This window comes from Labeo rohita, chromosome 9, assembly GCF_022985175.1.
Source record: "Labeo rohita strain BAU-BD-2019 chromosome 9, IGBB_LRoh.1.0, whole genome shotgun sequence".
Classification (NCBI taxonomy): domain Eukaryota; kingdom Metazoa; phylum Chordata; class Actinopteri; order Cypriniformes; family Cyprinidae; genus Labeo; species Labeo rohita.
In genome coordinates, this window is record NC_066877.1 from 2,395,582 (window position 1) to 2,467,670 (window position 72,089).

At 36.1% G+C, this 72,089-nt stretch overlaps 2 protein-coding genes across 2 annotated transcripts; both read right to left on the reverse strand.

The window, feature by feature from the left end:
* Positions 1-20,140: 20,140 nt before the first annotated feature.
* Positions 20,141-59,363, reverse strand: dync1i2a (dynein, cytoplasmic 1, intermediate chain 2a). The gene is made up of 17 exons (XM_051119080.1): positions 59,264-59,363; positions 56,951-57,061; positions 55,152-55,297; positions 53,755-53,845; positions 49,956-50,009; positions 47,005-47,120; positions 34,598-34,684; positions 32,587-32,749; positions 32,388-32,487; positions 31,070-31,195; positions 26,843-26,989; positions 26,564-26,677; positions 24,858-24,991; positions 23,185-23,329; positions 22,958-23,098; positions 20,989-21,114; positions 20,141-20,611 (listed from the first exon to the last, which is right to left on the reverse strand). Exons 2-17 carry the CDS (start codon positions 57,055-57,057, stop codon positions 20,498-20,500), a joined length of 1,911 nt encoding a protein of 636 aa, XP_050975037.1. The 5' UTR covers positions 57,058-57,061; positions 59,264-59,363; the 3' UTR covers positions 20,141-20,497.
* A 3,611-nt stretch (positions 59,364-62,974) lies between these two features.
* LOC127170735 (tripartite motif-containing protein 16) lies at positions 62,975-66,887 on the reverse strand. Its single transcript, XM_051118943.1, has 6 exons — positions 66,255-66,887; positions 66,073-66,168; positions 65,758-65,991; positions 65,361-65,520; positions 65,157-65,216; positions 62,975-64,332 (listed from the first exon to the last, which is right to left on the reverse strand). Exons 1-6 carry the CDS (start codon positions 66,825-66,827, stop codon positions 63,797-63,799), a joined length of 1,659 nt encoding a protein of 552 aa, XP_050974900.1. The 5' UTR covers positions 66,828-66,887; the 3' UTR covers positions 62,975-63,796.
* Between the last annotated feature and the right edge of the window lie 5,202 nt (positions 66,888-72,089).

Below are 72,089 nucleotides of genomic sequence, written 5' to 3' on the forward strand. Positions count from 1 at the left end.
TTTTCTGGATGAAGAATCATTTTCAGTATCAACTTAAACTGACATAGCAGAGCTATAAAATTAAATGTAATGGCTTTGATATTGAGGAAAATCTGAGAACACCTTGAGACATTATTGATTTATTAAGACATTGCTTTAAAATGAGAATAACATGATCACTGAGAAGCAAGCAACTTGAAAAAAAGTTACTTTTTGTTTTTCATTACATCTCATTGCTGCCTAGAAGAAACATGTCAGATATTGAAGAGATCTCATTTGTGATTTTTCTGTCCTGTGAGTCTCAGTAGAGTTTCAGTAGCTCCCTTTTGTTATGATGTAGGTTTTAAAGGAAGCTTTAATCTCCTGGGTCTCTCATCCTCTGTAATGCCATAATCGCCTGCTTATTATGGGGAAAATGACACAGGCTTTCTCCAAAACAGAATTAGCGCAGGGACATGCGCTCTTTTGTAATCCAGCATTACATACAACTAATTGAAGAAGAAAATATCCCCAATTTCCTGCAGCAGTGGCTTGTCGTCCTCCCCTCTGCATGAATGCATACTTCACACAAACACACACACTCACATCTGAGAGTCTTTAATAGGTGCTTTTATCAGGGCAGTGCTTTCTGCTGCGTTATTGTGTGAAGATCCTCAGGCGAGGTCTGTTCTGTGTGAGTGTTCATGACAGAGAAGGAGAAAAGAGACAGACTGCTTTACACGGGATCCAAACTGAAATATTGGGTTGACTATCGAGTCAGTTTTTAATTAAATAATAAAACTTTAAAAATTTAAAATAGTGAAACTTTTTTATAAATTCTGGGATTGTCTTCTTTGCAGAGGATACATGAGATGCTGCCTTAAAGGAATAGTTCACCCAAAAAAAAAAAAACACTCACCCCTAGGCTACTAAGATGTAAATGAGTTTGTTTCTTCATCAGAACAGATTTGGAGAAATTTAGCATTAAATTTGCTCACCAATAGGTTCACTGCAGTGAATGGGTGCCGTCAGAGTTAGAACTGTTTTCACTTGTAAGCCGTGTTTGATATTTGCATATTTCTCTCCTGATTCAGTTGACTTTTTTTAAGTGGAGAAAGCAATATTGTGCTTTAGACTCATATTTTAGCCAAAAAATGGTTTTAAGTCATTTTTTTAATGATTATTATTACAAATGCACAGTTTTTTACTTCACAAGACTTTAATTGATGGATGGGAGTAGTTGTGGATTATTGTGATGTTTTTATCTGCTGTTTGGACTCTCATTCTGACGGCACCCATTCACTGCAGAGGATCATTTGGTGAGCAAGTGATGTAATGCTACATTTCTCCAAATCTGTTCCCATGAAGAAACAAACTCATCTACATCTTGGATGGCCTGAGGATGAGTAAACTTTCAGTTTTGGGGGAACTATTTCTTAAAGGTGTGGTTACGTTCATAGTTTTATGGGTGAGATCCAGTCATTTTAATAGTAATCCACATGTTGGATAATTTCATGTAGGGAGAAAACATTTCCCATGCAGAATTTGCAACAGGTTCAAATTACTGACATGTATTCGCCATGACTTGCTTGGCTTGACTTCTTGTACTTCATACATCACTACACTATTGTCAAAGGACAGATTAATTGTTTCTCCCTATGGAATTTTGCCAAAATCTTGCAAATGTGACTATAATTTTAATGTTTGGCCGAAAGAAGGTATCCTAAAATTCAACTTCTTGGGATTTGGAGCCAAGCTTTTATCTGTCGTTAGAGTGTGAAAGTCTGGAGGTAGAGTTGGATGTGCCAATTGGCCATCCTCTCTGCTCTTCATCACACACACACACGCACACACACACAGGCCTCTCTGGGTGGGTAATTACAGTGACTTCTCTGATCAAAGCACAGCCTCGTTAGCATTCTGCCCTACAGTAAAAACAGCTGTGTGTGTGAGAGAGAGACCTGTGAGCCTCAGCTGTAGAGTACACTGCTGTGCCGTATGTAGATTCAGTGCACAGGGTAAATCCCACAGGTATAATCACCCAAATCTGCTCTCTCACCCAGCTTCTGGAGGACGGAGAGAATTGTGATGAAAGGAAATAGAAGGTTAAACCTTTCACCCTGTTCACCTTCCTCACCAGAGCTCAATGATTTTCAGAAAGCATTAAACATGTCAATACCCCATCTGACCCCCTAAAGTCTAACCACAAAATCCGTAACTGTTAAGTTAAAAAGGAAAATGTTTTAAATAATTTACTTAGAGGGATTTTCTTGCCTTTTCTCTCACTCTCCTTCAGCATGGGACTGACTAATATAAAATATATAAATATTGTTTAAAAATAATATTAAAAAAAATGCTAGATTATCTGTAAAATAAGTGTATAATAGTTTTTCAATAACATTAATAAACATTATACACTACCAGTCAAAAGTTTTTGAACAGTAAGATTTTTTAAATGTTTTTAGAGAGGTCTGTTCTGCTCACCAAGCCTGCATTTATTTGATCCAGTGTACAGCAAAAACAGCAACATTTTGAAATATGTTTACTATTTACAATAACTGTTCTCTATTTGAATGTATTTTAAGATATAATTTATTCCTGTGATTTTAAAGCTGAGTTTGTAGCATCATTACCCCAGTCTTTTGTAACATTATAAACAGCTTGTTGTCTTTTGATCAATTTAAAGCATCCCTGCTAAATAAAAGTATTAATTTCTTTCCAATAAATAAATAAATAAAACTGACTCCAAACTTTTGAATGGTGTAGTGTATAATGTTACAAAAGCTTTTTATTTCAGATAAATGCTGATCTTTGGATCTGAAATCCTGAAAAAAAAAATGTACTCAGCTGTTTTAAATATTGATAACAACAACAACAACAACAACAACAACAATAATAAATGTTTCTTGAAGAGCAAATCAATGATTTGGGGGAAAAACAGTTATTCTGCCTTAATTCTGATAAGAATGAGTGGACATTTCAGGGCAGTGGGGCTATATGTCATTCACCGTTGGGTGGAAATAAAATTATAATGGCTGTTATTACAGTACGAACAAAACTTAGCCGAGACCAAACTGAGGTACCTTCCCTGTTTCATTAGACAAACTGCATTTTCATATTCCTTCTTTTCCAAATTAACACCTGCTACTGAATTATTTTTAAAGATGTAAAAGTGGAGAGCTTGTTTTATTTAATTTTATATTTCAAGACTGGAGCAATGATGCTGAAAATTTAGCTTTGATCACAGGAATAAATTACATTTTAAAATGTATTCAAATAGAAAACAGTTCATTTTAAATAGTAAAAATATTTCAAAATTGTACTGTTTTTGCTGTACTTTGGATAAAATAAATGCAGGCTTGGTGAGCAGAAGAGACTTCTCTAAAAACATTAAAAAAATCTTACTGTTCAAAAACTTTTGACTAGTAGTGTTAATCCATTATATCAATATATTGTCCAGCTGAAAGAGTTTTTCAAAAGATAATACTTTATTTAGTTAGGATGCATTCAACTGATCGAAAGTGACAGTAATGACTTTTACATTATTACATAAATGTTCTGTTTCAAATAAATGTTGTTCTTTTAAATTTTCATCAAATAATCAAATAATCCTAAAATAAAGTGTAAAGTGCTTAATTTTTTGTGGTCAGGATACCCTTTTTTCAATGAAAGTAAATGGTGAATACAGCAATCAAGCTTCAACAAAGAAATGGAAGTATGGAAAGAGCTGGACAGTCTGCTAGAATGTGAATTACACGTGATTTGAACAACATGAGGGCCATTAAATAAAGACAGAATTTTCATTTTGCAGTCGACCATGCCTTATCTGATCCACTAACGTCTGTGTGCCCTTAGTTCATAACTTTGGAAACAGCAGTGGCTAAACTGTGGCAGCTCACATGAGTCATACTCCACAAGTCATTTGTGGCTGCCCTGCTGACGTTGATCAAGCTGTGGCTCTGGCTCCATGTCTCACTATCCCAATGACTCGGGCGCCTGTAACACATTCCACATCCTCCGAAATGTCCAACGCTCTAACAGTCTTCTGTCCACACCGGATCTACAGTTTTACAAAGTTCACTTCGTTCTCTCTTTCTCTCCAGCACAATTATGGTGTCTCTCGGCCGGTCTGGCAGCAGGCTGTGATGTCTGTATATCGCTTCGTTCTGGTTTCCATTGCGGGAGGTGAGTGAGGTCTGTCCTCTGCGGGGTGGGTAACCATAGCTGTCCGTACCGTCAGAGAACAAGACAGACAGCGAGAGAGACAGCGTGTGTCTGATCTAAAGCTTTGGGGGCCTCAGATCCGGATGGCTCAAATCTTCCGGAACCACAGTGGAATCTCTTACTAATTATGGCTGAGGAAACTGATACAAGGAGACCACTGTATAATAATGCATACACACACATGCTCGAGGGCTCACCACACACACACTCACACAATCACACGTCTTCCTCTATTACTGCAGTTTATTGTATTGTTTTTATAGTGTCCCTCCATTACAGCAGTTTATTTTATATATATATATATATATAAATACAAATATAGAATTTACAAAATTAAAAATACTACTAATTAAACAAGAAAGATTTAGTACAGATTAAAAAAATGTAAATTATAAAAGACAAACATTTAAACCAATTTTAGTTTATTGAACTCAATCACTGAATTAACCTAATAACATTTATTTATACCAACAAAACTAGTTTTATTGGTTTAAGCAAATAGAAATACCACTTTCTGCTGCACTCATGGCTTCATTTACATTCCCATTGAATCCCATGACAGATGCTTTCTTACCAAACCCACATACAAGAATGTGGCATAGTGTGTCATGACAGTGTCTTCTGAGAAGGTAACAAAAGATACAACAGTTTTACTGCACACAGAGCTAGAGTACATGAAGTACGAACTCACTCATCCACACAATCTTACTTTCTCTCCCAGACACAACCTCATCTATTGTTGTTAAATTAAGATTGTTGTACACATTTTCACAGTGAATAAAAACTTTGTTTTGTCACTTCAGAAATATTTCCCTTTTGAGGAGTCTAATATAATTTAATTAGTTGTTGTTCAAAGGCCATGTGACTTTTTTGGATGAAAAAGAATGGCATGAATATTCTGAGAAGCATCTCCATTTTGGCAGGAACTATACGTTTAATACATTAATTTTATTAAATGCTCCACAAATAGTCAATGACAGAGACAGAAAGAAGTAGAGAGAGAATGAGAGAGAGAACCAGGCTGAGAACTTCCATTAATAGCCATTAAACTTGGCCTGTAGATTTGCCCTGCAAACAGATTCATTCTCATTTGCATGTTTGGGGCAGCAGGAAGTTCACGTTTTGATTGACATCTGCTCTGAGTGTGTGTGGTTCTGTCCCTGTGTGAGTGTGTAGTTCAGAGTTCATATTTTGACTATGTGTGCATGTGTCTGAATACTGATGGAGAGAATTCAATGTTTGATTGACGGATTTTCTCGGTTGTCCTTAACAGCAACAGGAGCTACAGCTGTGTGCACCACAGACCTGGTGAAGACCCACATACAGAACCGAAGGTCCAATGGGTCCTTTGAAGGTCACAGCGTTTACAAAAATAGCTTTGACTGCAACAAAAGATTGCTCTGTTATGAAGACTTTTATGGCTTGTACAGAGATGACATACAAACTATCAACTCTGTTACTAAGAGCTTTGTTATTTTCAGGTTTGTTACTGTCAGTTCTCTTGCTGTAATTTGAACTGAACTGTTACAATCAGCTCTCTTAAAATCAACTGTTAATATCATGTGTGTTACATTCAGGTTTGTTACTGTTACCAGTTTATTGACTGTCAGCTCTGTTACTATCATGTCTTTTAAAATTACATTGGTTACTATCCTGTCTGTTATATTTAGGTTTGTTAGTGTCAACTCTATTACTATCAACTTCGTTACTGCCAGCTCTGTCACTATTAGCTGTGTTACTGTCCGTTATACTATGAACTGTTACTGTCAGTTCTGTTACTACTGGCTATACTATCGGCTGTTCATTTTAGCTCTGCTACGAACAGCTCTGTTAAAATTAGATTTGTTATCACGTCTGTTATATTTAGGTTTGTTAGTGTCAACTCTATTACTATCAACTACCACTGTCAGCTCTGTTACTATTGGTTATACTATCATCTGGTATTTTCAGCTCTGTTACCATCAGCTCTGCTAAAACTAGATTTGTTACTAGATTTGTTAGATTTGTTATCATGTCTGTTATATAGTTACAACACTGTTAGTTCTGTCACTATCAAATGTTACTGTCAGCGCTGTGTCTATTACAGTATCTCTGTTAGTCAGCTTTGTTAATATCCTGCCTGTTACATTTAAGTTTGTTTCTGTCAACTCTGTTACGTGTAAAATCAGCCTTGTGACTATCATGTCTGGTATATTTGGTTTTGTTACTGTCGTCTGTTATGATCAGCTGTTACTGTAAGCTCTGTAAAATCAGCTTTGTTACTATGTCTGCTATATTTAAAATTTGTTACTTTCACCTCTGTTATATGAGCTGTTACTGTCAGTGTTGTTATCAGTTACTAATAGCTTTGTTATTGTCTTGTCTGCTACTATCAACTGCTATAAGATCTTAACATTAGTTCTGTTACTTTGCACCTGTAATATCTGTTACTATCAGTTATGTTACTGTCAGCCCTTTCACTATCAGCTCTGTTGCTATTAGCTTTTACAGTCAACTCTGTTACTGGCATATCTGTTAAAATCAGCATTGTTATTATCATGTCTGTTATATTCAGGTTAATGTTACCTCTAATAGTATCGTCTTTGTTTCTGTCAGCTCTGTTGCTATTAGTTACTGAAACTAGTTATACTGAAACCTTTGTTACTGTCAGATCTTTTAACACCAGTTCAGTTACTTTCACCTCTGTTACCTTTTTTTTTGACTATAATGTACTGTCTATTACTGCCTGTAATGTAATGTCTGTTACTATCAGATATGTTTCTGTCATACCTGTTGCATAAAGCATTAACTCTGCATTCTTTGTATTGAGTCTTAAAGACAAGCACAGTATTTCTGAAGCAGTCATCAGTCAAAGAGTTTATTGATACAAAAAGACTGATGCAACAACCTATTTATGGAGTCAGTTCTGTTTTCACACTCAAAGAATTTGATTTTGAGATTGATTTAGTCGGTTCTGTGGTTCATATGGTACTTATTGATTTATAGACAATAAGAGGGACCACAAAGAATTTGTGTTATTTTACGAATTATAAGTTATTTTACAAATCTGAAGATTATGCACCAGATACAGAGTGTGATGTTCTCCCAGCATTGCCCACACGCCACTGAAAGACAGACCTGTGTTTTTAGAAAGCAGTCTGCCTCCCAGGGGATTATGGGCCAGTGGTTAGTGTTACTCTTTTCTCTTAAGATGTCAACAGCATAGAGATAAACCAGAGAGAGTGCCTCCTTACACTCTGCTAATCCACACACACACATTCAGAGAAAGAGAGACAGAGAACTGTTTTTTAAAAACATGATGAAGGAGATCAATACTGCCATCTACTGCCGCCTCTGCAGCTGGCATTTTGTACTCTCTTGTTGTCTTAGTGCTGTTCTCCTTACATCCAGTTCTCCCTCTCACTCTCTCTCCACCACACTACGCTCTGATTAAACGGCTCGCTCTCTCTCTCTGTTTGAATTATGGTTTTGCTTTTCATTATTAGATAGGGGTCAGCACTTCAGTTCCAGCTCAGTTAAGCAAATATTTCAATCTTTCCTTTAAAATATTCTTCTGAGACACAAAAATTAAATTTTGAAGATTTTCAAGCTTTGAAAACCAAATACACCATAAAAGTTTCATAATAATGGTCCATTTGACTCTATACTCGTAAAAATCAATATTCTTTATTGGCACTGATGGTTCCATGAAGAACCTTTAACATTCATGGAACTTTTTCATTGCACAAAAGTGTCTTAATAGCGAAAAAAAAAACGTTTCGTCAGATTATTAAAATATTTTTTACCTAAAAAATATGGTTCTTTTAAGAAATTATTGCAAAAGTGTTCTTTGGGAAACCAAAATGGTTCTTCTAGGCCACTAGAGAGGAAAATTATCAGTTATACTTTCACACAAAGGTGTAACATGGCTTCCAAAGACTTTGCTTGGTATACACATCCACACAAACATCCACATAACACATAACCTGTCCAAATATTTTTTTTCAAGATTATAGCTTAGATATCAATATATAAGCAATAGTGTTTTAGAAAAAGTTCATTTTAAATGGTCTTGCAATGGAAAAAATTTGCACACTACCGTTCAAAAGTTTGTGGTCAGCCAGACCACAAAGAAACTAATACTTACATTCAGCAAGGATCAATTAAATAATAAGAAATGTTTCTTCAGCAGCAAATCAGCATATTACAATGATTTCTGAAGGACCATGTGAAACTGAAGACTGAAAAAAATATTTTTTAAATGTCTTTTGCATAATTATTGTGTAATTGTGTAATTATAGGCTAATATTTTGGTATTATAGCAGTCATCATGCTGTCTAAATGTTGTTAGGGACCCCAGCTATCAAAAACACTTGATTGGTCAAACAGTACTTTGTTTTGGTGACTACTTTAAAAGCTGTTTATTGACAAGCACACATTTGACCAGCACCTTCTGATTCACAATAGCTTTGATGATTGTTGCATAACTCAAGACTATTTTTATCATATATAATTGTGCACATGTAGGCTGGTAGGAGTGTCAGAGAGAGAGGAGGGTCAGGTCTGGGGGGCGCTGACCTCTGTCAGGCCATAATTGGGGCAAGATGCCCTGCAGGACTGCGGCTGACTGACTGCAGTGTGACTCTATTGAGTTTGACAGCAGTGTGTATACCTGCGGCCTTCACTGTTATGGCATGTGGAAACCGCCAACACACATGCACAGGACCATTAAACATGCTTCTGCTGAATACAGTATAATGTCCTGTCATTTTTAAATCACTATTAATATTGACCATGTTAAAGGGTTAGTGATTTGAACAAACCCTAAATAAACCCTATATATATATATATATATATTTTTTTTTTTTTAATATTTCAGTTTTAGTGTTACAGTTTATTTATATATAGCATATACTTATTTTAGTACATCAAGTTAAACTAAATAAAAATGAGAAATGTTGCACTGGCAACTATCTGAAATACAGTAAGTTTAGGTTGTTTTTTTTTTTTTTTTTTCATAGACATGAAAATACTTACTCTTGAGTGTGTAGCAGTACTGCATTATTGAAAAGTTATGTGCAACCTGTCACTGTAAACTGGCCTGCCAATCATCTTGTCACAGTTAACATTCTTATATACAAACTCCACATTTCAGTTCAGTTAATTTACTCTGCTCAACAACTCCTCCAACCGCATTGGAGAGAAAAGAAGTAGCACATTGATCTGTCAGTTGTGGTCTTCATGTCTTCATGTTTCTACATAATCTTTAGTTAGTATCTTTATTAGTTTACAATTTAATATTTTTCATCATTGATGAACCATTAGATACTGATTTTTAATCACTTAATTCCCTTCTAAACCTCCCTACTTAACCGTTGGTTAACCATTGGCATCCACCATGTTTGTAGTTTTGGGAAATACTTTGAATAAATACTTGTGTTTGTAGTTCTGAGCCAAATACTCCTCCTGCAGTGGGTTCATGTTAATATTAGTGGTTAAAGTGTGCATTATAATCTACACTTCAGATGTCTACTGGAAAAAGTAGACCATCCGGGTACTTTTGGGATACTCATTTCAACATACTATAATGGGACACACTAAATCATAGTTTCAAATAGAACTTAGGATGGATAGTATGGTCTCAGCATGACTCTATCACATCATTTGTTGTGCTTCATGAGTGTGCAGGTGCTAAATAGTTGTTTTGGTGCAATTTGCTTTTTCGGTTTTCTGATTTGGTGGAGATTCTTCTGCAGAATCATGGGTAATGCTGTTTTTCACCTAGAATGTTAAACACGTTTATTTCAACAGACATTGTTTCAAAGCTGCTTTCCATTAAGTCATATTATTTAATTGAAAAAAATAATGTTGCAATAATGTGGACTAACAACCTTGTGGCTCTTTAAAGGTTTTAATTACTAAAACAAAATTAATAAAACTTTAACTAAATGAAAAGATAAAAATGAGATGTAATTCAAAATATAATACAGCTAAAGTCAGAAGTTTAAACACACCTTGCAGAATCTGCAAAATGTAAATTATTTTACCAAAATAAGAGGGATCATACAAAATGCATGTTATTTTTAATTTAGTACTAACCTGAATAAGATATTTCAGATAAAAGACATTTACATCCAGTCCACAAGAGAAAATAATAGCTGAATTTATAAAAATGACCCCATTCAAAAGTTTACATACTGTAAAACGCTGTTTTGTTACTTAATTGATCCACAGCTGTGTTTTGTTGTTGTTGTTGTTTTGTTTTCATGAGTCCCTTGTTTGTCCTGAACAGTTAAACTGCCCGCTGTTCTTCAGAAAAATCCTTCATGTCCCACAGATTCTTCACATCTTCATTCTGTTCAAAAGTTTACACCCCCGGCTCTTAATGCATGGTTTTTCCTTCTGGAGCATCAGTGAATGAGTGAATCTTCTGTAATAGTTGCATATGAGTCCCTCAGTAGTCCTCAGTGTGAAAAGATGGATCTGAAAATCAGTCAGTCACTGTTGGAAAAATGCTGAAAAAACCAAAGAATTGTTTTTTGCAGAACAGTGGGCAGTTTAACTGTTCAGGACAAACAAGGGACTCATAAACAACTATCACTAAACAATTTTGTATGATCCCTCTTATTTTGGTAAAATAATTAACATTTTGCAGATTCTGCAAGGTTTATGTAAACTTTTAACTTCTCTATGTCGATGCTGCTAAAACAACCCTGTTCCAAAGTCAAAATGTAGTTGCCCTGCCACGTGCTGTTGACATCCACCACATTTACGCTAACAGGCTAATTAGAGCTATTGATAGATCACTCGGGTAGTTAAGAGGAGTAATTAATGAATCAAATGACGGATAGGATCTTTTTTTAGAGTAGCGGATATCCCGCTGTACCTCTCGGATCCTGACGGACAGTCTTACAGCCTTTTTAAGGAAACCGTTCGGATGTTTACAGAGTAGAGTTCGACCCCGGGTGTCACGTCCGCCCTCTTTGGCCCTGATTAGGGTCCCGGAGCAGTGATAGATGCTCCCGAGTCAGAGGCCGTGCCGCCCCAGGCGGGACTCGGAGGGGATGCTCTCTCTGGGGAGAGGAGGGGGGCGAGCCGGGCTCACGGGCCAAGTGAGGCGAGGCCCTGAAGGAGAAGACGTGAAGAGAAAAGGGGGCGGCGTTGAAGGTCAGGACCTGCCAGACTCCGTCTCACACCAACCCTGATCTGGGCTGACCTTTTTGTTTCTGCTCTGAATGGACGCTTGTTCCACCCGCTCTGTCACTCTGACACAGTGACATCACGCCGTAAAGAGACCTTTGTTTTAGGGTTTATGTAGCTGATTTAGAAACACTTACTGGGGCGCACAATCCTGATGTGACAAAAAATTAGGGGCCAAACTGTCAATATCTCAAATGCCCCCTACTATCCGATTACCCCAAACAACCCTATACGACACCACAAATTCATTCCTTAAAGGACCCTAAATACAGTTGAAGTCAAAAGTTTACATATACATAAATCTGCAAAATGTTAATTATTTTTCCAAAATAAGAGGGATCATACATAAATGCATGTTATTTTTTTTAGTATTGACCTGAATAAAATATTTCACATAAACGACATTGACATATAGTCCACAAGAGAAAATAATAGTTTAATTTATAAAAACGAATGTTGTTACCTGAATAATCCAAAGCATTCAGCACAAACAAGAAACTCATGAACAACCATTACTAAACAAAACAAACAAACAAAAAAACATAGCTGTGGATAATTCAGGTACGAACACAGTATTAAAAACCAAGTCTATGTAAACTTTTGAACGGGGTCATTTTTATACATTTTTATGAAATATCTTATTCAGCTCAGTACTAAATAAAAAATAACATGCATTTTGTATAATTCCTCTTCTTTTTGGTAAAATAAATAACATTTTGTGGATTCTGCAATTGGGTGTATGTAAACTTTTGATGTCAGCTGTATGTTTGTTTTTGCTCAATTATCATAAACAAAAATCTGATGAGTTACGGTACATACATAAATAAATAAAGTCATCAAAGTGCACTCTCTTTAACTACACCTAAAAAGGGTGGGGGAACTTGAGGGTCAGTAAATGATCATTTTTGGATGAGCTGTTCCTTTAAGTGGCCTTTTAGTTCATTAATATTACCTGCAATTACAGCTTTTCTAAAAATACTTTTGACAGATCTGAAGTACACTAAACCAATAATAAGTAGACTTACGTGCCGCTGGATCCACAACATGATGTTTGTATGTGATTCTGTGGTTTAGTAAGGGAAGTAGAGTTCTGTGTATGTGTGTGTGTTTGTGGGTATCAGTGTTATTGTGCCCATATGTTTTTCAGTGTGTGCATGTATGTGTTTGTGGCTGGTGCTCTTTCCCTCTCTGCTTGACTTATACTGCCGTGGTTTGGCTTCATCTTGAGTCTAACCACAGACTTATTCCACTGCCCTCCTACAATCACTCTTATAAAGCCTCTCTGTGCTGTTCCTGGATCAGCTGCGCTGTCTCAAAAACAATGCTTTAAAAACAATTCAGACGAAGCGGTCTGATTCAAGATCAGCGGCGTGGCACTGCTGTCTGTTTTGGGTGTTGACGTTCTGTGAATCAGAGGGCTGGATTGCATTAGCATTCGCAGATGAGCAGACTTGAGGTTTTGGGAATTAATGTGTTCATAAAGAAGAATTCAACAGAACTGAAAACATATGGGAACTTCTGGACAAAGATCATTGAAGGGATTTCCAAAGCAAGGCTGGAGTTTCCCTGCGAGACTAAAGAAAGACACTGAGTTGATTTCAACAGGTGTGTGTGTCAGGAGTACAATCCCTCTTTTGGACTTTGAATCAGGAATGCTTTAAACAAATATTCAGCCTGTTACATTATACAGTGGATCTCAACTGGTTTTGTTTCAATGCCAGATTTTTCAGGTTGGACTCAACACAGTACAAAAAATGTACAACACTAAACAAAATTTCCTATAGACACTGGGAAAACACGATAAGGGGAAATGTTCTCTCAATATACAGATAAGTGCTTAACCTATATGGGTTTTTCAGTGGCCACTTCTTAAACTATTACCACCAACTAAATTACAGGAGAAGTTCACTTCCAGAACAAAAATTGACAGGTAATGTACTCACCCCCTTGTCATCCAAGATGTTCATGTCTTTGTTTCTTCAGCCATCAAGAAATTATGTTTTTTTGAGGGAAACATTTCAGGATTTTTCTCCATATAAATGGACTGATACAGTGTCCAGAGTTTGAACTTCCAAAATGCAGTTTCAAATGATCCCAGCTGAGGAAGAAGGGTCTTATCTAGCGAAATGATCGGTTATTTATACAGATAATACAATTTCTATACTTTTTAATTTTAAACGCTCGTCTTGCCTTACTCTGCCTGGACTGTTTTTTTCCGGTTCATGACAGTTAGGGAGTGTAGAAAAACTCCCATCTCATGTTCTCCCTTAAATTCAAAATCGTCCTATATCACTGTTTTACCTTTTTTGTTAAGGGTGTTTGATCTTCTTTGCATGTTCACTTCGGTACTTCTGCAGTGATGTAGGGTGATTTTGAAATGATTTTTGAAGTTGAGGGAGAAAATGTGAGTTATTTGACATACCCTAACTGTCTTGAACCAGAATACACAGAGTTCAGGGAGAGCAAAGCAAGACGAGCGATTGATATTAAAAAGTATTTAAATTGTATTTTTTTAATGAAAATAATGATCGTTTCGCTAGATAAGTTTGAAAGTTCAAACTCGGGGCACCATATCAGTCCATTATATGGAAAAAAATGCTGAAATATTTAACTCAAAAAACATCATTTCTTTACAGCTGAAGAAAAAAAGATATGAACATCTTGGATGACAAGAGGGTGAGTACATTATCTGTAAATTTTTGTTCTTGAAGTGGAGTTATCCTTTAAAACTTTTCAACCTCACAAAGATCCAAATACCAGTACTTTAGTTATTTAGTAGAATTTATATCCTTAAAATCTGAATATACAGTGGAAATCAAAATTAGAGAACAATCTATAAATACTTAATTTGTTCTGAAATATTGTTCATCTTTATCACTCAAAATTTGAAGGAATATTAGCTGTAGGCATACCACGTTTGACAAACTAACCAAGGCATTTCAACAAAAAAATGTATTTTGTGGAAAACACAGTGATTACAATTAGAGAACAGTAACCACTATAGTGCAAAGTAAGATTACAACTAAATTCTTGGAGGGTTATGGCTGTCAGAAATTAGTAGGAAGTGTAGAGGCCCTTGCTTTGAATTACTCCAGAACATCTGCGGCTGCCGGACATCAGTAGTTTCTCACAATGCGCTGGTGTGGTGTCGGTCCTCTCTTCTTTCACTCTCTTCCATAGTTTGGTAACTGTAGTGGGTTTCGTAGCCATAACTTTGTCTGCAAGCATTTTCCAGAGATTTTCAGCTGATCTTAGATCAAGACTCTGAGCCGCTCAGTTCATTATTTCAATGTTCTTAGTTTCAAGGAACTGCTTTACCTGTTATGCAGTGTGAAGGGGGCATTGTCTTGCATGAAAGTTGCAGGCTTATTGGAAGATGCTTGCAGGGAAGGAACTGCATGTTGCTGAAGAAGGTTCTAATAAATATTTGCATTCAGCCATGTATCTGTATGAGGCCCAACTCCTGCTGCAGAAAACATCCCCCAAATCATAACGCTTCCTTCTCCACCTTTGACTGACTTCTTTACACACTTAGGCTTCAGTCTATCCCAGTTTGAAGGTGAACAAAATGTTTCCCATCATACCCAAATAAATTTAACTTGCTCTGTTGGAGCAGTTGTCCTCTCTCCACACAACATGCTCCTCAGCAAAGGTGAGCTTAGCCTTTTGATTTTTTCTGCTGATGAGAGGCCTGATCACTGCAGAATGTGCTTTCAGTCCAACTTCTCTTAAACATGCACAGACAGATCCTAAAGGTCACTGCACACTGAGTCAGAAATTTTCGCACGTAAAAAAAAAAAAAATGTGACGCCACAATGTGTCAATCACGTTTACACACTGACTGTTCGATTTTCTGTGTTTAGTGTCATTGTAAACCTGCAATATTTGAGAAATCACAGATTTGAAATGACCAACTTCTTTTGGAGTGGCTGAAAGGGTCACCCCTTTGGCCTTTACCTTGACAACCTCCTGTTGCAGGGTTTCAGTCACATTAGAGCGGCCCGCCATCTTGCAGTTTCAGTGAAAATTGTAGGAATGCAGCCAGTTAAATAGGGTTTGTCATATAATACAGGAAATTAGCACCAGGTGCCAGATTAACACCAATAATCTGGAGGTATCGGTAAGTGTTCTCTAATTTTAACCATCTCATGTATTTTTTTATACTGTGCTTCAAAATACAATTAAAGGAGAAGTTCACATCACATCAACCAGAACAAAAAATCACAAGTAATGTACTCACCCTATTGTCATTCAAAATGTTAATGCCTTTATTATGTTTTTTGAGAAAAACATTTCAGGAATAATCTTCATATGGTGGACTTCAATGGTGCCTGCGAGTTTGAACATCCGAAATGCAGTTTAAATGCAGCTTCAAAGAACTCTAAACGATCCCAGCCAAGGAAGAAGGGTCTTATCTAGTGAAACGATGTCATTTTCTAAAAAAAATTAAAACTGATATACTATTTAAGGTTCATTCATTTTAATATACTATTTGGAGTTTTTCGACATACCCTAACTGTATTGACCCGGATTACACAGAGTATGTATGCACTTCACAGAGCTAGGCATTTGAGGTTAAAACGTATAAACATTTTTAGTTTTATTCTTAAATGGCAGATCGTTTAGCTAGATAAGACCTTTATTCCTTGGCTTAGAGCCCTTTGAAGCAGTATTTAAACTTGCGGTCACCATAGCAGTCCACTATATGGAGAAAAATCCTGAAATGTTTTCCTCAAAAAACATAATTTCTTTATGACTGAAGAAAAAAAGACATGAACATCTTGGATAACAATGGGGTGAGTAAATTTTCTGTAAATTTTTGTTCTGGAAGTAAACTTTAATTTATGAAATATGCTTAAACAACTGCCCTTCTACTCCTGAAGTTAGGATAACTTCAAATAGAACTAAACAGTGACCTTAAAATTTCAGAAATCGTAGAATGTTCTCATTCATCTCCAATTTATAACTGATTAAGTCCAAGTGCAAGAGACGAATTAGCATTTTAGCACTTCTGGGTCCACTGTCCTTAAGTCAATGGCTTTTTAAATGGGGTAAATGCCTGAAATATGGTCTGTGTTTAACACAAACTCAAGTTGTTTGAATTTTTTTTTTCTACAATATAAAATACAGCAATGATTTCCTTATATGTGTGTATGTGTGTGTGTTTGTGTGTGTTTTAACTTTTACTCATCTTGAAAAAGGCTATTGCTGACAAGTGGCTAAATGGGACTACAGAGGTTGTTGGGGACATTAAACATTAAGACTGGTATAAAAATGTAAATATAACCTGCTTGTATTTAGTTTTAAAAATTTAGAAAAGTTGTTTATTTGTGATTATCATTATGAACTAAATGGCTAAGAATCATAAACTTCACAGAGCTTATTTTCTGAAATAATCCGAAAGCCAGGGGTGAACCGGTGTGAATCAAAATTCTGCAATTTCTCAGAAGTAAGTCTAATATCACTAGGGCTGAATATACAGTAAAACAATAATATTGTGAAATGTTGCTACAAATTAAAATAACCGATTTCTATTTGATATTTTACAATGTGAATCATTCCTGTGATGGCAAAGCAGAATTTTCAGCAGCTATAATCAAGCCTATCAAATGTGACTCAGTATTGAGTATTGTATGATAATATCAGCAGTAGCTATATGTCATGGGCACTTAAATGAGGCCCAGATGGCACCTGAGAATGACACACATCTATACAGGCTACATACAATACTGTGTTGGATAATGTCTCACAGATATTCCATTCCAGACTATATCTAAACATGAGTGCATGAAGAAGCACTTTTCGGATTGCAGCTCACCTTTTTAAATTGCTGTCAGTGTTATGTAGATGCTTTACACCCCTTTTGAATCATGCATGGCAGGATGAGGTTCTTCTGCAGGTATTATGATAGAGCTTCTTTGCATTGTAATACATTTGTTGTATAGGTGTCCCTGCTGCCTCGCCGGTGACCCCTGCTGATGTCATCAAAACGTGCACGCGGGTGGCGGTGAGATCGGGCCGGACAACGTACAGCGGTGTGATTGACTGTTTCGGGAAAATGGTGACAGAGGAGCTTCAGAACTCTGCGGACGGGAGAGGAGCAACAAACATACACTCGCTATGTCTCACTACGGTGAAATTAGAGGTTTCACAGGTAAAGAAAAAGCCTTCCAGGACTCCTCTAATTGCGGTGTGGTAGATGTGTGTGAGATTGCATTTGAAAGAGCGTGAGGGTTGGACGTGACCCCGGCTCTTGTTTCTTCACTCAGCACGTGTTTTCATATCATCTCCACAGTCTGCTTTAACTCCAGTGACCTTCTGCAGAGATTGTTTTACATTCACTTTTGAGGACAGTGTCTCTCCGGTGTTTCATTCTGCTGGACATTTGAAGTTAGCTTTCCGACTAAATTTCTTTCAGGCACAAAACAAAACAAAAAAGTACTTTTATTGTATGCCATGAGATGTTTTGCCTCAATGTCAGGATTTTGCAGTTTGTGCTCATGAGCACTGCATTTTTTTTTAAAATTAGAAATACAATAAAAACAGTAATATTGTTAAATATTACCATTTAAAATTTTGTTTTCTATTTGAAAATGTTTTAAGATGTAATTTGTTTCTGTGACGCAAAGCTGAATTTTCAGCGTCATTACTCCAGTCACATGATCCTTCTGAAATCATTTTAATATGTAATTAATATTGTCATATTGTCATTTTTGTGTCATATTTTTACACCTTGCACACAAAGTAGAATCCCACCAACATAACACATCAAATAATAATGATATAATGCAATATTTTAATACTTTAAAGTAAACGGAAAAAGAGAGTATCCATTCTAGAACTGGTCCAAAGTTAGATTTGGAAATGTCTTGGGGAGGAAAAAAAGTGTCTTTTTCCAAAAAAAAAATTGTATGTATGCAAATTGTATAATATCCAAGGTACACATTTCTAGTAATTGTGCAGTTAATTCTCATATTGTATTTTCAGAAAATGTTCGAATATGTCACTACCGAAACACAGTATATAATTTAATAAGAAGGGTCATGTTGACCTATTAAGATTGCTTACATCTACATTGCAAATATATTTTTTTCTACATGCCAATTTATGCAAAACTATTTTCAGAGGTAAATTAATAACATTACATTTTTAACAATATTTCAAGTGTGATTTATGAGATTTATTGTATTTTGAGGCAAAAAGTTGACCATACTGATTTCAAAGTTAAGGATTTATTAGTCTGAATATACACTGAACCAAACACTATCATAACATCTTAGCTGATAATTCAGTATACTTTATTTTTGACGAAACATCCCATGTTTTGGTAGCAACATTAGATTTTCAGTAGCGACAGTAATGTTTTGGTAAAGACCAGATCACATTACAGAATTTTAACCCACATACTAAAACACTACTAAAACATACTAAAAAAATTGCATAACTGCACTAAAATTTTGGTTATTTCACCCAAATATGAGGATTATGTGTTCCCTTTTGTCACTACTGAAATAATGATGATATGTTATGGTCATGACTGTTTCAGTAGTGACAAATTTATGGAACAACACCCACATTTTTTTTTTAAATAAATAAATAAATCAGTAAGGTCACTACTGAAAATCCACCATATGTTTCGGTAATCACAATTTTACATACTTTTTAAGCCAGCTCAAAGATGCCAATCAGCACGTTTAGCACAATTCTGAACAGTTGTTTACATATACAAACTAAACTATTAGTAACTCCCCAAAAAAGTGCTTAATTGCAGAAAAAGGTGTTTGGTAGTGATGTTCCTTAAAGTTACAGACATATTTTTCAGACTTTTGAACACATTAAGATATTTGGTTTAAATGCATTTGATTATTATTGTCATTTTTTTAAATAAATTACAACTGTTACATTTCAAATGCAGAATTTATTGGACATTCCATTAAACATGAGGAATACTGTTGGAAACATTTTGAAATCTTCACAAACCTACTTTCTCCTTGCAAAATACTACAGGAAAGACTACAGAATGGCCTCATACTGATGCAGGGCAAATCAGAAGAGATTTACCGAAGATTTGGCTTAGAAAATGAATTCAGATATATAAAGACATTCAAAGAGGTTCTGCAAAAGTTAGCGTTTCAAACAAGTGTGGAACACTGAAAGAGGAAGACCTTCATCTCTAAAAGAGACACTTACAGATCAGATATGAAGATCAGAAAATGAACCCGGTATATCGAAACGTATCATAAATACGTGATTGTGTCTCTGCTGAGGTGGAGAGAAACAACACTGATCATTAACAGAACCAAACAAAGTTGAAAGTCAAATTATTCCAGCATTTGGTCCACAGCTAGACAGCAGAAAACACTACCAAACTCAATATGTGATGCTCATGACCCACTGACAAGATCTGAAAGAGGTAGATCTCTACAATTCTCTAGGTCCGTGATCAAGTTAAAAAAATATGATGGTTTACTAGTATTGAGAACAGTACAGTTAGAGTTAATCTGACAAAACCTCTCAGAAACATTTCACATATTTCACCCCAAATTCAAAAGAAAACGATTACATTTTAAAGCCTATTTTCTACAATTTAAGGATATGTTGTAGTATTTATGACATCTAGCATTTAAGCACACTCCCTCACCTCTAATTAGACTTTGATGTATTACAAAAAAAAACCTGTAATACAAAATTTGTTATATTAAATCTGTAAATTTAAGGCAGCAAATGTAATCCTTTAAACTTTCTGTTTTGCTTTGAAATGTGAAAATGTGCTTAACTGCCATATAAATAATACAAAAAAAACATCTTTTTTTTTTTTTTCCAATTTTGGAGATGCAGACAGGTTTACTGAGATTCATATTTGGCTGTGCATAATAAGCTGTGAGTTCAGCACGTTCAGAGATACCTGGATAGAAATAGAAACATTCACTGTGGTTTTGTTTTTTGCATGCAAATGTTAAGGCTTCTGGTCGTGAGCTGACGGCCTTCTGCTCTCGCGCTATGAATTGCACCTACGGTCCACGTTTCATGTTTTTATTCCAAACAAAAGGCAGAATCAAAGGTTTGCACACACAAATCATTTCATTTCCAAAGAGAGATGTGATTACAGCTTTCTGAGATCTAGTTTCCATGACGATCAAGCGGCGAGGCGCTGAGCGGCCAGTTCCTCGGCATCGTCTCGGTTCTCGTTGATCTCCGCCAGCGTCCGCACGAAGCGGGTCCATTCGTCGTTCCGTGGAACTGCGATTTGCTGTGGTGGAACAGAGAGAGAGAGAAAGAGAGAGCGTTTTGTAACGAGGTGTAAAGTCTGTTGTGGCCGCACAGTGGACGATCAAACTATTCTGGGATTGTCAGAGTGAACTGACCCCTGGCTAACAATCCTCCATCTCATTCTTCTACTCTATCTGCTTTCATCCCATCTCCTGAGTGACAGAGGCCCTCTGTGGCCCCTGAAGGGCCGTGCTGTTAGGGCCCCTCTCTGACAGACGTGTAATTGTAGTGTGTGTCATCTTTATAGGCTCGGCGTGGGCTTTTTACACGACTGGCTCAGTGACAGGGAGAAAGCCGCTGAAGGTGTTACCGTGTATTCGGTCTGTGATGTGTCTTAAGTAAACTCTAGTCTCTCACCTCGCCAACGTCGTAAATGTGGATCTGTCCCTCGGAGTCACCCACGGCGATCTCTCTGCCCGACTGAGACCAGCGCAGTCTGTTCAGAGCAGGACTGCCGTCCACAGACATGCTGGCAGTGGGCACCTGCAAACACACAAATTTCAATTTACTTTCCACATCTGATCATTCAGACTGAGTGTCCAGTCTGTGAAGTTGCAAGCAGTGAAATCCATTCAGTCAGTGTCTGATACATTCACATTATTATATTTTGTCACAAAGAGGTTGTGCAATATATAAGAGAAGGAGATCTGATACTTTCATGCTGATATTTGAAAGCAAAATGCTGTCAAACACATGTTAAACCACACGCAGGACAAGGTTGACAAGAAACTGTACATGAAGAGTTCAGATGCAAAACCAGCTAAAAGCCATCTCAGTCAAAAATGAGATAATGATACTGAGTGAATGCTCCTGACACAAAGTATATGTCCATCAAGTACTTTTACTTCAAACTCGCTAAATTCCAGCCTCAGCCCAATCAGAAGTACCAGTACTTACATAGAAACCTATACAAAGTAGCCAGAAAGAAATGCTAATCTTAAAGAAAGACGTCAGATGGATTTAGAGGCTTTTGCATCTGACCTTTCATGTGGATGGATTATCTCTCACTAACACAGATTTAGACAGATTTGTGAACAATATTTGAGAGAAATAGGCCTTTTGTGCACATAGAAAAAGTCTTAGATCTTTGAGTTCAGCTCATGAAAAAGTGTTGCGTTTATAATTTTGGTCAGTGTATATTGGTTTACTTGTACATTAACCATCCAGCAGATAGCAAATAGATCAACAAACACACTGATGCTTTTTTGTGAATCTGGACTCAAATCGTCAGTGTCAATAAGTAGAACATATGTAAAAGTAGTAGTAAAAGTAAAACATACAAGCTCACTGTACGTAGGAAATAAGCCAAAATATTTTTTAAGTATGCGCAAATCTATATTATTCAACATAGGCTCATTGGAAAACGTGCCTCTGTATACATTTATACAAATGTACCTAGCAGTTTCCATCTGAAATTAACACTAGATGCAGTAAAACTTTTATTCATTTTCACACAAAGTATGATTATGAGTTGTTATGTGTTACTGCACCGATGTGGATACTACACTCTAGAATCACAATTCTACATCTTGGAAGTATGCCCAAAATAAGAATTTTCACCAGATATTGTTAATCTGAACAAGCAAGTAACATGCTTACCACATTTGTTCTAACCAACTGAGGGAAAAAAGCATTACAATAAATTACACTACCGATGGTGATTAAATCTAACGATCGCTCATATCGCATCAAACCGTGCAAATTATTATTACTGTTATACTTTGCTCCCAATTTGTTTATATCAACAACATCAGCATTGCATGACTATGTGTATTTAGTGTGTATTAGCGTTAGATTTAAATTTCTATACAGTCTAATCTCTAATTGTCATGCCATTTGAATTCCATATAAATAAATTGTTCTTTTAACCCAAAAAGCTCATTTATGTTCCTTAGAACTGGCTCTCTTTGAAATACAAATGTGTGCAATCCCATGTATCTGTAATCAGTTGCACATTTAAAACTGGAATATAATCTGATTCCAGTCCTTTCTGGATTACAATCTGCCATCAATATGATAAATTTAATTATTCCATCTGCTGTGAGAAAAGGCAATAAATGATCCACCACCTGCAGCATCCTCACAGACGATAAAGATTACTAGCTGGGACTGGGATTTACAGATGTGACAAAATGACGCAAAGACTTTCCGACCCCAAATTTATGACCTGTTGAAATCATAATTAAGACTTTCTTGTACCATTTAAGATTTTTTATGGCCTTTTTTTTTGCTACAACTAAATTTTAACGACCTGTAGAAACCCTGTAAATATGTCATTGTGTGTTGATGTGCATCATTTGTTCAGTAATATTTCATGGTGTTGTACCTCCGTGTCATTGTTGAGGTTCCACAGGTCGATGCGTCCAAGTCCGTCCACACAGGCGAAGAGAGCGGGATGTACCGGAGACCACATGACATCATAAACATAATCGGAGTTATCCTCAAACGAGTACAGCGGCTTGTTATTCTACAGCAGAGCGGAAAGCGCACAGTCAGCCGAGAGATTCATGAATGTCAGTATGATGTAATAAGTGTTTATGAATGTTGTGCTACCTTGGTGCTCCAGAGTTTAACGGTCCAATCAAATGAGGCGGTCAGGAAGAGATGAGAAAAATCGACGGGTCCTGCCGCCGTGTGACAGTGAATGCCTGTGATTGGACCATGATGTCCCTCAAACATCTCACTGATACCTGCCCGACTGCTCACACACACAGAGAGAATGGCAGAGGTTTAATGATCAGCATCTCAGCATGTTTTCATCAGTCAGTTAACACTTCACATCAACTAACACACAGCGCTGAGTGTGTGTGAGCTCATTACTGTGAGAGGTAAACAGCCGTGTGAGAGATGCTGTGAGAGAGTGTGTGTGTAGAGGATGAGATAATCACAGCATCACAAATGAAGAGGAAACATTCACTCTCTCAGCTCATTACAGCACACACAAACACATCGACTACAGCCCATTCATAAAAAACAAAGTGCTTTGCATATTTATTTATATGAAAACTTGCCCAGAAACTTCCATTCTGAAAAAAAGTTTAGGAAGAATTATAACATCATTTCTCCTTCAGGAAAGCTCCACAGTCACAGTAGACACCATAAATGTATTATTAATAACATGTATTATTAATAAAAAATGCAATATTAATTTTCTTTGACATATTTATTTTAGTATTTATTTACAATTAATTAATTTAATATCAACACTGGAATTTAAAACTTGGTGGTCTTTAAGATTAAGTCTCTTGTGCTCAACAAGACTGCGTTTATTTGATTAAAAAAAACAGTAAAAGATTTTGTAAAATACTTTACAATTCTACAGTTTTCTGTTCTTTTAAAATGTAATTAATTCTTTTGATGGCAAAATTTTTCAATACTAACATATCTTTCCTGTCCTAGATTAACAAAAGTATTACTTCTTTCTTTCTTTCTAAAAAAACCTCTTACTAAACTTTTGAATGGTAGTGTACATAAACATAATTACTACATATTATTCAATAAAATACAATCATTTTAAGTCGCATTCATATTTTTATTATACAATTTTATTAAAATTTCTTACTATATGTAAGATAATATGTAAAAAATTAAATCGTCTTACTATAACAACAATTATAACATTTTTAGTCATTATTAGTTATTAATTTATATATAGCAATTTTGGAATTTTTGATCCTTTAAAAAAGAAAAAGAGAAAGAGAAAAAAAAAGAAAAAAGAAAAGAAAAAAACAGAAAATTATTTCAGGGATCAGGGATTTTTTCCCTCCAGAAATGAGAAATACTAGGCAATAAATTGCACTTATTATTTTAAACATATTTAGTGCATTGTAGTGAACTGACCTCTTATGATCTGATCACCAGAAACAAATGTTGATATGAGGACTAAGAAAAACGAGCCATTTTATGACAAAGAAAATGTTTGTTTGCAGCAGGGTTTCCAAGTTTGCACAACAAACCCCCCCCCTACTCAAAAATTGCATCCTGGTGGATAAAATACATGTCTTTTTTGTCAGGGTTCCCCGGGTAAATTCGCATTTCAGGGGCTAAATATGACGTTATTGGGGTCGCTTCAACCCACGGACATCAAAAACAATCCACGGCAACAGTGTTAAAGCAGCCTGGGGAAACTGCAGACTTGGCAACGCTGGTTTGCAGATTACACGCATAGGTCAAGGGATCTCCTGCAGTGAACAGTGCTGTAAGTGTGCTGTGTATGTGTCTATTACCTGCCATGACGACAGGCTGTGTAGACTGATCCATCCTCACTTCCCACCACAAAGTTATTAACGTCACCCAGAGGGAAGGACATGGAGGTGACCGCAACGGATTTAGACTGCTTAAACACCAGCTCCATACTGTCCTGTTGACACAAACACACACACACACACGGGTACACAGATTAGAAATGCGCAATTTAAATTCAGCCAGCACTTTACCAATCATTAACATCTGACACTGTGGTTTGGCCAGCATTTCTGGAAACTCAAGGGTGAGCAGCATGGAAGAACTTGTGCTTCTCAGTGGGCCTTTTATAGCGCTTCTGATGCCAACAAATTCACGTCAGTAAGATTTGTACACATCATTCACTATTTTCACTGGTTGGGTAAGCAAGCCACTTTCTATGATTGTGACATTCAAACTCTCAAATTAAGAAGAATATTTGAAGGTAAGGGTCACATGATGGTTGAAGCAGAGAGAATGTTAATTTTGTCAGCTATTTTCAATTTTAGTCTTAGTCCCGTGGTAAATGTACTTGTTAATTTTTATCATATTTAGTCAGCCTTATCCTATTTAGTTTTAGCCGACTAAAAGTCTCAACAATTTAGTTTTAGTCGAAGAAAACCTGAAGTACTTTAATTTGGTCTGAGTCTTACTCAAATTTACTACATTTTAGTTATCATATTTACTACATTTTAGTACATTTTAGTTATCATATTTAGTCAACCTCATCCTGTTTTTGTTTAGTCAAGATTAAGCCAACACAATGTATGAGCATTTTAGTCAGGTTTTAGTCAAAACCTTAGTCACATTTTCGTCATGCTGTATAACGGGTAAACTGATAAAAAATATGTTTGCTCAAAATTATAATTGTAATGATTGTTGTCATTTAATTGACTTTTTCATTTTAGGTATTGCACTTTCACCAGTAGGCACAAATCACTAGAATTTGGACTCATATACATGATTTATCTCATCTAGTTTACTGATTTATTATAGGCTTTTTATTATATAAATTAATACCAAAGTCTTCTGCACTCTCTCTGTCTACAATATGAAAACTGGTAAAACAAATGAAAAATATTATAACAGTGAAATTCCTAATAGTAATTCCAATAATTCCAAATTGCAATAGCCTATGTTTCTCAATTAAAATAACAGCGCTTTTGAGTAAGCCACCACAATCGCAAACAATATAATCGAGATCTCATGACAGAACACAGACCGGCTGAACGATGCTTTAATTTGGATGACTAAACTTCAGCTTTTTGTCAGTGTTTTCAGATCATCTGAGGTGGTGCTTTCGCAATGAGGAGCGAGCACATGCGCACGGTTGCCAGATTGCTTAAAATAAGCAAAACACCTGGCAGAAAATGTATATTTGTAACAGCGAAGCTCTGATTCTGGGATTCGAACTCTTGATATCTGGCAACCGCACACATGAAAGCTTGAATAGTAGAGACGTGTTAACCAGCCCGCAATAACACTTTGTCTCCTTTTCTGTGACAAAAGTAAAGAGAGGTTTTTGGAGGTTTTATTTTTTTAAATCCATTTTAGTGTTGTCTTTGTTCGTCAACGTAATTGCATGTTGATAATAGTCATAGTTTTCATTTATTGACCTTATTATTGTCTCATCTTCATCTCGTCTTAGTCATGGGAACATTTTTCGTCATAGTTTTCGTTGATGAAATGAAAACTAGAGCATTGTGGGTACCTGTGGTTGAGACAGCATGTCCAGACTCCAGGAGCACATCTTTCCATCAGTAGAGATGCTAATGAGGTTATGAGCGTTCTGTGTGCCAACCACATTAACACAGTACACTGGGTGCTGCACAGAGACACAGAAATATGTAAGTTTAAGGGTGAAAATAATAAAACAAATCAGAAAAAAATGCAATATTTTGTTTTAGGACACCATAATAATATCTCAAGATTCTTGGACTGCAGCTATAGCTTTGGCTCATTTACAGTATGGTGTGTGAACGTCATGTACCGTGTGGGCTGCGGCAGAGAGAGGCGTTCTCTGGACAGGAGTGCGTCTATTACTTCTGTTGTCCCACAGGACGATCTGTCCTGAGTAAGTGCCACCGACAACGAGGTTAGGATGAAACTTTGCAAATGCTGCAGACATCACCGCAGACTAGAGGAATATGAGAGACAGAGATAATCTCATTAAATTCCACATTCCTTCAATCCTACTGGACAAACGTGAAGGAAGTTCACCTGTATAACCAAAAAATGTTTGAGAAGAACTACCACAGACAATGTTACAATGCATAGTTTTGCCTACTCACTAAAATTTGAAATTTAGAGTTTTTAAAGGGACTGATCATCCAAAATTTAAAATTGTCATTACGGGAGAAGTCCACTTCCACAACAACAATTTACATATAATGTACTCATCCCCTTGTAAGACGTTCATTTCTTTCTTTCTTCAGTCGTAAAGAAATTATGTTTTTTGAGGAAAACATTTCAGGATTTTTTTAAACTTACAAAATGCAGTTTAAATGTGGCTTCAAACAATCCCAAATGCAGTTATAAACGAGCCCAGCCGAGGAACAAGGGTCTTATCTAGTGAAACGATGGATGTTTAATCTCCTTTGCATGTTCACTTTGCAAAGAGTCTGAGTTTTTCAACATACCCTAACTGTCTTGAGACAGAATACATAGAGTTCAGGGAGAGCAAGACAAGAAGAGCGTTTGAGATTAAAGGGTTTTTAAATTGTATTTTTTAATGAAAATAACCGATTGTTTCGCTAGATAAGATGCTTCTTTCTCAGCTGGGAATGTTTACAACTGCATTTTGGAAGTTCAAACTCAGGGCACCATATCAGTCCATTATACGGAGAAAAACCCTGAAATATTTTCCTCAAAAAACACAATTTCTTCACGATTGAAGAAAGAAAGATACAAACATCTTGGATGACAAGGGGGTGAGTACATTATCTGTAAATTGTTGTTCTGGAAGTGGACTTCTCCTTGAATAATGCACCCTTACGTTGTTTTAAACCTATGTGATTTTCATTCATCTGTAAAGCACAAATGAAGACATTTTTAATGACCCAATAACCTGAGAGCTCCTCCATTAAAAGCTCATTCCAAGGTGATGCTTCCAAAACTTCATAAAAGTAATCCATATGAATCAAGCGGTTTAATCCAAGTCTTCTGAAGAGATATGATTGCTTTATATGATGAACATACTTAATTTACAGACTTTTATTCAAACTTAAACGCTGAGAAACTCACATACATCGAGCTCATCAAATATGGTAAACAGAGGCTCAACTGTATGGCATGACATACACACACACACACACACACACACAAAACTAATTGGTTCTTGCAGTATCTCAAACATGCTTGAGTGACATTTGAAAACTAAACTCTTGCTCATCAAGCAGGCACATTTGAGCTTCCGTTTACCATGTGATGTGCTCTATGTATGTGCATTAATCAGTCTTTAGCATAAAGACATTTCTTTTTTAATGTCTTTATGATTATTATTATTATTTTTTTAAAGTATGACAGCTTTGGCAGAATTACATTAATCTCTCAGGTTTCATTTGAAATATCTTTATTTGTGTTTGAAAGATGAACAAAAGTCATATGTGTTGTGAACGACATGAAGGTGAGCAAATGATGACAGTTTTCATTTTTGGGGTAAATGAACACATTAAGAATTTGTTCACTTAGCTTTGAACACACAAACAAATGTACTGTATAAAATATTTAAATAGTAAATTTTTATTAAAAAGATTGTTGTTCAGTTCATGCATTTTATACTGTTTAAAAATAAATATATAAATGGGGAAGAGGAACTAAGTAGTTAAGTTTGACAAGTTACTTCTCACTACTGCTTCAGCTGTTTTCTTTGCATGTCCTGTACCTTCTTGTTTTGGAGAGTAGTTTGTGAGCAAAAGCTACATTATAAAAGCCTTACACATAAATGCATCTTGTAACTGTTTGATGTGTCCTCAAATTCCACCATCACACCTCAAAACACCAAGTCCAGGAACACCACAAAAACAACAATTTATATTAAATTTTTACAAACTACTACTGATGCTAATTCTTTGTTATTCACTGAATAAGCTGAACAGCTCACACTTTCCAGTAAGAAAAGCTTACCAGTCCCAACACACTCAGCAAAAAGATGGAAAAAGTAACAAGTTCACACCTCTGTGAGTGTGTGTGAATTCTGGTGGAGTTTTTTTTTCCACATCTGTGTGTGTGTGTGTGTGTGAGCTGTGCATCCGTTCCTGAGGGCGGCACATGTGGTTCTACTCAGGCCGTCCACAGCGGATCACCTCAGGCCAAACACCCAGCTAACACTTAACATACAGCAACGCTCAACAAATGCACAATTGAACAGTGAAAAAACCTTTCAAAAGAAATGCCACAATCCACTTCTGTATCATTTGTAATGCAGCATAATACAAAAAAGTTACATTTAAGAAGATTATAGATTATATTGATAAGATGTCATTTTCAAAATGTTCTCCGCATATTTCCGCATATGAGCTCGTCACCCAGTGATAAGCACTGTTATTCAATGAAACTGACATTAGATAGTGGGATAGTCTTACAGATCCAAAACAGGGATGGCGTTTTTTGTGGGCGGAGCCTATCTGGCAACAGAAAATGATGGTTTTCAAGTGGCAGTCTACAGAGCCATGGAATAAAAGAATAATAATAATAAAAAAAAAGGTCATTTTGATTTTATATTTCAAAACTCTGACTTTATTCTTGCAATTCAGAGATTATATCTCACAATTCTAATAAGGAAAAACAACTCGTCATTCTCTCTTTCCCCCTATATCCCACACTTCTGGCTTTTTTCAGAATTGACAAACTCACTATTTTTGAGTTATCGAGTTTATATCTGATTTTGGAGATATAAACTTGCACTTGCAAGAAAAAAAAGTCAGAATTGTGAGATAAAATAAATAAATGTTATGTAAAAATATAAATATTAATAGGCTTAAATAATATTTCATGCTCTAACTGTAGGGCTAATACAATACGTCCCCTATGAATATCATATGTGAATATTATGTAGACCTTTTGTTTACATCAAATTTATGCTTTAAAAGTAGAGTAATCATAGCAGTTTTCATCAATAGTATGTACGTTTAAACGTGTGGCGTTAAACAAATGGCGTCTTTGACGTCTTTTTGCATTTCGATTTTGACATCAAAGGGCACGTTTTTTTTCTCTAATTCCATAGATTTTACCTGTTTATCTCCACTTGTTACCAGTGTTTTTCTGCAACCACTATGCGTGCGCAGCTGCAATCAATGTAAATGTAACATCTACTCCAAATTGTTGGTCTATAGTAGATGTATAATTTGAAATGTGAACACATTTCTCAATTTTTTAAAATTCATAAAATATTGCAAATAAAATAATAACATGGTAAAACCAGTTACTAAATGCACTTTTTTCATGGTTTAAAAATGATTAAGTTACGAATGTTTTATGAGCTTAAGTTCCTCTGGGTTGAAACTGACCAAAGGCATGCAAAAGATGTATGCCGATTTTGAACGCGTTGTGAGGGTTAGGTAATATTTAGAATGCAGAATACTGAATATTAGAAAGTGTTACTGACTTTATGTTTACAGACCTAAAACACATGTAAACCTGAGTTTGTGCATGAATGTGCATGTCCTACAGAGTGTTTAATAAACGTAATAAGTGAACATTTCATCATCATTTAACTCCCTCACCCAATGTGTTTCTAAAACTGTATGGCATTCTTTCTTACACACAACACAAAAGGAGATATTAGTTAATGTCCCATACAACAGCATTTTATAATTTTTTAACAGAAATGACCACCGTATGCTTTTACTGTATGGAAAAGAGAAGCGTGAACAGTCATCAAAACCTCTTTTGTGATCCATAAACGGAAAAATCAATGACTTTGTGATGACATCATTTTTCATTTTAGGATGAAATATTCCTTTAAGCTATCACAAGTGTGTCTGTGTGTGTGTGTATCCATGAATGCCAGCAGAGTGAGACATAAAGATACAGAGAGGAAGAGAGGATGGAAGGAAATCCGGCTGCAGCCCACCCGAGAGATCTCAGGCCTGCGTGTAGGTGTTTGTATATGACAATCATGTTATGTGGGATGGCTTTCAGGAGGTGTGTGTAGGGGAGGAGTGAGAAGTGAGTCGTTGCTGATTGAAGGCAGGTGTGTGTATGTGTGTGTGTGTACCTGACAGTGGAAGACATACTCCGGTGTGGTCTTCTTGTATTTCATGTTCCAGACCAAAGACACTCCATCAGGCTCATGTGGGGCTTCCTCATTGTTGTTGTAAGAGGCAACCAGCAACTCTGGATACTGTAAACACATGTATATAGGTCAGAAAAATGTAACTTTTGACTTCTGGCATTACTCTGATCAAGAACCACCCACTTACATTTACATTGATTGATCTTTTTTATCAGAGTGTCTATTTACACTAATTGCAAACAGCCCGCCTTGCTGGCAGCGGCTATTTACACTAACTAAGTGCGCATCGTAGTCTTTTTGACGCTACCGTAGTTGTAGTAGTTGTATATTCAGTCCTATAAATTAAGACATTTTTCAGTTTCATTTGTGCCATTTAGTGTATATTTCTGCCTTCAAGTTTGATGCTGTCTGAGACCCTTATGTTATTCAATATACAGCAATACTGAAATATATCAAGAGTGATTAGTAAGTAGTGTAGCTAGTCACTTTTTAAAAGGGTAATATGACAGCATTTAAAACACTTTTAAGATAATTTATTTAGCTAATTTATATACTTTTTCCATGTCCCAGTATCATATGCAGGGACACTTAATACTGTGAAAACCAACAATGCCATAAAGTTTCTGGTGAGCCACTAATTGCTTGAGTAAACGCATGATGCCAGGGGATGTTCTAATGTAAACTCACACTGACAGCATTGTGCTCTCTCAAATCACACACATCTGTTTGTGCTGTGGACACACATCATGTGCAGTGTGTTTGAGAGGGTTTATACTTTAGATCTATTACTTCGAACTAGACACAGTGACTCCAAGACATCATTCTGCATTGTTCTGAGCTTCTGTTTGGTACCACAAAATGAAATTAACTCTGAAAAACACCTCTAAACATACAGTAACTAAAATGTCATCATAGCCATATTTTTGACTAATCTAAAATGTAATTTATTATATTCAACAATATCAAGAGCATGATTACCAGAGGAGAATTTGCTTGTTTTTAGAGGATCAGTGATATCTTTAACATTTCTGTTGAAACTGAATATTGTAATATTGTGTATATATACTGTGATGCAAAGCTAAAATTTCAGCATCATTACTCCAGTCTTGAATCACAACATGATCCATCAGAAATCACTCTAATATACTGATTTGACACTCAAGACTGGCCCCAGATTTGCATGGCATTGTATGTCAAATGTTTCTGAGAAAAAAAAAAATTAAACAACACTAAAATATTTCATGGAAATCAATATTTTAATATGTAGTTTTGACATATATTAGTTTAGGAGGTAAGGTACCTGTGGGGACCAATCCAGACAGGTCACCACTCGCTGTTTGGACCAGCGATCATCAACAAACTTCCGGTTCAGAGACAGTTTGGCCCCAGCCTGCATCTCACTAGATATGCACATACACACACAGGCAAATATCTCATATTAAACACTGCATATGATGCTGGTTTCTGATTTTGTTTAGATGTATAGGGCTGACTGTTACCCCTCCTTCTCCTCCATGTCACGACCACTGTAGTCGAAGAAAACATCTACGTGTTCAGACAGAGCTCGCTCCATGATACGTGTGCTGTGATCGAAAAACTCCATGAAGTCCTCCGAGTGCAGAATCTGCAACTTCTCCTCCTCCGTTAACTCATGAGGGGGCGCTACACTCACAAACAGACAGGAAACAATAGTATGTGTGTAAGTGGATTAAATGATTCGCATTTACAGTTGAAGTCTGCAGAATCTGCAAAATGTTAATAATTTTACCTAAATAAGAGGGATCATCCAAAATGCATGTTATTTTTTTATTTAATACTGACCTGAATAAGATATTTCACATAAAAGATGTTTACATATAGCCCACAAGAGAAAATAATAGTTGAAATTATAAAAATGACCCCGTACAAAAGGTTTACATACACTTGATTCCTAATACTGTGTTGTTACCTAAATGATCCACAGCTGTTTTTTTTTTTTTTTTAGTGATAGTTATTCATGAGTCCCTTGTTTGTCCCGAACGGTTAAACTGCCAGAACAATCCTTTAGGTCCCACAAATTCTTTGGTTTTTCAGCACTAATTCTTTGAGGGGTTTTTTTTTAACAGAAGGTTCAAATGCTCACTGATGCTTCAGAAGGATGTGCCCTGGAAGACAAATTAAGTTAGATTTACCCTGATCTTTAAATTCAAAAAGTTTTCACCCCCCCAGCTCTTAATGCATTGTGCTTTGTGAAGCATCAGTGAGTGTTTGAACCTTCTGTAATAGTTGCTTCTGTAATAGAGCCTCTCAGTTGTCCTCAGTGTGAAAAGATGGATCTCAAAAATCATACAGTCATTGTTGAAAAAGGTTCAAATAGACAAAAATGATGAAAAACCAATGAATTTGTGGGACCTTAAAAGAAGACTCAACCTTTTTTGAAAATAGGCTCATTGTCCAACTCCCCTAGAGTTAAACAGTGGAGTTTTACCATTTTCGAATCCATTCCGCCGATCTCCGGGTCTGGCAGTAGCATGTTTAGCATAGCTTAGCATAGATCATTGAATCTGATTAGACTGACAGCATCTCACTCAAAAATGACCATATGTAATGACGATATTTTTCCTATTTAAAACTTGACTCTTCTGTAGTTACATTGTGTACTAAGACCGACGGAAAATGAAAAGCTGCGATTTTCTAGGCTGATATAGCTAGGAACTAAACTCTCATTCCAGTCTATTAATCAAGGAACTTTGCTGCCGTGCCATGGGTGCAGCAGGCGCAATGATATTACAAAGCGCCTGAAAGTGACCGGCACTACGTTTGTGTAGATGCAGAGTTGCAGCTGGCAGAGTTGACGCCAAAACTGCATTAATTTTCCATAACTGCATGGCTGTGAAGCAGTTCCAGGATTGTTCTAGAGATTGTTCTCTTCAATCCAATATTGAGCCATGCAAGATACTTAGTTATTGTAAAAACGTAGTTCTACACAAAAATGTTTAAACATGTATATCACAGTGTGCAACTGTTTAAAATGGAAGAACGGATTCCAAACCACAAAACTATTAAAAATGTAATGCACACTCCGGGCAGAAACATGTCCATGATTTGAAGCGTGGTGCACTAAATTGTGTGCATTAAACTGTCAATATTTCAAAGGTCTACAAAGTTCTCAGCTAGTTTGTGTTTCCATTACACCAAAATTAAACTAAAACTCTGATTTCTGTGATAAACACTGGAAGTAGACAGAACTTCTATAAAATCAACTCCAATCATGAATAATATAACATCAACAAATATCAGTGTCTGGATGTTGTAGTGAAACAGTTATTTTATTTCAGCTATTTGCAAGGCAACATTTCTATTTTTTGTTTAGTTTAAGGTAAAACACTAAAATAGCAAACTGAAACTGTACAAATGTATTTAAGACAAACATGATGAAATTTTATGACTAAAATTAAAAAGAAAACAGAAAGTAAAAATCTAATTTAAAATATTTATAAAAATATACATGAGGTGTGCTCAATATTTTACCTTCCTCATCTTGTTTCTCTTCTGGTTTCTCTTTCTCTGCCTCAACCTCAGGCTTCGGGGCTGGAGTCTCTTCCTCCTCATCTTCCTCTGTAACAGAAAGATCACAAACATTAACATAATTCACATCTGAGCTGCAGAACAGTCTTATTATAGGACCCATGTTTCACACAGTTAATACTTGGGTTATACATTGGGTTATCAGTATTTTTAAGATTACATTTGTGAAATGTGGCTTAACTTGTATTAAACAACTCATGGTAACATTGTAGCACTGCATTCTTTCAAATTGTATACTTCTGGCACCACTGTTCAGGGTTGGCAACACCCATATTTACATATCAACACCTATTCAGTGTTCAGCAACTTGGCCTAAGAACAACATGAACTACAATGCATAAAGTCAGCCAATCATAATAGAGATAATTAACATATGTAAATGCCTCCTTAAAGGTACAGTAACAAAAGCAGCCTTTTTAATTCTAATGGTCAGAGAGTGACAATACAGCTTTTTTTTTTTAAATGCTAAAAATACAACTGTATTTCAAGCATTCAGGATGAAAATGTTCCTTTCATTTTTACTTATCAACCAAAGTAAAGCAAAAGCTAAATTTGACCTGCCAATTAAAATATACAAAATAACTCACTGTACGAAAAGGATCCAAAAATATGTAATGTTTATTTTTAAAGTGTGATTGATACTTGTTTGGGCCACTGTACACGAACTGAAGAAATACAAAATAAATGCGAGTAAGCTTTTTTTTACCTTTCAATGTGCTAAAAGAACCAGCCTTCTAGCAGGTGATGGATGCTAATTTCACCCTAAATCCCCATTAATCTAAAACAACCAGGACTGTGGAAGGATTTGCTTCATTTCACTGATTCTGATTAATATCACTAGAATAAGTGGAAAAACCAAATTGAATTAGCCAACAAATTCTTTAAACCAAGTGAACGTGTGACAAGTCCATGACTGCTAACAGCCTGTTTAGTCTGTTCAAATGTCCAAGAACAACCTGGAGTGTGTTTTTGTGTGTGTTTGGACATTGTATCTACATCCCAGTGTCTGTCCTCTCTCTAAACTACAGGGGGTTACGCCATCACCGAGGTCTTAACCTACAGCCCGTCCAACAGACTCCCGGCGTAACTGAGACAGGGACTATTCAGCAGCGCATCCCACACACACACGCAGGGCAGCAGGTGCCAGTGGCTGAGACAGCTGACGGCTGTGTGTGTGTATTAGGCAGATGGTTTTGCTGCGTTTGTGTGTGTGGTGGCACAGGGATGGCACAGGGATTTCTGCCTGACTGCTCTTAGTCAAGACTCTCTCCGGATACACAAGTCCATGCAATTAGAGAGTCGGCAGGGGGTCCAGGGACTGCTATTCACCCCAAACATGAGCATCTAAATGAAGCTGCAGCCCTGACCAGCTGTAAGCCACACACACAGCTCATCTTCGACAATACTCTACCAATGACGCCTGAACAAATGCAAAGCTCAGGGAAAAATGTTAAAAGAATGGTAAAGGAAGAGTTCCCAAAATTAAATGTTTTCATTTATTTGCATTCATGACATTCTAAATCTATACGACTTTCTTTCCTTTGTGGAACACAGAAGGAGAATGTCCCCTAGCCCCTCTTTTTAATGTAATAAAAAAAAAGGAAAAGGGACCAGGTTTAAAAAAAAAAAAAAACATTTTAAAAAGTAGTCCACAGTATGGCTGCATGATTTTTAGGAAAAATATCTAATTGCATTTTTTTCTGCTAAAATTTTCATCTGCAATTTTTAAAATAGAATTTAAAAATAGGAAACAAAATAGGTACAAAAGTTGTCGCTGGGCAGTACCCTTTCAAGAGGTACTAGTATGTACCTTTAAGTTACAAATATGGACCTTTTAAGTACAAAGGTGTACCTTTTGAAAAGTAATGCCCCACTAACATGTAGTAAATGTAAAACAATTACTTATATATATATTTGTGACCCTGGACCACAAAACCAGTCTTAAGTCGCTGGGGTATATTTGTAGCAATAGCCAAAAATACACTGTATGGGTCAAAATTACTGATTTTTCTTTTATGCCAAAAATCATTAGGAAATTAAGTAAAGATCATGTTTCATGAAGATATTTTGTAAAATTTGTACTGCAAATATAGCAAAACTTAATTTTTGATTAGTAATATGCATTAGCAAGAGCTTCATTTGGACAACTTTAAACATGATTTTCTCTATATTTAGATTTTTTTTTTTTTTTTGCACCCTCACATTCCATATATTCAAACAGTCATATCTCGGTCCTATCCTAATGAACCATGCATCAATGGATAACTTGTTTATTAAGCTTTCAGATGATGTATACAGCTCAATATCAAAAAATTGACACTTTTGACTGGTTTTGTGGTCCAGGGTCATATATATATATATATATGAAGAGTTCAGCTATATCCATCTATATCCAACCAGCTATATCCATCTGACGTATTTCTTTAAAATGAGCATTTCTTTCTTGCTACTTTGTATAGGTTTCTATGTAAGCACTGGTACTTCTGATTGGGCTGGGGCTGGAATTTAGCAAGGTTGAAGTAGATGGACGTGTACTATGTGTCAGGAGCATTCACTCAGTATCATTTTCTCATTTTTAACCGAGATGGCTTTTAGCTGGTTTTGCATCTGAACTCTTCAGATGCAATATATATATATATGTATATATATATATACACACACACTGCCTTCCAAAGGTTTGGAAACACCCCAAAAGTGTGGGTTTTTGACAATATTGGCATGAATTATTTTTAATTTGTGATAATTTTGCACTGATAAGGAACAACACTAACTACGAAAACATATTTTATTAAATATCCAGTTTATACATATCCATCAAAATATCCACCATTAGCAGCTTTTACAGCTCTGCATAATCTGGGCCTAAATTCACTGTATTCTAAACTTAGTTGTCAATCAATTATTGAAGCTATTAAGGTGTGCTGACCCAAAAATCTTTTAAAAACCTTTTGGAGGGCAGTATATATATATAAATAAAAAAAATACTAAGGTGCTATGACTATAACTGAATATTGATGTGTATATGTCTTCAGGCCAGAACTTATAACAAACATACAAAGTTTGGTGCAGATTGAACATTGGATGTTTTATTTAGTGTAAAACATGACGTTACTTGTTGCCAACAGGTGGCGCTATAACTATATCTGCATATTGTCATATAGATGTCTTCAGGCCAGGGCTCTTTCCACACAAGTGAAGTTTGGAGCAGATTGGATGCTGCATGTTTAAGTTAGTGTAAAACAAGTAATTTCTTGTTGCCAGCAGGTGGCGCTATGACAACTAAACATTGGCCTATAGATGTGTTAAGGCCAGGCCTCTTTAAGTTTGGGGCAGATCGAACACTGTACGATTGAGTTACAGCAACTTTAATTTCCATGGCGAAACATCAAACTTTGTCAGGTCGCTACAGTTTTGATCTGTTTAAATCTCTAGGAGGCATTTGTTTAAATAAAATACCTGAAAATGGCAAAAACAGCACAAAACTTGCTAAGAAAATTGAAAATAACAAACCTCCTGCTGGGTTTTTTAATCACCGTTCTATATAAATGCGCTGCTTTAATTGATGAACACAAACTCTGTCAGCGCTTCCCCGCGATTCTCATTAATAAAATAGCCTAGATACGAGATCGCTACATTATATTTCTCAGCAACAAGGTGGTAAAACCGCTGTTTTTGAATAAATTCGTTGTTTGTAGAGAGAGATGTGCAGACGCACAGCGTGCAGGCAGGTACACACACAAGCACCTGTCATCTCTCTCTTTCTCTCTCTCTCGGTCGATCGATAATTTACTGAAATAAATGCTATAAATCATTTGAATAAATGTGATCTTACCGCACTATTTCATCTCTGTGTCTAATTTGAAGTGGGCAGAATGCTAGAACTGCGTGTCATAACTGACGAAAATAACCGTCTTTTTTACCCATTCGGTCAAATATTGCACTGCAAAGAGCAATACCACTTTTAACTTGTCTATAACTTGGCAAATGACCATTTGACGCTTCGCGTCAGGCATTCTTAGCCTCCACGATGTGCATTTAAAATCCTTTAATGCACGGCAAACCGTTGATTACTTAACCCTTTTCTTATTTAAAGGCTTAAATGTGAGGTTTACTATATTATGAAACCTTTTCAAAGCTTTATTTGAACATTTCAAACATGTTATTGATAAACTGTTGTCGGTCATGTTGTCATTTAAAATCTGGACATCACTGGTAATGTTACTGTTTTTGCAAACAAAAAGTCGTTTTATTTGTTGTTTGTTCATTTTAAATATAAAACTTGGTGAAATTATTTATGTCAGTTCTTTTCGAAAATTTCCAGCGCATTTTAACAATATTGTGATAATACCAATAACCGTGATAATTCTGGTCACTATAATCGTGATAAGAAATTTTCATACCGTTACATCCCTAATATCTAGCTTCCACTAACTCTCATATGTGCATTCACAAAAGACTATCGTTACAGCAGATGAGAACCAAGCTTTGTTTACAGCAAAGGAAAACCAGTCACCTCTTAGCTTATATTGAAACCCTGAGACATTTTGTGACTGGTGTTTTGTTTCACTCTCTCCTCTGCGCTTCCGCATTTGTCCGCTGAAACGCCACTCTCTTATGAACACATGTACCACAGTTAGCGGAAGCTAGAGATTACAGTTTATATAGTTTTAAAAATTTATATTTTTGTTACACAAATGCATTAATTCACTTCAGAAGGCCTTTATTTACCACCCAGAGCTGTGTGGAGCACTTTTTATGATGGATGGACGCACCTGGTCTTCAAAATCTTAATTATTTATCTTTAATCTTTAATATAACTGATGACTGTATTCATCTGAAAGAAGAAAGTCATATACACATAGGATGGCGTAAGAGTGAGTAAATCATGGGGTAATTTTCATTTGTGGAAGAACTGTCCCTTTTAAAAAAAGCTCCTTTTGTCAAAGATCTTGTCCAACAGGAGGGAAATAATGAAGTAATTTCAATTTTTGAGTAAATTATTCCATTAATTTCCCCACAAACAGTCATATTCGATGATCAAAATGCGCTACGCCCATGTTAATGGCAGCTTTTTTGCATGACCAGAAAAACTTGTTTCAATAGAGAGTGAAATCGCCCTTTCCTGCAATAATCAGAATGATAATGTCATCTGTCAGATTTTACATCAGAAACGTGTCCATGGCTCTCTCAGGAAGGGCCGGGTTTGGAGAGAGAGGGAGAGGAGGGGGGGGGTGGCGGGGGTTCGCTCTGATGAGTTTATGGAGTCGTTCTGATGACACGGGCCATCTCGCCGTGCCGGGCCCGTACTCAGCAAGGAGAGAGGAGAGAAGGTTAAAATCTTTCCTTTCAAGGGCCTCAATCAGGCTCGGAGGAAAACAGTAATCAGTGTCTTTCAGTCCGGGGCCCGAACGCAGCGCGGCCCTTTCTCCGCCAGCCAGACCCGAGCAATCAACCTGCCAGGCATTAGCAGCGGAAAGACAATCTGAAAATAAGGGGTGTAATGCACCTGCCAGCAAAAATGCCCATTTGGAGAAAAGCAAGTGATCCTGGTGACCCCACAGAGGGGAGGAGAGAGAGAGAAAGAGAGGGAGAAAAACATTTAACAGAATTCACCCTGATGGCAGATCCCCTTCCCATCGACACCTCATCTCAAAGCAGCAGCAATTATAGCTTTTGTATCCCTCAAGAAATAAAAGCTTTTTGCGGGGGGAGGGCGTAAGCAGAGAGAGAAAGAGAGCGGCCAGTAATCGGCAGGCTTTGTCAAAGGACAATGTATTAATGCAAGCGCCCCATGGGGTCAGAGGTTGTTCGAGAACAAGACTAATGCTCTTTGATGTCCTCTGCAGGTGCACCGAGTCCGTCGGACGCCCACAGAAAAGGAGACGCGGAGAGACCTCTGAACGCCGACTTCCACGTTTGTGCTTGTCAAAGAGGCCCGAGCCAACCTCGGCTCTGTGAATGCGACTCCGGGACTTCTGCGCCACTCAATGAATGGCTTGTTCGCCGTGGGCTTTACAGCTGGAAAACAAAACAAAGAGATGTGCGCCGCTCTTCAGGTCGCATCCTCTTCTAGAGAGGAAGTTCCGTTGAACAGATCGATAAAGATCAATGTTCAGCGCCGCTTCTGGGCCATCACAGGCCCATTCAGATGCTGGATTTCAATGTTCAAAAACACCTCTAAAGCCCAAAAATGCTGTCCTAAGGTGAGGCACCAATGTTCTGCACATTTTCAAGGCTAAAATCCAGTTACTTCACCAGGAATCCACAAGACTTGGTATTCTGGGTAGATTTCGCAACCGGTTCAGAAATCAGCATGTTGACCAACAGATACTGTGGTATGCGAAAGTTTGGGAACCCCTTGAGAATCTGTGAAAATTTGAATAATTTTAACAAAATTAGAAAGATGATACAAAATGCATGTTATTTTTATTTAGTACTGTCCTGAGTAAGATATTTTACATAAAAGATGTTTGCATATAGTCCACAAGACTAACAATAGCTAAAACTATTAAAATAACCCCCTTTAAAAGTTTGGGAACCCTTGGTTCTTAAAACTGTGTGTGGTTACCTGGATGATCTATGACTGTTCATTTTGTTTTGTGATGGTTTTTCATGAGTCCCTTGTTTGTTCTGAATAGACTGAGCACTGTTCTTCCGAAAAATCCTCCAGGTCCTACATATTTGTCAGTTTTTTTCAGCATCTTTTGCATATTTGAACCCTTTCCCAGGGGGTGAAAACTTTTGAACAATGACATTTTTTCTTATTTTGTTGAAATATCATTTTTTCCATTTAGTACTGCCCTTCGGAAGCAACAGAAGATACTTGCATGTTTCCCAGAAGACAAATTAAGTACAATTTACCTTGATCTTCAAATTCAAAAAGTTTCCACCCCCGACTCTTAATGCATCGTGTTTCTTTCTGGAGCACCAGTGAATGTTTGAACCTTTTTTGATAGCTGTGTTTGAGTCCCTCAAATGTCCTTAGTGTGAAAAGATGGATCTCAAAAATCATAGTCACTGCTGGAAAGGGTTCAAATATGCAAAAGATGCTGGAAAACTGAAGAATCTGCAGGACCTGGAGGATTTTTCTAAAGAACAGTGCTCAGTTTAACTGTTTAGAACAAATAAGGAACTCATGAAAAACCATCACAAAACAAAACAAACAAACAAAAAAAAAGATCATCCAGGTAACCACACATAGTATTAAGAACCAAGGGTTTCCAAACTTTATTTATTGTAATAATTTCAGCTATTTTTTTTTACATGTTTTTACATGTAAACATCTTTTATGTAAAATATCTTACTGAGGACAGTACTAAATAAAAAAATAACATGCATTTTGTATGATCTCTCTTATTTTGTTAAAATTATTCACATTTTCACAGATTCTGCAAGGGGTTCTCAAACTTTTGCATGCCACTGTAACTGATTGTTTTAAATGTGACTTTGGTGTGTTATACATTGCATACATTACATTTGTTAAAATGTATCTACAGTTACTACACTTAGCAAGCAATTGAAAAGAATGATACAATTTATGTCCCGTTATTTTTTTGTGAAGGTATTACACACAAATACACATCTAATGCTCCAAAATGCTGTCTTAGGTGTGGTTAAAAGTACCATTGTTTGGCTAGTGTTCACAGGCAAAATCCAGGCAACAGGAATGGATTTCCCCAAGCAGATTCTGGGTTCAACTTCTACTCCATCACTTTTTTGTGAAGGCATTACCAAATTAGTTCTGTCCCAAAAAGTTTGTGCAAAACACAGAGATAAAGTGAGCACAGCAGGGCTTTTTTATTATCCCTATAATCAATGTCGTAATTCCTGTGTCACAGACTGATCGCTGATGAACGATGAAATAAGTGTGTTTAGGAGATAATGGACAATAGTATTCATTTAGAGATGCATAGGTTTGTAAAGAGCTAGGCTGAGGGTTCCTCACTTCATAAGAGATGCTCTCCATATGAGAGGCTTCTTGTGATTAGCACGGGATATTAACCCTCCCACGAGCACAAGGGCGATTAAAACAATCACTTTTAATTCAATTTCACACTCTCACAACCCCTGGTGCTCCAGCAAGCAGAGCTGTGGATTGAGCAGCAATAAAATAGATTTCTGTGCACTAAAAAACTGATGGAAGAAGCAACTTTTCAAGACTTACCATTCACATCAGTTCAAGCAATGCACAGTGGCTATTACACTGTATGACGTGACAGACAACTAGTTTTGTCCAGTGCGTTTCTGTTCACACATCACTGATGCAAGTACGCATCCTGAAAATTTAAGGGAGTCACTTTGTTTATAGAATGCATTGGGTGTGTGAATGTAACCGTATCTAGCACTCTGAAACAGTACTGACACCTGTATGTCCTGCTGTGCTCAGTAACGGCCACACACCTCCTGACCTACACAGAGCTGAGCCTTCAACAGCCCCATAAGCCTCTTCACAACAAACCACTCCATCAGTGAGAAAGAGAGATGGAAAAACCTCCCAATGTCACCCAGAGTGATTTGTTATGGGCTGGAGGAGAGACAGGAGAGAGTGTGAGAGTTGATGAAATGATTATACAGTGGCAGGAAAGGAAGGAGCGATGGCGCGTGTGTGTTGAGGAGAGCTTTCGGACAGCCAGATAAAAATCTTGTTTAACAATTTTAATCTACTGTGGGATGGGGCAAAGTGATACAGAAGGTAAAAAAGTCTAGATATATATATTTTTTCAGCCTTTTGACAATATTTAAATCTATCTTGACATGGTGATATTTTTGCATTTGCTCTGAAATAGTATATTATATAATAATAGCTTAAAATATGTTTATTTTTTTATTTTTTTCCAGTTGTAGGTGATATATTTAATTATGTTCAGTGCTATTCTAAAATTTGGGGTTGGTAAGATTTTTGGTAACACTGTACAATAAGGTTCATTAGTTAACATTAGATGACTACTTTCATTAACATGAACTAAGAATGAACAATACTTCTACAGCATTTATTCATCATTTGCATTTACTAATGCATTATTAAAATCAAATTGTGCTTGTTAACATTAGTTAATGCGCTGTGAACTAACATTGACAAAGATGTATAAATACTGTAATAAACGTATTGTTCATTGTTTGTTCATTTTGGCAATCCTCAAATGCAAACTGTGTGTTTTGCCTCAGAGCAACCATACATTTGTGTTGTGTTTTGCTTTCTTTTTATTCTTTATTTATTCTTCATTCATTTATTAATTTATAATCATTAATCATTTAATGATTATATTATTCCATTTAATCATATAATCATTTATAATAATCACTATAGTCATGTATATATTCATTTTATTGATTCATTAATTGATTAGTCATTTATATTTTATTATAGTTGTTTTTTATATATTTTTTCCATTGTTGTTTAGTCTTATGACTGTGTAGCTTCAAGGGCTGTTTGTCTTCATGAATAAGAGATACAAGGTTTATACAAGGAATATGTATAGAAACTCAGGGTTTATGGGATGTTGTTGTGAATCAGTTTGGTATAATAATACTTGTTGGGTTTGAGTTCTTCAGACGAAGTCTGAGCATTGAGACATACGCAACTAGGACTCCTTTTTATCATCATTACTTCGTCTCCTGCTTCTGCTCTTCACTTTCATTGGCTTTTTCCTCAGTCAACTTCTTGGCTGATAGAAGACTGTTAATAGTGTTTTGGGTATTTTTGGGTACCAGACAAGGCCTCCTGTTAACAGGGTTTGGGTATTAGACTACTCTGCTGACGAGTTGTTCTGATACCGGACAAACCGATATTTTCTAAAAGGATCTGGTGTCCGGGGCTGGATCTTAACTGTCTCGGCATGGAGACAGCAATCTAACATAAGTTAATACATTAAGCAGCATTAACTAATAGAACCTTATTGTAAAGTGTTTTTTAATGTTTCTGAAAGTCTCTTCTGCTCACAAGGCTCCTTTTTTAAATCAAAAATTCAGTAATATTGTGAAATATTTTTACAATTTAAAATAACTGTTTTGTATTGTAATACATTTTAAAATGCTATTTATTCCTGTGATGGAAAGCTGATTTTTTAGCATCATACTCCAGTCTTCAGGGTCACATGATCCTTCAGAAATAATTCTGATATGCTGATTAGATGATCAAGAAACAGTTTCTAATATTAATGTAAAATACTACATTAATGCTTAATATTTTTGTGGAATCAATTAAGATTTTAAATGATTCTTTAATGAATAAATAAGTTCAAAAGAACATCAATTATTTTAAATACTAAAAAAGGAAATGTGATGTGGATATCAGTGAATATTTGAGATTTGAAATAAATTCATAGAAACTTTCCGATTCATTCTGTTTTGAAATTATAATAAATGAATCAAAGTTATACTTATTAGGCTACTTAAGTCAAAAGTGTATTAAAACACCCAAGGAATTTATTTACAATACAGACTTATATATATTATAAATTGTGATTATTTCACAGTACTAATGTGCTCCACATACTTCAACAGACTAGCATTTTTCTTTTCTATTTCATGCGGTCTTCGATCATTTCTAGAGTTAAATTGCTTTGTTTTCAGTCGTCATGATACAGAAACGTCATTGAAGATTTATTCCCTTAAAAGATCAGGAAGACTAAGAGGAAGAGAACTGAGAGATGAAAGATGAATTTTAATTTTAGACTGGCAGATGTCTCACTCAACGTTATTACTGTGATAAAATCAGTCCACATCCCACAGTTTCGATCATAGCTTTCTACTCTTTAGTCAGTTATTTATGAATGAAAAAGCTAACTGTGATTAAAACATGTTTTTTATTATCATTATTATTAAACATATTCTATGATGATCTCTGTTGTTTTTCCTCCTGTAAGAGAAAATAAGTTTACTGTATCAATTTGTAAAAACAGGCCTTGATAATAGCTGCATCCAATATCAGCCTATAATCAAAGCAAATGGCAATAAATTAAATTGTCCAATACTGATACAGTCACGATATCCCTAAAAATAGATCCCTAAAAAGCTTTCATTAAAACAACTCGTAATTATCTCCTGCACAAACATCAACAGAACAGACATCACAAAGACACACACACACACACACACACACAAAGCAGTGATCAAGTATATCTGACATGAGAGAGGGGTGGTCACAGACATGCACGAACGGCCACATAAAAGGGCTCAACTGCAATTACACAAATCCTGACCTGCCTTTGGACACACACTCTCATATCTCCACTAACCTACTGCTCATTTCCTGTGCCCCCTCTCGCTCCGTCTCTGTAAACGGATGTGAGTGTGTGTGTGAGTCAGTTTAATCTTGCCTTGACGTCTTATGTTTCTCGAGTCTCTGCAATTTTCCCTCAGCTTTCATCTCCATGTTCACTACGGTCAGATCATTTCCAAAAAGGGTTACACACTTCTGATCTCTTGCGCACACAGGCACATCTGAATAGCTCTCAGATCAGAGGCTTCTGCTGTAACTGCTGGTGCAAATGCAGTGCCACTCACTAACCTCCTCGTCCCCTGATTGACACGTGCCAGTCACGCTATGTGATGTTATGAGTTGCTTGTTTCTACTCTGACCTTCATCCTCTACTTATTTGGGAGCCTTTTTGCAATAAGCCAAACCCCCTTTGACAACATTTTGTACAATAAGTTCTATTCATATGAAGCTGATCTGAAGTAAGACGCTCATGTCAATCAACTATCGTGGGAGTGGCCTCTGTCTGTGTGATGCCACACCGACAGGCATCTGAGAACGGCTCGATTTGAAAAAGGGGATATTATTTTTACAGATTAATTAAAAACCACTACATGGATTTTTATCATAATAGGGTAGATTTGTACATACACTGCCAACACGCATTAATGTTCAAACAACATGTAAAAGTGAACTTTACATCTGATGACCCCTTTAAGTTTAGGTATTGGGTAGGATTAGGGATGTAGAATAAGGTCATGTAGAACAAGGCATTAACATGTGCTTAATTAGTACTAATAAATGGCTAATATTCTAGTAATATGCATGCTAATAAGCAACTAGTTAAGAGACTGTAAAATATAATAACTTTGTAAAAATATAATAATAATTAAACATTAATAACAGTAATTAACATTAATTAAACAGTATCATTTTTAAAAAAGCTGTTTTAATAAAAATGCTGGAATAGAAAATGTTGCTATGTTGCAATTCATGAAAGAAACAGAAAGAAAGTACTATGCAAGATACATCATGCATCTGTAACTCTGATATCTGAATTTATTTGCAACATTTAAAACTCTTGTATATACCATTAAATATTCTTGTAAATGATATCAGTCAGAATTCCTCTAGGTGTATGATCTCGACTTACCTTCTTTCTGCTCTGTCATGGTGGGCGTCTGTGTCTCCTTGGTGTAGGACACCACCTCTTTTGGAGGGAAATCCACATGGGTCACCTTCACCATGGCCAACTTCAGAGGACCACGTCTGGGAGAGCACACACACACACAAACACACACATAACCAATTATAAGAAGGAACAATGTCCACACTTTTCAACCATCTAAACATTTACAAACATGCTGCATCAAGTGGATGACAAACTGAGGCCACTTTTACACCTGGCAATATCTCTATCAGATGATCTGGTCACAAGTTGACATCTTTAAATACAGCACAGGTGTAAACATGTTTCATTAAGTCTTAGAAACACCGTGATCCAGTCACTCATACCACATTCATAGGTGGTCAGAAATGGACACATTTGACTAAATTTGATTCTTATAATCTTAAAAACCTTTTGATTATAAAAAGCTCTTAGTGCCCGATTGGTTTGCAGATAAATACCTATAAATTAACTTTAAATAAAAAACAATTAAAAATCATATTGCATGTTTACAATTTATTTATTAATTTAATCTACTTTTGACTAGTATTATAAACAAGCACCAGACTCACAAAAATCTCTCTCACATGTTCATACAAAAAAATTATGGGTTAAAAACAATGCAGCACTGGCTAAAATATGGACAAGCCCAACAACTGGGTTATTTTGATTCAGCAGCTGGGCAGTTTTATTTAACTCAACTATTGCTTAAAAATTACTATATTTCTTGCTTAAAATTAACATTTATTAATATGTTCAATAAATGAAAATGTATTAATAAGTTGAATAAATAATAGTGCTTTTGTAATTGCTTATTAATAAATGCTCACCTTTTGATTATTGCCAAAGCCTCTAGTAATTATGTGTCGGATTTTAACTTTACAACCTTTTGGATTCATTTTAAGCCAGCCATAAAGTAATTATTTATTAATTCTTGGTGTTTTTTTTTTTTTTTTTTTGTTTTTTTTTTCTGCTGTTTGTTTGTGCCTTTATTATGATAGGACAGTTCAGAGCTGACAGGAAATGAGGTGGGAGGGGGGAGGAGGATGATAAGCAATTTTTAGTTGAGTTAAATAAAACTACCCAGAAGGTTGGGTTAAACATTTAACCCAACCACTGGGTCAAAACAACCCATTCACTGGGTTTGTCTATTTTTTACCCAGCACTGGGTCGCGTTTAACCAAAATCCCTTTCAAAGAAAATCTGTTCACTTGGTGACTGTTCACTTGCAACACCTCCGGGCAGCTCATACATAACCAAGTCCTATCTAAATGAATGGGGGAATCCTGAAATCTCAAAAACAGCTCACTGAACTCTTAATTAAATTACATATTTCAAATCAGCAACAAAATCTGAAATAAACCGTCCCATGAATGTTGTTTCTTATGCTCAAATAGCATTTAAAAAGCTTATTTTTCAGGCTAGACCAGCCAATGCGCATGCGCAGCCATAACAGGCTTAAAGAAGAAGTCCACTTCCAGAACAACAATTTACTAGTAATTTACTCACCCCTTTGTCATCCAAGATGTTCTAGCTTTCTGTCTTCAGTCGTGACGAAATTCTGTTTTTTGAGGAAAGCATTTCAGGATTTTTCTGCATATAATGGGCTTCATTGGTGCCCCGATTTGAACTTTGAGGGCTCTTAACGATCCCAGCCGAGAAAAGAAGGGTCTTATCTAGCGAAAAAATCTGTCATTTTTTTTCCCGAAAAATAAAAATTTGTATACTTTTTAAGCACAAAAGCTCTGGGATGCGTGTCCACGATGCTATGAATTAGTAATGGATCGTTCTTGAACGATTCTTTCATTCATCTCGAGGAATGACTCATTCAGTCGTGCATGCGATCCGAACTTCCCATCATTACTACGAATCACGTGCAAGTTCATTGTCTGTGTACTGAGTATGGCAAAAAACTCCACCTTATTTTCTCCCACAACTTGAGAAGAGGACATCGTTGTACCTTTTTGTTTGTGAACAGCGTTTACAAACTTACTTGCACTTTCTTAGTTTTCACGTGTTTGCTTTGTAAACACTGGGTTTGTAGTTCCGCCTATGTTCAGCGTGACCTTTCAACTTGATTCAATAGTACATAGCGTTGTAAACGTGCATGCCAGAGCCTGTGCTACACAAGCTTTTGTGCTTAAAAATTGTATTAAAAAATATATATATTTTTTGAAAAAAAATGACAGATCATTTCACTAGATAAAACCCATCTTCCTCGGTTGGGATCCTCGGTTTAGAGCACTTAGAACCTGCATTTAAACTACATTTTGGAAGTTCAAAATCGGGGCACCAATGAAGTCCATTATATGGAGAAAAATCCTGAAATGCTTTCCTCAAAAAACATAATTTCTTTACGACTGAAGACAGAAAGACATGAACATCTTGGATGACGGGGGGGGGGGGGGGGGGGAGGGTGAATTGTTGTTCTGGAAGTGGAGTTCTCCTTTAAGACTGCACATGTGCATTGACTGGTCTAGCTTCAGGTTTCTATGGGATTCGGAGCTTGTTATGGTCACTTCAGTGACGCAATGACTTTGCCAATTAGCAACTGGCTCTTTCATTTAAATGGTGGGACTATTCCGCCATATTGCGCGCTGCAGTTTCTCCAATTCATAAACACAGGAGTGAACTGTCTTTGTATTTCTATAGTCCTTGGTTGAACTCAGCATTTGTTTAGTGTGGAGTGGATTTAAAAAGGCTTTAAATGTCTTGTGGAATTCTTGAAATCTGATAATGTTTACATTCAACTTTGTGTGATGTTTAAAACATCCGAACCAATATGCCTTGCTATCTTCCAGTTACTTTACAGTACAGCATGAATCATAGTATGAATCCCTCCTCAAGATCACCAACAATCACTCATGACTTCTTTCTCTTGAGGTTTGAAAGAGTGAAGCAGAAGTGAAGGAGAATGTGCAGAAAGTGTGCAGTACCCCAGCTCAGAGTGAAGCAGAAGAGTAGAGGGGTCACAGTCCCAGTGCAGAGTCCTGTTAGTGTAACAGCCACGAGACAGGGTTACAGACACAGAGAGAGACACAGCAAGACAGAGAGACTGTTATTTAAAAGGTGGTTAAAAACATAGTGTTATAGTAGAGCAGTTAGACACAAGAAAAAAGCTTCTATACACACACGAGACAAACACAATACAGAAACAGAACCAGATGTCCATGTGGAGCTCTGTTTCTAAAGGAAATCATCTGCTCTGATGGTCAGGAGACAACCACACTTTTCCAGTACAGGGTCAGACATGATCACCTGATGACAAATGTTTGAGAAAACCACACACACATACCACACATACATCATAGATTTAATTTTAATACAGAGAATTTTAAGTAAATACTAGAAAGCCAGTTTTATATGTCACCAGATACAGTGTTGTGTTTTATTTAGTCTCACTAAACGGCTAAAATGTTCAGCCAAAAAGCTGTCTGTCACCTAAATAAGTAAGCTATACACAGTGGTTTAAAAAACGTGCCACTGAGCTACAGTTACAACATGTGTAAATGTAGGGTTTTGTAACAGCTGGTTAGTTTTAGGTGTTTGAGACCTTTCTAAAGCAAACCGAACTCAAGAGCTCTGAGTACACTATTTTAAAGTGACATTTCATAGCAACCTTTACCCCTTTTGGGTCAAACAGGGTATTCAAGAAAAAAAATATGGCTAGACTTTATTGGGAATTATATGGTGAAAAACATCTATTTGGCCGTTTAAAAAAAGGCGGCATCAGCCAAAAAGGTTTTTTAAAGAATTACTAAAAAAAATCTAAAATACTCTATCTTCATAAAAATTATTCTCATTTTTGCAAATGAAGCTCGTGTATAATGTGTTCAGTTCAATGTAGAAACTAGTTGAGCACCAGAGCGCAGTCTGTTTCTCTGACTCTGATGTCCAGTTTGCTTTCTTCTGAAGACAGTGGTGCATGAAATAGCCTTCATCTCTGAAAACAACAACAGACTGATGCCTTTTTTGAGAAGTATGTTTCTTTTTCACTATTTCTGATAGAAAAAGGCATTCTATTGTGATTTCCACACTTCATTAACCCTCAAGTTGAGTTCTGGTCATTTTGACCTGGACATGACTGTCTTTTCCCAGGAAATACAAGTTAATGCTTTTGCATTGGGCTGAAACTTATTGACTTTTCTCACACAAGATATAACAACTTCTCCCCAAAGATTATAACTGTTAATTTAAACATTTATCGTTTTTAATTTTTGGGGTAAAAATAAATAAATAAACAACAAGCCTACCAAATATTGCTTATAAATATTTTGTTATGTTATATTACCAAATATATAAAATGCATATTCAATAATGTTTTTTTGTTTTTGTTTTTTTACACCAAAATTAGGTATCTAATGGTACAAATGAGGTACTTTCAGTGTAGGGTTAAGCAGCACTAACATTTAAAACCATGCTATTAAGAAAGGATCCTCAAACACCACATTTCATCACTAGAAGGATTTCCTCAGGTTTTAGAAGTGGAAAAAACACTGCTAAAAAATGGGACAGTGCCTTTAGAATTTTATAAAAGAAATGGATTTTTTTTTAAATATACAGTGGCATGCGAAAGTTTGGGAACCCCTTGCAGAATCTGTGAAAATGTGAATAATTTTAGCAAAAAAAAAAAAAAAGAGAGATTTTTTTTTAATTTTATTTAGTACTGTCCTGGGTAAGATATTTTGCATAAATGTTGTTTACATGTAGTCCACAAGACAAAAAAAATAGCTGAAATTATTAAAATAACCCCCTTCAAAAGTTTGGGAACCCTTGGTTCTTAATACTGTGTGTGGTTAACTGGATAAGTAAATTGTACTTAATTTGTCTTCCGGGAAACATGCAAGTACCTTCTGGTGCTTCCAAAGGGCAGTACTAAATGGAAAAAAAAATCAACAAAATAAGAAAAATTTGGACATCTTCATCCTGTTCAAAAGTTTTCACCCCCCGGCTCCTAATGCACCGTGTTTCTCTCTGGACTATCAGTCAATGTTTGAACTTTTTTGTATGACCTCTCACATTTTCACAGATTCCACAAGGGGTTCCCGAGCTTTCGTATGCCACTGTAATGTAGTTATTTCAAATGGTGATAGTACAAAATTTGACTACATTTTTTTTTAATATAAAGTCCTCATGAAAATCAAATAAATGCTATTTTGGTGAACAGAAAACAGTACCTTTCTTAACAGCTCAAATACTATAAATGAAAAAATTATAATGACAACACCAAGTAAAAACCACTGAAACAAGCAATCCAGTTTCAATTCCAAACGCAACTTTAAAATATTATCATTAATCTCATGCTATAGTGTGATTATGTTTACAAAATAAAATGAACTTATGAAATTGTTTTTCTGTCATTTTCAATATGAATAAAAGATGATTTCTGGTGCATATTAAAAAGGCAAAGAAATCCTAACATATCATGACACTGAACCGCCCAACATCAGCGGAAGCACAACCTGAGGCTGTGTGTGGTCATGAGTGCATTAAGTGGGAGTATGACTGTGATGAGGGAAAATGTGTGTGTGTGTGTGCAGCTTGTAACATGACCTGCGTGTGTGTAGGAAGCAGTGAAGCGGTGCGGGATATGAGTGGACACGGAGCCCCGGGGGCATCTGTGAGTGTGTGTATGAGAGTTTCTGCGGTAATCAGGGGTTAAACACTCCCTACAGCAGCTCTACACTGCTCCCACAGGTCTTATTGTGAGCTAAAATTCACTCTAATTCTATAAGGTTTCTATATTCATATTGTTTTACTAGCTGCAGAAAAGTTGAGCCTTGGGGCTCATGTAGATGATGCAGGTTCAATTCTAGTCAGAGTCCCAATTTTTTGCCTGCTAGAATCTGCTAGTGATAATGCAGATTTAATGTAGGGATGAGCAACATTATAGACAAAAAAAAAAATTAAAAATGTAGTAAGACTGAACTATTCTCAATATTCTGGGATGATGTATTTTTACAGGACAAAACCCGGAAACAATTTTAGCATTTCCAGTTACATCTTTTCCAAGTCAATGACTTTTTTTGAATAGGTTTTTGGTTAATTGCCTGAAATAAGGTCAGTGGTTCATACAAGATCAAGATTTTGATCAAGAGACTGCTGTGTTGTCTATTTATAGATAACATTTAGCTTTTTACTTCTGTCAATTGTATTTAGGCTTCAAAATGTTGTGTTCATTTATTAACGTTACCATGATAACAATCGACTTGGTCACAGAGCTTGTTTTCTGCTATAATTCAAAAGCCAATGAAAATAATCTATTGTGTTTTTCTTGAGGGAATCAGGGTGATGCAAATTTCCACTACTGAGCTCTATACAATTTTGTTAGATTGCATTCTGGGATAACCTTCACCATAGATGCAATTCTGCTTTAGAATATGGCTCAGAAAGCATCATCATCACTCCGGAACAGCCTTTGCATTAAGAATGCATCTGAGATGCTGTAAAACACAGACAATCTGGGCAACTCACTATGTGTTAGAACAGAGCTAAGGGGGTTTTCCAGCAATAAATTCTCTTTTAGCTACAGTTGAAACTGGCTAATAACAGAGATTTATTCAGAAGAACCTTTCCCTACCTGCTCAGACACGCAAACAGACACAAAAATACATCAACACTTTCACTGGCGGTTTGTCCTTCAAGGAATGCTAAGCCACAAACCTCTTCAGTGCCAATCAGATCAGACCTGCCACATTCTCTTTAGAGAGAGAATGAGTGTAAGAGAGAGATTACCTTGGCCCAGTGGCACCATCTCCTGAGTCTTGGCTCCCTGCCTCACTTGGAGTGCCTGCAGATTTGGCCGTGGGAGACATGGGTGTAGGAACTGGGTGTAGAAAGAAAGAGATGAACACACTTTCATCTACATTCATTGCCCTTCAAAACATTTGTACAATTCAGTCACACTTAAATCCTGAATGTTACTGCATTATATACATAATGCTAGTGCCTTGTGCACTAAAATGCTGCTGTTTTGATGATTTTTAGCAGATGTGCACTACCAGTCAAAAATTTTTTGAACAGTAAGATTTTAATGTGTTTTAAAGAACTTTCTTCTGCTCACCAAGCCTGTATTTATTTGATCCAAAGTACAGCAAAAACAGTACAATTCTGAAATATTTTTACTACTTAAAATAATGGCTTTCTATTTGAATATTTTAAAAAATTTACTTTATTCATGTGATTTCAAAGCTGAATTTTAGCATCACTACTCCAGTCATATGATCCTTCAGAAATTATTCCAATATTCTGATTTGCTGCTCAAAAACATGTCTTTATTATCACTTTTAATCAATTTAAAGCATCCTTGCTAAATAAATGCATTTATTTCTATAATTACATATACATATAAACAGTAATTTAAAACATATTTCAAAATGTTTTTGCTGTGCTTTGTATTAAATAAACGCAGGCCTGGTGAGCAGAAGAGACTTTTGACTGGTAGTACATGTAAATTACTGGTTAAAAGTTTTGTGGAATATTACTATAATTTCAGTTACAATTTCAGTACAGTTTTTAAATGTAATTTATTTCTGTGATGAAAAAGCTGAAATTATTTCAGCCTTCAGTGTCACATGAATCAGTGTAATAAATCAAATTTGCTCATTTAGTGCTCATTAATTATTAAAGACAATTCCTAAAAAAACATTTAAAAAATCTGAATTATTCTAAACATTTAGCTAGCAATATATATATATATATATATATATACACACATATTTATTTATTTATTTATTTATTTATTTAGGGGCCAAGATTGTCAACAATTTTAGCTCATTTTAATAATAATGTTACTTGAAATTACAAAGTTCAGATATAAAATATGTTGATAAATACTAAATCTAAGCTTAGTGTTGGACGAAATTTGCTGCCCACCATCAAAACTACTGTGGTGCACTTCTGCCCCCTTGTGTTCAATCAATATAGCACACCACACTGGGTTTCCATTTGTTGGTACCACTCTCAAAGGAACTTGTGCTGTTGAATATCAGTTTAAATTCTGGTCCACATAACATATATTGACTTAGACAAAAAGGCTCATCTTACCGATGTAAAAAGATCAGTTTGATATTTTAGGGCAGAAGTCTGGCGGACACTACAGTGGACGTGGCTCAGGTGTTGAGGTGACTTACCCACAGGTACGTCTGATGTGATGCCCATACTCTGTAGCAGAGCCTCAGCCTCTCTGCGCTTTTTCTCCAGGTCTGAATCATCCTGCAGTGGAACAGCGTCCTTCTTCAGCTCAGCCTGACACAAACAAAACAGAGTGAAACAAACACTTCATCAAAAAAACCTAACTTTCTATTGTTCCCAAAGAACAAAAACCAGCAATCTGACTCTATTTACTTCCACCAGGAACCCTCCTACCGCATTTACTCAATTTTGACACAAATTGTAGTGTTGACTGCATTCATCAAGCTCAACCACTCAACCCTGTTACTAAAGTTATTGTAAGAAAAATGATCAAACATTTATAGCTGCTTTAATTTATAGGAAAAGTAAATGTATCAGTAACTGGAAACTAACACTGTCTAACCAACAAGGCCTTTGCCAAAGTCTAACAAATAAAAAAAAACAAACCTCACATGAAAATAACAGAAAACAAAACTAAGCTTATATCATAAAAGCAAATATTACATTTGACCTCCTAAGTTTGATAGAACCTACTGGCCATTTGTAGAAAAAGAAAAAAAAAATTTGTTTGTTTTACAGTAATCTCAACATCTAAATATTTCCAATAGTTTTTAAACATGTTTCCACAACAATCTGTATATTTTATATTGATCTTAACAACCACAATTAAAAAAAAAAAAATACATATTGAAAAAAAATGAATTAAAGATGAATTATGATAATTGTCAGTACTGTGACAAATTTAAATCTATCCACCTAAAAGCACTTGGAAAGAAAGTTAGAATTTTTCCTACATTAATCATGTATATAAAAATACTTTATTTATCATACTAAAGACGCTGCACTGTATATTTTACAGACACACTAACAGTCAAAAGTTTTTGAACAGTAAGATTTTTAATGTTTTTTAAAGAAGTCTCTTCTGCTCACCAAGCCTGCATTTATTTGACCCAAAATACAACGAAAACAGTACAATTTTGTAATATTTTTACCATTTAAAATAACAGTTTTTAAATTCAATATTCTTTCAAATGCAATTTATTTCTGTGATTTAGCATCATTACGCCTGTCACATGATTCTCCAGTCAAATGACTGATTATTATTATTATGCTGAGTAGAATTTTTTCAGGTTTCTTTGATGAATAGAAAGTTCAGAAGAACAGCATTTATCTGAAATAGAAATCTTTGGTAACATTATAAATGTATTTATCATCATTCCTGATCAATTTAAAACATCCTTGCTAAATAAAATTATTAACCCGCCACCCCACCAAAAAAAATCATACTGACTCCTAGCTTTTGAATGGTGTAGTGTATAATGTTACAAACGCTTTAAATGCTGATATATGGATCTCTATATTCATCAAAAAATCTATTCAACTGTTTCAAATATTGGTAATAATAATAATAAAAATGTTTCTTGAGCAGTAAATCAGAATATTAGAATGATTTCTGACAGATCATGTGACACCGAAGACTGGCGTAATGATGCTGAAAATGTATCTTTGATCACGGGAATAAATTGTATTTTAAAATATATTCAAACATAAAGCAGTTATCTTAAATAATAAAAATATTTCACACTATTACTGCTTTTGATGTATTTTGGATCAAATAAATGCAGGCTTGATAAGCAGAGGAGAATTCTTTAAAAAAAACATTAAAAAAAAAACTTTTGACTGGCAGTACACATCTCAAAGCAACAGATCTCTGGCATGTTGGATAGTACTGACTGGCATATAGTGGAACTCAACCTGGTGTATAAAAACAAGTGAAAAAAGTATGGCATGTTTTCACCTCTTTTTCTTGCGTTCCTCTTCCTTTCTCTTCTTCTCCTCTCTTATCTGAGCCAAGCGCTGTTTCTTTCGCTCAAGCTCAGCTTTCAGCTCACTTTTATCCGACATGATGCTTCACAAAACACACAAAGACAAAACACAAGTTAGTGTCAGGAAGCCAGAATGTGGTCATGTAGGGTTTTCTAGGCTTTTTTTTTCTGTTAAACTCTGTGAAGCTGCTTTGACAATCTGGCTTGACTTAATATAGTGAGAATATGAGTTCAACTCAAGGAGAAAATATAATAGACTACAGACTATGTATTAAATAGCAGATGTCATTCTGTATCTCAGGATGATGTGTCATATTAAGATAATTAAATGCTTAGTTTTATTATCAAAGCTCTGTAGTTTTTATAATGGGGGCAGAACATACAATGCAATGCAATACAATGGTGATCATGATTTTTTCCAAATAATGTATGGATAATCAAGTAAACTAAAGTTGCTTTAGTTCAGTAAGTGTTAAAATTTTACCAACGATATACAAGTTATTCCTATGTTTAATTTATTAAAATCAGTAAAGATTTCACAGCAAAAAGGCAGTTTTACAATTACATTAAAAGCTTTTTTATTTTCTAAAAAAGTATAAACTACCAATCAAACAGCAGAAGGCATGTATTAAGGTTGTGTACAACAGGTTTTTCAGCAAAGTTTAGATCATGTTGATAATAAGGGCTTTAGAAATTTGCATATCCAATATGATACAGTAGGCTTTACAAGGTAAGATATCTGAAAAGTCAGAAGCACCTGTCATTAATAATATATCAGCTCATACAATAAACATTGATCAGCATAATCTGCAGTCTTTCACGTTGATTTGAATAAAATCAACTGCTGAATGATAAAACGTAATTAGTAAATGTATAAAAAAAAGATGTTTAACTTGCATAAAAAAAAAAAAGATCAAACCACTTACATTACATAAATAAATGTTATTAGGCTCTCCTATCAACACCCATTACTGCAGCACACACAACCTTATATCTATTTACACTCTCAGCAGATAGTAAACCATATTCAGAGAACCATAAACTGCTGCAGGAAAGAGAGAGACCCTCTTCACCTGGTCTCAGGACCCCATTCACTGCCGCCTGTCTGTCGGCCCGTCTCAGCCTCTTTAGACAGATTAACAGGATCAGTTCAAGAGTCACATTTGTGTCTCTGCACACTGTTCTAATCTGTCTTTTGTGCGCCGCAGCACCTGACTCTCTCGACAGAGCACACTCTCTACAGCACTTAATGACCAAATTAAAACATGCACTTGAAAAACAAAGAGGAAACGGCCTCGTTTAGTCCAGTAATCTTTCACTGAGGATTACAGAACAGAATTATCATTCACTCCAACATTCTCTGCCATCTGCATGAGCCCTGACACATCACACCAAAACTCGTGATCTTAGGAGGAGTTCATATCACAATATAACCACTGTTAAACTGAACATTTCAAAATAGCGTAGCACTTTATTTTAGTCACGTCCTATCGGATCCAGAGGGCAACAAATACTGCAGGATGTTTTCTCAAAACTACATTTTTCTTTCTCATGACTTGAACGGATGTTTTGTGATTTTAAGTGGATATATTAAGTAATTTCTCCTCAAGTTCACCTAGGTGTCATTGATCTTTTTAAATATGAATGTTCTGGATTTTGATTCTAATTTCTAATCTAATATTTAAAACTTCTGTTTGTGAAATGTTTCCCTATAAAATGTGTTGTTTTTTTTTTATCTTTCTTTGAAATCAATTACTTGCGTGATTTGAAAGTCTAAATACGGTGTAGATTTGTGAGACAAAAACAAAAACACAGAGACACAGAGCCGTCTTTCAGCAACTCATGGGGTCATCAGATGATGTTTTTCTGTTAAAACACTACAAAACACACACACAGCACATTCGTAAAGACAAATAACCTATTTCAAGTCTGTATATAAGTTACTTCTCTGACACTGACAGCAGAAACATTCACTCTAATTCACCGTAAATCGGATTTAACGGATTTTATCTTTTAAAGAGATTAACTTCTGGCCTCTCATAGCAAAACAACCAGAGGAACAGCATACAAACAAACAAACAAATACATACATACATACATATTCACAGAAGAGTTTAATGCGTTATCGCTATCTGATTCATTCACAGTAGCACCGCAGTAGAAACGTACCGCTGGACACCACCCAACACATAAAAAGTGATATACTGAAGGTAAAACAGTTCACTCGTGTCATAAACATACTACTGAAATGTTTTCTCTAATCTGAAAACATGTTGTGAACAGACCTGAGGGTGTTTATTGCCTGCAGAAAGCGCTGCTTTTGTTGCACTGCTCAGTTTCCGGGTGCGCGGATGCAGAGGCGCGTCTGACGGGTGCCGTGGAGGACCAAACTAACCGAATGTCAAAAACGCGATTGTTTTCTCAAAGTAAACAACAAAAATTACCGTTAATTGTTTTTGTAAACTTGTTGCTTTAGCAGTGTTGGGAAATGTAATAGGTTACAGATTACAAGTTACTTGATTTAAAATGTAATAAGTAGTGTAACTTTTCAATTACTTTATTAAAGTAATGTAACTTATTACTTTTAATTACTTTTTGATTACTTTTCAAAATTTCTAATATTTTCAACTGTTCATCATTTTGAAACATTTAAACCAGGCAGAGTTAACCTTACAGTAGCTCTCAACACTGATTACTGTCAGACCTTCAAAATCCTTTATGAATTGAATTAAGATTATAATAAGTAAGGGATAATATACATCTTTATTTTGCGATAACAACTGGCTGAATGTACATTATCTCACTTATTACACAGCTGCTTGATAGATTATTTAGTTGTTTCGTGTCAAAATTATTAGACACAAAACACTGATCTGAGTTGAAATATTTGAATGCAAAGCTTCCATGAAGAAATCAGTTGCTAGCAAACCGCAAGTTCAAACTAGACATTTTAGGGACACAGTGCAGTCATACCACTTTTCTTACACAACATTTCACCACATAAATAATTAAGTAGTAGTACTAGTTTGTTAGTTATCTTATAATCCATTACAATGTACCAAAAAAAAAAAATTGGCAGCAGCTGCGTTTGTATGAAACAATAGAGCAAGTCCACGATGCCAGGATGACAGAATTAAGAAATTGTACTGATAATACTGAATTAAGTTTTAATATTTTATTAGCTAATCAAACGCAAAGCTTCCGCCAAGAAAAATTATCAAGCATATAGCACTGACTTAAGTTGCCCCAAAAGAGTCTGAGCTGTGTAATAATTTAATTTAAAGCACAGCCACCACAAATTCAGACTTTTTTATTTGTTTATTTATTTTTTGGGGCTTTTTATGCCTTTTATTGTGACAGGACAGTAGAGAGATGACAGGAAAGAGCTGTGAGGAGAGAGAGGGGAGCGGGATCCGCAAAGGACGTCGAGACGGGAATCGAACTCGGGTCACCGTGAGCGCTGTTGTGTTATATGTCATAACAAGATCATAACATAAATAACATCATAACAAGAAATAGTTTAATAGCTATGATACTGGGTTTGAAATCAAATGTTTGCATAGTTATGACAGAAAACACCAGCATCTAACAATGCCTTGGAAAAAACTATCTTAAAAAATAAAGTTTATGCATAATCCCAAATAGGAAAAAAAAACAGTTATCGAATAAGCATGTGTCCTATTCTGTGTCCTGAACTCCTGAAACATTGGTGTCTCATTTTAGAGCAGTCAGTGCAATTTAAAAGAAGTCAATTGAATCTGTAAGTGGGGGTGGGTGTGTGAAAATATTCAGATGTAATTTCCTTTGTAATCACTGGCATTTTTCAAAAGTAACTGTAATTTAATTACATATTTTTTCTCAGTAACTGTAACTAATTACAATTTTATTTATTTTGTAATTAAATTACGTAATTCCGTTACATGTAACTAGTTACTCCCCAACACTGTGCTTTAGTTATTACTTTCTCGATTATTAGCTTCCCTATGGATATAATAATGACTGAACATTTTAATTAGGATGACATAATGTAGGGTAGAGTAGGGGGGAAACGCCCCACTTAAGGATTGTGTAATTTTTTTGTGAAACAAAAGTTAAATGTGTTCAGAAAAGTTATCATGGTTTTAGTGACAATGACATAAATTATAAACAAAGTATGAAAAATGTCCAAAGTTTAACTGCTTACTGGCTTGCTAACTAGCTACCTAATGCTAACTTGAGGTAATTTTTAAATATAAAATCCAAATATTTTTATTCAATGTACCAGCTAGTTAGAATTAGATAGAAAAACAAAGGATTTGATGTTCAGAACAGAGTAATTATAGTAATCTTAGCCCACTTAGCTGGGAGTGTTTTACCCATGGTTTTACCCCACTGACTATATTTGAGAAAAAAAACATTATGTCATTCTGAAAATATAATTATATTTTATTAAATAACACATACTCCCTATCTACAGGCCCTACTGTTCTCATATCATATATAACTGTGAAGTTCTACAAAACAACAAGCTTTAAAACACTTTTTTTATTCTGTTGACAATTAGATCATTTACTTTGAAATCCATGTTTTCTGTGGTACAGTGTAAGCTTCATGGTGAATACCTCTACATCTATGTCAGTGTAGTCCATAGTTACAATAAAACGTATCTTAATTTCATCTTGTGGTTATTTTGCACGTTTTACCCCATGGGGGTGTTTTCCCCCACTCTACCCTACACTAAAAGGAACTAAAACAGACTGCAATATACTTCCTATAAGCTGTATCTCAAATCAAACAAATGCACAGCAGCATTTGAACATATTTTAAAATAAAATAAAATGCCTATAAGCTAAGCTAACTAATATGATTTAGGCCTATTTGGGCCATTCTATAGAATTGGTGTAAACTGCTGTTGCACAACCAAAAACACATTTAAAAAGCAGTAAATTATTCAAATCTTAGATGTTTACAAAGATTATTTTATTATCTATTGAACCCCGCAATACTATTTAAAATATCAGTAAGCTTAATATATATCAACTCTGTCACACCACTTCCTGTCCAGCAGAGGGAAACAGAGAGCACAAGGCCACAACATCCTCCTGATTTCCTGTTCATAATTAGCTCAATGATATCACCTGTGCCTGGCTTGCTAGAACAAGTGTGTATTTAAGACCTGCGTTAGTTTGTAACTTTGCTCAGTCTATAAGTTCTTCTGTCTGACACATTTTGATGAATGCATGTTCTCTTGGGATCCGTGCTTGGATTATTTAGAAGAACTTTTACCCAGATCTTGACCTGCATGTTTGAGAACTATTTTGTTATTGGATAATGCCTGCAAGTCTGTTTGGATCTTTACCTTCCTCAGTCCAGCTTTTGATGCATGATTTGTTGTGTATATCCAATAAGGACTTTAAGTAAAGACTAATTGTTCTCCTCAAATCCTGTCTCTTGTGACTCTCTGCAAATTTGGGTCCACACTGTTCTATAGCATAGTGGTTAACGCTCTGAGCTTCTATCAACACACTTTGGGTTCAAATCCTGGCAATGACAAAATCGTCATTTATTGGGTACTTTCATTTGGGAGGTGGCTGTCCCAAAACCTCACCCCAAATGTTAACTTATGAAAAAAATTAAAATAATTTTAGCCTTTTATTCCATTTTCACAAAATAGTTCACACAATTATTTATTTTATATTTTCCTTATAACTTATGAAACTTTATGCAAATGGCTGAGACTTTTTGAGATAAAATATGTGTGTAACTTAAGAAATGTTACTACCAAACACCTTTTTTTCTTCAATTAAGCACACTTTTTGGGAGCTATTCCATAATATTTAGTTTCGTATGTGTACAACTGTTCATAACTGTGCTAGCTAACCATGTGCTGATTAGCATCTTTGAGCTAGCTTCAAAAGTTTCTAAAATTGTCACTAACAAAACAGTCACGACAAAAGGTAATGTCAAATCCTTTATTTGGAGGAAATAAACAAACTTTTAGTACAGTTATGCACATTTTTAGTATTTAAGTATGTTTTAGTAGTGTTTTAGTATGTTAAAATTATGTGATGTGGTCACTACCAAAATATTACTGTCACTACTGAAAATGTGCTGAAGATGTTATTATGGTGTTCAGATCAATGTATATTCAAAATAATTAATCCTTAACTTCAGAATCAGTATGATCAACTTTATGACTTTTTACAAAGAAAGAATAAATTCAAAATACACCAAATCTCAAATTATGCTTGAAATGTTGAAATTGTAATTGTTATTGATTTACCTCTGAACATTTTTTTTAATAAAATAGCACAAAATATATTTACAAGGTAAATGGAAACAAAATATGTTAATATAACTATCCGAAAATACAATATGGAATTAATTGCACAGTTACTAGAAATGTGCACCTTAGCCATTTTACAATTTGCATACATATACAATCTGTGGAAAAGTCACAGTTTTTTCAGGATGTTTCCAACTCTGACTTTGAACCAGTTCTGTAGAATGGCCCATATAAACTGTATAATGTAGCCTACCCTTTATAATTTACTGTAGTTTAACAGTACAGTTTCATCTTTCTCACTCTCATCAATATTAGCATTACATCCAATCTCACACAATAATTTAAGCAGCACAATAAATAGAACTTATATTACAAACAAATAGAATCTTATATTAATAAAATCTTTAATCTCTAATGGTTTTACTCTGTTAATATCTGACATTTTGTTTCAAGGAGTTCTGCTACTGTATGTATTATTGATAATCAATAAGAGCCTCCATAATACCTCAGTTACTCATTATGTGGCTGAAAGTTACAATCAGTTTTCTGTAATCTATATCGTTAGATCACACAGTTTCACTTTTGATCCACTGTGAACTGCAAACCCAGGATAGAGGGGCTGAGTGAATGTGGTCTGGATTGTGTGGATGAGGCTCATTGTGTCAGAGACACTGTAGAAGGACAGAGTTCCTGCACTGTGGTCCACATACACTCCTATTCTACAGCGGCTGGACGGTACAAGAAGATCAGTGTAATTGTTATCGTGCAAGAATGAGTAAACTAGCGGAGAGCAGTCCAAACTCCAGGACTGATCATTGCATCCAAAAACACATTTATCTCTCTCTCCTTTCCTGCTAATAGTCTTATATGACACTGATATATCCACACCATCATCCCCACTCCACTCAAGCTCCCAGTAACAGCGTCCACACACTTTCTCTCTACACAACACCTGAGGATATTTGTCAAATCTGTCTGGGTGATCAGGATACCGCTGGACTACATTAGGGACATTAATCACTCCATTCCAGACGGACAGACTGAGGTGTTCATTCACTGTGTTTGGATCCAGAGTGAACTTACTGTAATCTAAAAAAAAAATAAAACACAAAATCATTTATTAAATTTAAATGTTTATATGTGTGGGCCTACAACAGTATAACAATTGCTGTATGGCACAAATTGTATGTGCAACGAATATGTCATTTTAAAGGAACACTTTTTCGATAATTCTCACCCCCCTAGAATTAAACAGTTGAGTTTTACAGTTTTCCAATCCATTCAGCCAATCTCCGGGTCTGGCGATAGCACTTTTAGCATAGCTTAGCATAGATCATTAAATCTGATTAGACCGTTAGCATCTCGCTCAAAAATGACCAAAGAGTTTCGATATTCGCCTGAAAATAGTCTCAAATTGGTTATGTTGATGGATGTTAGCCTATTTTCAGGTGCTGCATAATATCATTGTGCCTGCTGCACCCATGGTACTGCAGGAAAGTTCCTTGATTATTACACCGGAATGACAGTATAGTTCCTAGTCATATCGGTCTAGAAAATTGCAGCTTTTCATTTTCCGTCAGTCTTAGTACATGATGTAACTGCAGAAGAGTCAGGTATTAAATAGGAAAATTATTGAAACACTTTGGTCATTTTTGAGCGAGATACTAACGGTCTAATCAGATTCAATGGTCTATGCTAAGCTATGCTAAAAGTGCTACCGCCAGACCCGGAGATCAGCTGAATGGATTTGAAAATGGTAAAACTCAACTGTTTGACTCTAGGGGGAGTTGGAAAATGAGCCAGTTTTCAAAAAAAGTGGAGTGTTCCTTTAATATTACCATTAAATCAGTGGAAATTCCTCATAAAGATAAAAGTAAAAACGTGTGTGTGTGGGTGTCTCCACTGTGTCTTACACTGTAGGAACTCCTCCCTGGTTTTGGGTTCATTTGTGGGAAAAATTTCAATGTATGTTGCTAAGAAAATAAACAGACATTGTATTGTTTGCATTAAATAATTTACACTTTACAAATACATGTCTTTCATGTTAATTTTAATATGCTTAAAGATTCTTCTACATCCAAGACTGATGCATAGTAAATGAAAGTCTGCTACTTTACCTCTGCCAGATATCTTGTCTATCTCCTCTCTACAGAAATCCTCCAGTTTTTCTTTCAGTTGAGTGACAGACTTTTCCAAATCATCTAAAGAGAGGAGAGAGCTGACGGTAATGCTGGGTGTGTCCGTAGATTGAGGAAACACAGCCAGAGACTGGAAACTCTACAGGAAGTAATAAAACCAAAAAATAAAGATACAAAACAAAAACATTAATGACGTCCATATTTGCACCACTGGCATGCAGTCATTTTTTTGGTGTTCTGCAGGTAATAATCTAGCACTTCTGTTCTAGTAATTTCCAGTAATTTAATGACCCGGTCTTAGAAATCCAGTTTGTTTATAAAGAACACAGCAATATAACTATAGCACATCTCCACTGATTTATTTCAGATCTGTTACCTTGAGAAAATGGATGTGATCATTCGTGTGTGAAAGCTGCTCTAGCTCAGAGTGTCTCCTCCTCAGATCATCAATCTCCTGCTCCAATTTCTCCATAAATCCTTCAGCTTGACTCACTGCAGTCTTTTCCTGTTCTCTGATCATCTGCTTTAGCTTAGAGCGGCTTTTCTCAATGGAGCGGATGAGCTCAGTGAAAATCTTCTCACTGTCCTCCACTGCTGTCTCTGCAGAACGCTGTTAGGACACATATCACAATCAGCTCATTCTGGTGCCTCCGACCCACAGTCCTAAATGACTGTTCTTCTCCAAACTCACCTTATGGGACTCCACAGCCTCTCTCAGCTCCTCAAGATCTTTCTTTCTTTGCTGGATTTTCTGCTGGAATCTTTTTTGTGTCTCTTTCAAAATGTTCTGTATGGAAATTCAATTAAACTGTTAAGTAGAAATATTACATACAGTTGTGTTACAGATATATACTTAAGACTTTCTGATCATACCTGTTTCTTTGTCCTTTCTGCTACAGCTGCTATAGTATCGTGATTTTTGTGATTATCCATGGCGCACAGATAACAAATGCACTGCTGGTCAATATGGCAATAGATGTCCAGTACTTTATTGTGTGTTAGACAGATTTTCTCCTTTAGTCGTCCAGTGGCTTCTATCAGATTGTGTCTCTTACTTTTAAAGAGATTTGTATGTTTCAGGAGGTGATTAGGACAGTAAGACTTCAGACACACCAGACAGGACTTGACAGCTTTCTGTTTTCTCACAGTACAGACGTCACACTCCACATCTTCAGGTCCAGCAGGAACAGAAACCTGGAGTTTGGGCTTCTTCAGTTGCTTCACCACTTCAGTCAGCATGGTGTTTTTGTATAAAGCAGGTCTTGGAGTGCAGGTCTGTCTGCATTGAGGGCAGCTGTAGACTCTCTTCTGATCATCCTGATTCCAGCGGCATGTAAAACAGCTCATACAGAAACTGTGACCACAGGGAATGGTCACCGGGTCCTTCAGTAGATCTAGACACACTGGACATCTAAACTTATCCTGAGAAAAAGTGATTTCTGTCATTTTACTTTATTTACACACAGATCAAAAGACAAATACAACAGCTCGACAGCTTGCTTTCTTTCAAACAGCTGAAACTGCTTCCTGGATCTGGTTTAGAAATGTGAGCAAAATAAGTGTGTCTGTAAAGTGTGACTCCGCCTGCATTTTATTACTGTCACACCCATGGACTGTTTTGCATTTGTTTTTCTCCACATGTGCTCCATGGACTAGTTTTCCCTCCTGTTTGATTGTCTTGTTTGTTTCTGGTGTGTCTCGTTTAGTTCCTCGTTAGTTTATGCTGCGTTCCAGACAACTTGGATGTGGGATGTTTCCCACCACAAACCCGGAAATAACGTCTAGATTTAGTACGATTAAAAGTGTTTGGTAACATTAAAACATTAACAGGGCTCAATGCTAAAGATTTTTCTACTGGTCCAGTCGGGCCAGTGGTTCAAATTTCTCCTTGCCCGGTCAAAATTTTCACTGGCCCTGCCATAAAAAATAAAATAGTTGCTGTTATTATTGTTTCACTGACCTGACTGGGCCAGTGACAAATTAGTCAACTGTCCCAAGCGTCATATACGCTGGCCCCGGGCCATCGGGCACTCCTTATTGTCAAGCCTAGATTACTGTTACTAATGACTTAGTAGCATTAAAACATTACAAGTCTCTGTTAACATTAAGAGCGCTGTTCCATATATTTTTTCCAGGTTGAAGTGGGAAATATCCTAAATCCCAGTTGTCTGGAATGCAGCATAAATGTTAGTATAGAGCAGGGATCACCAAACTTGTTCATGGAGGGCTGGTGTCCTGCAGAGTTTAGCTACGTCAAGCCCAGAGAGGGCTGCTGTTCCTATGTCCGGCCCAGGGAGTGCCACAGGTCCCAAGTCTAGCCCAGGGAGGGCTCCTGTTCCCAAGTCCAGCACAGAGAGGTCTCCTTTTTATTTTACATCCAGCCCAGACTGGGCTCCTGTTCCAACGTCCAGCCCAGAGAGGGCTCCTTTTTTTTAACGTCCAGTCCAGACTGGGCTCCTGTTCCCGCTTCCCGGATCTCCCATAAGCATTAAGGTTTTTAAATAAAAATATAAAACTTGTGAAAATTAAATGAAAAGATTCGATTGCTGTATTAAATTTAGACCTTCTCATGTTAAATCATATTTTATTTTTACGCATTTTTTACAGCGTTGCGCATTATAACCAATCACACAGGACTCTGTTGAGTTTAGAAAGCAGTGGCCAATCAAAGGCATTCAGAATAATCATTGCTGAAACCTGGAGTTTTGTTCAGATTGAACTCGTGAATTCCCTCATCATAAGCAACGAAGTGCAGATGCATGAACTATGTAAGTTTATTTATGTATGGACAGCTTCACTGACTATAAGAAGAGTTATGAGTGCTTAAACACTAGCTAGACTGACTGTGCTCATTTAGTTCTTTCTCATCTCGTTCTGCGTGATTAAGTCTAATAAAATGCTACATCCAGCCCAAAGAGGGCTCCTAATAAAATGCATTTTTTTCAAAATTCAGGATACGGGGGCAGAAAATGTTTATTTATATCATTTCATGTGATCAATATCACACGAAGAGTAAAGAGAAAGAGCATACAGGCCAGGGCAGATGGCAACCAAAGCAAAAAAAAATATATATATGTGACAACATGGAGACAAGGAGACATTTAACAGCGGACAAAGCAAACTATACAGAACAGAGTTTAAAGGTGCGTTCACGCCATATCTGAATTCCCGTAATTACGAGATTCCAACTTGTAAAAAGCGTTCACGTCCTCGTAGAGCTTGTAATTACAACTTGTGAACTGGGAGTCTTCTGAGAGCTACGACTTGTACCACATGACCCTTGTACCACCTGACCAATGTAGACTCTGTTTAGGCGTTGATAGTGTTGCCATAGAAAAGCATAAGTCCGAGTCCGAGGACGTGAACAGCTCAGAGTAGAACGTCACGTGTTGTCATTTCGAAATTACGGTAATTACGATATGCGAGAACGCAGCATATGTACAGGACTAAACGAGGGACACCTGAGATCAATGAACACAAGGAACAGAAACTGGAAGAACCAAATATGGACAAGATCACACGTGAGGGAGAAACTAGGACATTGAGAGCACATGGGGAGCAAAACAAACACACTGACAGTCCATAACCCTGTCACAGGTGGTGTTGACAAATTTGCTATTTCTTTCACAAAACAAATGGAGTTCATATAGTAGGCATTTTATTTTCTCTGTTGATGCTAGATGCTTATAGAACCTGCTTCAGGAGAATAAAATGATCTAAACGTTTCAAATAATTTCCTCAGGAATTGAAAGATGGTGTTGACATCATTAAAACATTTTTATCAATTTTATTGCCTATGAATGACTGAACCCTTCTCAGTAGACACACTGTTTTTGATGAAGTGAGAAGACAGTAAGTGTCATCGAGTTGATACGATAATGATAAACTATTGAAGGAGACAATTGTGTTAAACACATTCTGTTATTAAAAGATAAGTTCACTTCCAGAACAAAAATTTACAGATAATGTACTCACCCTGTTGTCATCCTGTTTGCGTCTTTCTTTCTTCAGTCATGAAGAAATTATATTTCTTGAGGAAAACATTCCAGGATTTCTCTCCATATAGTGGACTTCTATGGTGCCTGCAAGTTTGAACTTCCAAAATGCAGTTTAAATGCAGCTTCAAATGGCTCTAAATGATCCCAGCCAAGGAAGAAGGGTCTTATGTAGCAAAACGATCAGTTATTTTCTTAAAAAATAAAAAATAAAAAATAAAAAATTACAATTTATATACTTTTAACCTCAAATGCTTGTCTTGTCAAATGCGCTACATATTTTATCCCCTGTCTCAAGAATCAGTGATGTATTGTACCATCTTTAAAAAAAATACAGAACATAAAAAAATAAACACAAATAATCATAATGAGTGATTACAATGTGCATAAAACAATAAAATTCAAAATTCAAAATACAAGAAAACAAGCAAGAAAAAAACTATATTTAGAGGGATTGTTTTCTGTGAGTCTATGGGCATTATACGGGTACATAACAGTAGTCAAGTAGTTTGTAACAGCAGCACTCTTTCCTTGATATTAATTTACACAGTTTAGGGATGAGTGTATATATTTTAAAACATCTGATAATGTTGGAAACTTATATCTGTGTATATTACATAATGTAATAAACAGCACATTAATCAGAATTATTTATGATTAATCTACAAAATGTTCTTCCAAGTAGTGCTGATTCAGTACAGTAATATCTCAATTACAGATGAATCATGGGGCTCAAAGCCATATTACAGAATTATTAAACATTACAGTCAGCTGTCTGAAATCTATGCCAATTGATCACATGGTGTCACTGTTGATCCAATGCAAACGGCAAATCCAAGATAGAGATTCTCAGTGAATGTGGTGTGGACTCTGTGGATGGGGCTCAGCATAACAGATCAAGATGAAGCAAGAAAGAGCCAAAATCAAAAGCTGAGGAAGCTGAATAGAAAATCTAAGGTGGAGGCTTAGGCTTGGAGGGTCAAGTGTTGCGGGTTGCAAGAGCCTGAAGAAGACCATGATGGATCTGGGTAATCAGGAGACTTAACACAGTCAACAGGATGTGTAGTCAGTTATATACTTGGAATTCATGCTCTGCATTTCACCCATCCATGTGCACACACAGAGCAGTGAGTAGTGAACAAGCACCCACAAACCATGAACACACAGCCAGAGCAGTGGGCAGCCAGTGCTGCGGTTGCGAGCAGTTGGGGGTTTGGTGCCTTACTCTCACCTCAGTTGTGGTATTAAGGGTGGAGGGTACGCTGATTATTCACTCCCCCCACCAACAATTCCTGCTGGACCTGAGACTCAAACCCGCAACCTTTGGGTTCCAAGTCCAACTCTCTAACCATTAGGTTAGACTGGTGGCGGAGAAAGAAATTCAAGGGCGGGAGCATGTTCAGGTAATCAACTTAATTAGCATGATAATAAATATCAATACAGCCAATCTCTCAACCACTCAATTTACCTCCTCCAGCTCCTCACTCCTAACTGTTCCTATCCCAGCTTGCGGATATAGGGGAGTATTGTGGATTTGGGCTAAATTTCCGAGCTTGGAGCCCTCCCATTGGACAGCACGCCAAATATGCATACTATTTGCTTAGTCTGATTACATGTAAGTTCAAACTCATGAAACCAAAACAAAGAACCATGGGAGTGAAGTCTTCATCAGCATTACTGTTTGATTTCTTTGATATTTTTGGTTGGGATTGACCATTCAGTGTGGAAGCCATGATTGTTCTCGCTCCTTGAAGTGCCCTTGGGAGGCAGATTTATTTCATTTGAAACACAGCAAAAGTCACCTGCACTTGCTCTGCCAGTGACATTAGTTAATATCAGCACTTGTATTCTCCGACATCACTTTATGCCTGGTTATACCAAGAACGAACAACTATAAACAGGCACTCCAAGTGGTGCTCTACTCTTAACTGACAAACTATTACTATTTTATAGACTTTCATTACTCATTCATGTAGTTCAGGACTATTATTTGTACATTCACCTCAGTCAAAATGAGTATAAAGAGTATGAGGCTTCAAAGTTCTCTGTCAGAAGATGGTGGTTTTACAGAGAAAAAGTTCTCACCTGACTTTACAAGCTTTGGGAAGACATGACAGAAGCTGTCACGATGGAGTGAAAGCTCTTTTGACGGTATATTTTATTTTATTTATTTATTTTATTTATTTAAAGTGCTGATGGTATTAGGCACAGCTTGCTTTTCCTAGGTTGTGATGCTGAACCGCAGATGTAGATGAATGCATCTCTCCAGTGAAGAAGGCCACAAGGCAAGCAATGCTGACTGCAGAGAAAGTACAGCTAATCAAACCACCAGGCATTACTGTAAATTGGCTGAAAATCCATCATAAACTGGTATGCAAATGGATGTTCTGGTGGAGAGATGTGATGGATGACCATGATGATTCTAGGAGGTTGGATGTGCTGCTGTTTAGAGGCTTGCAGCTGAAGGAGCCACAGAAAGATCTTGACTAAACTGATGTTTAGCTTTGATGTGTTTCCTTTTCTTTTTCCTTCAACCAGCCACTGTTCAGCTGGAAAACAACAGTGATTTAAAACAACTGACCTGAGCACTGAACATTATACCACTAGTATTGTGTAGAATTTACCTCTAAAGCTACAGTGTATAATTTACCTCTTTACATAGAAGAGCATGTATCCGTACGCCTTTGACCAGCTGTATTTTTTGATGCTGGTA

Excerpts from the sequence above, each read along its gene's own strand:
- LOC127170735 (XM_051118943.1), bottom strand. The coding sequence starts at position 66,827 with ATGACAGAAATCACTTTTTCTCAGGATAAGTTTAGATGTCCAGTGTGT. Across the intron at positions 65,992-66,072 it reads AGGCTGTGGAGTCCCATAAG|CGTTCTGCAGAGACAGCAGT; the intron begins GTGAGTTTGGAG and ends GTGTCCTAACAG. Across the intron at positions 65,521-65,757 it reads ATCACATCCATTTTCTCAAG|AGTTTCCAGTCTCTGGCTGT; the intron begins GTAACAGATCTG and ends TACTTCCTGTAG.
- dync1i2a (XM_051119080.1), bottom strand. The coding sequence starts at position 57,057 with ATGTCGGATAAAAGTGAGCTGAAAGCTGAGCTTGAGCGAAAGAAACAG. Across the intron at positions 34,685-47,004 it reads CATGACAGAGCAGAAAGAAG|AGGAAGATGAGGAGGAAGAG; the intron begins GTAAGTCGAGAT and ends TTTCTGTTACAG. Across the intron at positions 26,990-31,069 it reads AGTATGTCTTCCACTGTCAG|TCTGCGGTGATGTCTGCAGC; the intron begins GTACACACACAC and ends ATATTCCTCTAG.